General features: G+C 38.7%; 3 protein-coding genes, 1 long non-coding RNA gene and 3 pseudogenes across 6 annotated transcripts; 4 read left to right on the top strand and 3 right to left on the bottom strand.

The window, feature by feature from the left end:
• The first annotated feature begins 12,538 nt into the window (after positions 1-12,538).
• LOC126617660 (uncharacterized protein At2g29880-like) lies at positions 12,539-13,726 on the top strand (annotated as a pseudogene).
• A 6,957-nt stretch (positions 13,727-20,683) lies between these two features.
• Positions 20,684-23,001, bottom strand: LOC126617659 (G-type lectin S-receptor-like serine/threonine-protein kinase SD2-5). The gene is made up of 2 exons (XM_050285709.1): positions 22,298-23,001; positions 20,684-21,909 (listed from the first exon to the last, which is right to left on the bottom strand). The coding sequence occupies exons 1-2, from the start codon at positions 22,679-22,681 to the stop codon at positions 20,869-20,871; spliced, it is 1,425 nt and encodes a 474-aa protein (XP_050141666.1). The 5' UTR covers positions 22,682-23,001; the 3' UTR covers positions 20,684-20,868.
• A 1,331-nt stretch (positions 23,002-24,332) lies between these two features.
• Positions 24,333-32,527, top strand: LOC126618257 (uncharacterized; annotated as a pseudogene).
• A 7,263-nt stretch (positions 32,528-39,790) lies between these two features.
• On the top strand, positions 39,791-45,211 carry LOC126617658 (alanine--glyoxylate aminotransferase 2 homolog 2, mitochondrial-like). Its single transcript, XM_050285708.1, has 9 exons — positions 39,791-40,175; positions 40,275-40,505; positions 40,984-41,154; positions 43,567-43,710; positions 43,835-44,014; positions 44,128-44,353; positions 44,477-44,590; positions 44,688-44,774; positions 44,873-45,211. The coding sequence occupies exons 1-9, from the start codon at positions 39,927-39,929 to the stop codon at positions 44,914-44,916; spliced, it is 1,446 nt and encodes a 481-aa protein (XP_050141665.1). The 5' UTR covers positions 39,791-39,926; the 3' UTR covers positions 44,917-45,211.
• A 4,326-nt stretch (positions 45,212-49,537) lies between these two features.
• On the top strand, positions 49,538-52,370 carry LOC126617662 (phospholipase A1 PLIP1, chloroplastic-like; annotated as a pseudogene).
• A 272-nt stretch (positions 52,371-52,642) lies between these two features.
• Positions 52,643-54,016, bottom strand: LOC126617663 (uncharacterized). Its single transcript, XR_007621463.1, has 2 exons — positions 53,687-54,016; positions 52,643-52,985 (listed from the first exon to the last, which is right to left on the bottom strand). It is a non-coding gene; the product is annotated as an uncharacterized LOC126617663 (long non-coding RNA).
• A 10,923-nt stretch (positions 54,017-64,939) lies between these two features.
• On the bottom strand, positions 64,940-68,237 carry LOC126617661 (zinc finger CCCH domain-containing protein 1-like). Of its 3 annotated transcripts, none has more exons than XM_050285710.1 (4): positions 68,072-68,237; positions 66,392-66,560; positions 65,501-66,315; positions 64,940-65,382 (listed from the first exon to the last, which is right to left on the bottom strand). In XM_050285710.1, exons 2-4 carry the CDS (start codon positions 66,426-66,428, stop codon positions 65,278-65,280), a joined length of 957 nt encoding a protein of 318 aa, XP_050141667.1. In that variant the 5' UTR covers positions 66,429-66,560; positions 68,072-68,237; the 3' UTR covers positions 64,940-65,277. The 3 variants fall into 3 exon arrangements, with proteins under 3 accessions (XP_050141667.1, XP_050141668.1, XP_050141669.1); XM_050285711.1 differs by having other exon boundaries at positions 66,392-66,563; positions 68,072-68,201; XM_050285712.1 differs by lacking the exon at positions 68,072-68,237 and adding an exon at positions 66,865-67,967 and having other exon boundaries at positions 66,392-66,563.
• Between the last annotated feature and the right edge of the window lie 3,852 nt (positions 68,238-72,089).

Here is a 72,089-nt window from a genome sequence, read left to right as displayed (position 1 = left end):
CTTGAGGCTAGGTTAGTAAGAGCATCTGCCATTTGATTTTCTTTTCTTGGCACATGTTCTAGTGTTACAACCTCAAACCTTTGTAGCAATTGAGTTGCCAGCCAGAAGTATGGGACAAGATCATCTTTCCTCACCTCATATTCAGTCAAGAGTTGATTGATTATGAGCTTGGAATCGCCATATACCTCGAGAGCTTTGATTTCCATGTTGATCGCCATTTGGATCCCGATGATCAGTGCTTGGTACTCAGAGACGTTGTTGGAGCATAATTCACTTAGTTGGAAAGAATAAGGTAGTATTTGCCTTTGTGGTGACATGAATACTACTCCTGCCCCTGCTCCGTCCGCTCGTGCAGATCCGTCGAAGAACATCGTCCATGTCGAGAAGATGTTGATGTAAAACACGTCATTGTCAGGCAAGTCGTCTGAGATTTTCCAATCAGTTGGGATTGGGTGATCGGCAAGAAAGTCTGCTAGCGCTTGCCCCTTAACGGCTTTAGTTGGGACATAGATGATCTCATACTGATTAAGAAACAATGCCCATTTAGCGAGTCGCCCTGTTAAAACTGGTTTGGACATGACGTATTTGACTGGGTGAGCTTTAGCAACCAAGTGGATAGTGTAAGCATGCTTGTAATGCCTGAGCTTCTGGATGGCGAACACCAAGGCAAGGCACATCTTTTCTATTGAGGAGTAGTTCAACTCGGCGCCGGTAAGAGTTCGGTTGAGGTAGTAGAACACTCCTTTTTTCTGGGATTCATTCTCTTGCGCCAAGAGTGCTCCAACTGAACTTTCCTGAGTGGCGATATACAATATGAGTGGTTTCCCGGGCACAGGCGCCCCCAAGACAGGTGGACTTGACAAATACTTTTTTATGCTTTCAAAAGCATTGTGGCATGCTTCGTCCCATACAAATGGAACATCCTTCTTCATGAGTCGGCTGAACGGTTAACAAGGTTGGAGATGAATCGTCTGATGAAAGCTAGCCATCCTTGTAGACTTTTCAGCTCATGCAGGTTTATTGGTCAGGCATGCTTTGAATGGCCTTGATTTTTTATTGGTCCACTTCAATACCACGATGCTTGACAATGAAGCCGAGGAAATTTTTGGAGGTGACGCCAAACGCACATTTTAACAGGTTCATCTTGAGGTTGTATTTTCTCAGCCTTTCGAACACTATTCGTAAATCCTTCAAGTGGTCTGATCTTTTCTTTGTCTTAACCACCACATCATCTACATAACATTCTACGTTTTTTGTGTAGCATGTCATTGAATGAAGCCTGCTTCAATTAGCTTGTCAATCTCTACCTCGATTTGTGGAATAAGCTCGGATCAATAGCGCCTTTGAGTTTGCTTTATCGGTCGTTTTCCAGGCTTGACTGCAAGATGATGCACAACGATGACAGGGTCAAAGCCAGGCATTTCCTTGTAGGTCCAAGCAAAGATGTCTTTGTACTCTGATAGTAGTTAGTAGTACTCCTCTATCTCGTCCGCACTTAGCAGCGCACTTACGAAGATAGGTTTCTGCTCCTCTTTTGTGCCAAAGTTGAGCTCCTTGAGATCATCAACCGTGGCTTGCCCCTTATCCTTCATTTGTGGTGGCGCAGCAGTGACATCTTCTTCGGGGATCTCGTCTTCTTTGCCTTCTTGGATCGTCATGTGGAAAACATCTTGGACTTCCTCTTCAGTGTCGTCCTTTCGATGTTGTAGTTACGAAAATCTATGCAAGCGCGGAGTTCCCCTGATTTTTTAAAGGCAACATTTAAGTTTCGTCCCGAGTCTATGACCTCTTGAATTAGATCACCTTCAATCATGTTGTCAATCTCAGCTTCATCCAGGCTTGAAATTGTATTAACAATGGTTTCTTGCCCCCTTTTCGATTGGTGAATTTGTAGATGCGATGTAGGCTTCATGTGTAATTTCTTTGAAGCGACATGAGTCCATCCTTCAACTTCGCTTGACTTGGAACATGCCCCCAGCAGTCGAGGCGATGACTTTAAGTCGAAAGAGCCAGAAGTGACGTCTTTCTTAGGGATTTCATCTCATTTGTCTTTTTGGATCGTAACGGGGAAGATGTCTTGGACCTCCCCTTCAGTGCCGTCCTCTTGGATTTGTTGGCATGAAGATTGGCCAGTGTAGATGATGGTGGGCCTCTTTACCTTCAATGGTCCTTTTGTGTCAACCTCCAAATTTGCTTGCCGCTTCATCCTTGAAGGAATCAAGCTTGAACATCGTCTTTTCCTGCTAGACTGTTGAGCTTTTCTTCATTTGGTGTTGTCTTCCTCTTTCTAGAAGGCTTCTTCGTTTCTTCAAGTCTGTCCAAAGCTGAGACGAGGAGGAGAGCTGGCCATGTTGTTTTGCTTCTTAGGTTTTGACAACCTTTCAAAAATAGAGCTTTGAGATGTTGGCATGTTAAGCCTCTTGAAGACGGAGTTCGGTTTTGACCACCAATGCGATTAAATGCTAACGTTCTGGGTCTTGAACGATTCATCATATCGAAGATTGACGTCTGAGGGGCGGATTTAGGCTCCGCTTGATCTTGTTCAATGCTCACACTAATGTGTTGAGTGCTAGCATTTTTTGCTTTGCTTGAAATCTTCACAGGTGCATTTGGTGTAAAGCCAAGTCCAGCTTTGTTGTTGTCAACTCCGTAACCAGGCTTCTTCAACTTCTTTTGAGTCTCGATCAGGTCACGTTCTTTATCGTTGACGGTGTTTGAAACCTTCTTTCAAGGATTCGAAGAAGAAGCGAAGTCATACCCAGCTTTCGACATGAGTTTGTAAGCGTTTGGATCAAAACCTCCTTCGGTCCTCTTGGTTGGGAGAAAGCTTGGTTCCACCCCCTTTGGTAGAGCTTTTATGAAGCCTTGTGGTAGTCTTGTAACCTTAGTGTCGCCTATATATGTCAGAGGTAAAACTGCATTCGTCTTAAGCAACTTTACATTATCCCTATGCCGCTATGCATCGGCTTTGCTTGCTTCAGTTTCGAACGGAGATTAACCATTCTTTTTCTCGACATCAGGATGTATCGGAAGATGGGTGTGTTTGGTCCATTTGAGGGCGTCCTACTCCCTTTGGTTGTTGCAGGTTTAGCAAGTTCATCATTATTCTTGTTTGAAGACGGCATAGCTTCTCCTTCTTGCTTCTTGGGCCTGGCTTGCCACTCCTGCTTTTTAGGTGTTGCTTTACCCGTGGATTTGATCTCTTTTGGAAGAGCTTCGGGCACCATGTCTTCATCCATGTAGAACTTGGCGTCTGCGAAATGTGATTCGGGTTCGGTAAATGGTTTGGCGTCACCATAGATCACCTTCATTCCTTCTCGGTAGAATTTTAAGCATTGGTGGAGGGTGGACGGCACTACTCCATTCTCGTGGATCCAAGGCCTTCCTAGAAGCAAGCTGTAGGAGGTTCTTGCATCAATCACATGGAATATCGTACTTAACTTGAGTTCACCAATAGTCATCTCCACTCGGATCATGCCCATCGCTCTTTGTCCTCCTTGATTAAAACCTTGGATTAGTAGACGACTTAGGGACAGTTCATCCCTTGATGGCGATTGTAGTCATTGTTGACTTTGGCATGATGTTTATGGCTGATCCACCATCCACAAGCATGCGGTTGACTCGGTGCTCCCTTACGTACCCAGAGACGAAGAGATGACGGTTGTAAGGGTTGGATCCTAACAGCAAGTCTTCGTCGGTGAAGTGGATTGCGTCATCGACGGCACAGCATATGGCACATTCATGTGGCCGAAGCTTCAAGCTTTCATTCTTGCTTTCTTGCACTTCGTGATCATCAGGACTTACCAAGATTGCTGCCAGTGCTCTTCGCATCTTCTTTGGTAATCGTAGCGCTTCCTCGATGCTAAAATGTATTGGCAGACCTTCTTCAAGCGTGAGAGTTTTTTCTCCCTCAGTGGTGATAACTTTGCCTTTTAAGGGCTCTTCCATTTCTACTTCGACCATGTGACATGTAGCGATAGTGCACTGTTGGAAGAAGTCATTCGGGAAGTACTTGTGCAAGGAGATAGGAATGCATGGCTCTTGCTCCATAGATTCCCCAGCATACATTGGCTTAGCAGCTTTTACATTTCTTTTGGGCTTCCTACTGTTGCGGCGATGGTGCTTTCTCCCTTATTCCACCTTTGGTCTTGTGGCTTGTGGTTTTGGTTTCCTTGTTTTTTTGTAGGTCACCAATGTCCATCCTTCTTCATCATCGGTATGTGCATCTTGTTCGTTTTCCCCCGGCGATGGTTGCCATAAGGTATCGTGCAACTTGAGCATTGATAGGAATGGTCAGGTGTCGCTTGGAGAGGTACAGGATTGAAGGATCCAAACGCAATTGTGGTAGTATGTGTTACTGTCGTGTCTTCAAGGTCGAGCTCGATTTGCCCTTGTTGCACTAGCTTCATGATAAGTTCTTTGAGGACAAAGCACTTACCAACAGGATAGCTCACAATTCGATGGTACTTACAGTATTTAGGATCGTTTACACGATTCATCTCTTCTAGCCGCTTGCATTCGGGTAGCTCGATTACCTTTTTTTCTAGCAAGTCGTCTAACATTACATCTATGTCTGAGTCAGGAAAAGGGTACACCTTCTGCTCCAATTCCCTCAAGGTGCTTTTGTACCTATCTTGGGTACGAGGAGGCTCACCTCTCTTTATCTCCTTTGCTTTGATTTTGGAGGAGATCTTGATAGGCGCGGATGAGGTCTTGATGGGCGTAGTGTTGACAGTGAACGTTTCCTTGGGGGGCTTCTTCCCAGTTTTGTCTACATTTAGGGAGAACACTTTATCCTTCTTGAAGTCGGTGATCGGCTCTTTCTTTCCGTGATTGGCAATACTTAGCTCCATGTCGTGGGAACGAGTTGCCAGCTCCTCGAACGTTCTTGGTTTTATGCCTTGAAGGATGTAATGTAACCCCCAATGCATACCTTGAACGTACATCTCAATGGCTGAGGTTTCAGAAAGTCGATCTTTGCAATCCAGACTTAACAAACGCCATCTATTGATGTAGTTGACAACATGTTTATCCTTCCATTGTTTTGTAATGGTCAGCTCCAGCTTGCTTATAGTGCGACGGGTGCTGTAGAAGCCGTTGAGGAACTCCCTCTCTAGTTGATCCCAACTGTTAACAAATTCGAGCTCGAGGTCGGTATACCAGTCAAAGGTGTTGCCTTTCAGTGAGCGCACGAACTGCTTGATGTGGTAGTCTCCCTCTGTTCCAGCATTGTTGCAGGTTTCAATGAAATGGGCGACATGTTGCTTTAGGTTTCCCTTTCCATCGAACTGCATGAACTTTGGTGGCTGATAACCCCTCGGCATCTTTAAAGCCTCAATTTTCTTGGAGTAGGGTTTTCAGTATAGTACGGAGTCATATGAGCTTCCTTCGTACTGTGCCTTGATGGTGCTGGCGATCATCTCCTACAGCTGCTGAATAGAGAGAGATCACATGAGTGCCGCTAATTGGTCTAGCTTTAGCTTCTCTTCGACTTTCTCTGCAAGAGGCTTCTCATCCTCGTCGTTTTCCTGCTTTACTGAATTATCCCCTTGCTCGACTTTCACGTCGGGCTTCGCATCTAGTTGGTTAACGAGTGCGACGATTTGCAGGTCTTTTTCTTCCACAATCCATGTTAGCCTTGCGATCGCTTCATTGATATGAGACAGCTACTCATCGATTGAAGTCGCTCCAGTGGTCATAACTTGCATGGCTGAGCTACCGCTTGAGTCGGCATCGAAAAGCATGGAACTAAAGTACTTCCTTGGGCTTTCTTCCCTTGGCATCCTTAGCGAGGCCAGGGTGATCACAGGTTCGTGCCTCAGGTGCTCTTGTTCCTTCGGCAGGGTTGATGCAGGGGTAGAAGAGGCAACAGAAAAAACTCTTGCCTTGCTTCGAGTCGTGACGCCCGAAGTGACACCGTCTACGGTGATGGCACTCTTGTTCCTTGCATTGGCTGTGAGAACAACTTGAGCCTTCTTTGATGCCATATGTGTTTTTTACGGATTCAAAGATAGAGATGAGAGGTAGAGAATGGTCCCACTAGGGGTGCCAAATTTGTAAACATGGGAATTCCTGCGATGAACGAGACAAGAACACATGTACAAAATAATATTTGTATTAATGATTTAAGGGTTACAATCTCTTCTACAAATTTAGCCTCTGATTCTATCTTTGTAATGGGTAGATTTGATGTTGTTGATCTAAAGGGCTGTTGGGGCTTGATCTTTAGGATGAACGGATGATGAATGATGAACACTTTCTTCAATCGCCGTCGGGACTTGATCTTGAATTAGTGGAAGTTTCTTCAAGGGCTGTTGGGGCTTGATCTTGAAGGAGGATTTTGACGAAGAACGAAGAGGGCTTTCTTAATTCTTCGGGATTTGCTTGAAAGCTTTAAAGTTTCGAGGCTTCAAGGCTTTGGTGTGATGTGAATTCTCTTCCAATTTGGGAGTAGAGAGAATGTATGTAAAATCCTCCCTATTGCTTGATGGAGACGCCTAGTTATAGGCTTTAAGAATGAATCACCACCGTCCATTTGTTTGGTGAAGTAAGTGGATGTTGTAGGTGGGATGAGTGTGTGTTGTAGGTGAGGTGAGTGTATGATTTATGTGAAGTGAGTGTATGATGTAGGTGAAATGAATGGGGGTTGTAATTTTAATACAATTGTCAATATTTATTTCACCGAAATTTCAATGTCTACACTAATCATCAAGCTTCATAGCTTGCTTGGAAACAAATGGTCATTGATTGCGGGCCGATTGCCAAGTGTTGGAAATGTGCCCTAAAACCAATCATATGATGATACTTTACGGACATTTCACATGTTAAACTAATCTAGTTTAACTATAAAGGGCAAAGATTATTGTTTGAGCCGTCTCATATAAATGTTATATACTTAAACGATAAAGTCCAAGGAATATGTGATTGGGAGAATGCAATCTAAAGAAGTTAGATTCATGAGGCCATTCTTTCGTAGACACATCCTAAACGTTCCTGATCATAGGATTGCCAATTGGGCATTGACAGTCCGTTAAGATCAGTACGTGCTGTTTCTTCTCTCAGGAATAGTAACTAGTCTCGAGTCATTGGTGTGTGTGACATCAAGACAAGTACGTAGGTGCTCAATAGAGAATGAGTTCACTGAACACGATCAACGAAGAGTTCTCATATTCATGTCACATGAGAACTCATGGTTGGGATAATGCAAAGTAGTATTTTGACCTGAGGCATCACAGTTGTCTTGTGGTTAAGTCCTTGATCTTTGATTATGTCAAAGTCACCCTATCGGGGTGTCCACGGCATCGTTGGGGTTAAGCCACTTAGTCATGGAGGCAAGTGAATGCGCAACAAGGGATCTCTAACCTTCAAACCGTTTGAGGGAGAATACTCTATGATATGATTTAGAACCTCTGATCAGAGTATGAATGAGATTTAGGAAAGCGTTCCAAATCACATTCAAGGTAATCATATAAGCACACGAATCACATTGGATAGTAGACATGAATAAATAAACTATCAAACCAAACAATGTGGTCAAGAGTATTAGATTAGAGAAATACCGTATTGCATTTGTAATCCTAAACTGAATAGGTTCTCCACCTCTTCTGATTAGCTTGGGTAACCATGATATGCTGCTAGGTGTCACTCATGGTTTGTGGAAGCCCTAAACGTGTGTAATCACTAAAGGGAGAATTGAAAGTAAGTTTCAATTCACAATCGATGTAAAATGGATTTAATCGCCCACTGCCTCGCTAAAAGGAACCTAATGGATCGTACACCGTGTAAGGTGAAGATTGAAGAAACAATGGAGATGAGTAAGAATAATTAAATGGTTTAATTATTTATGGCAAGGATTAATTAATATGTTAATTAATCAAACGAATAAGTTCGTTAAAGACCTCGGGGATAGTTTTGGACCTTAAGGCCCAATGGGCTTCGAACGTCAAGCCCAATGACTTAAGTTGTATGACAACTTAATTCACAAAGGCCCAACAGCCCAAACAAAACCCTAGGGCCGGCCATTTAGAGAAGGGTAGTGAACTTGGACTTATTTACAAGTTTGCCACTCCAATGAATTAAGGTATAAATATGACTTTATAGCTAAAATTCATTAAGGGGTTTGTTTTGGAGAAAATTGGAGAGAACATGTCTCTCCATTTCTCTCTAAAGAGGCCGGCCCCTTGGAGGGTGTATCTAGCCATACTACTACTCCAAGGTCACTCATTTTCTTCTCCAATCTCTCCTTGGTGTGGAGACTTAGAGGTTCTCAATTTTGGGAACTTGGAGAAACCTATTCTTCCATCCAAATCCATAGATTTTAGATGCAAGGAATGAAGGCCCTCTCTTTGGGTGATTAGCCTTTGCTTATGCAAAGAGGAATCTACAAAGGTATATATTTTCAACTCACTTTGATTTGAGTTGAGTCTTGGTTCGCCAATCTACTAGGCTTTGAATTTCATGGGTAATGTTTTGTTTTTGAATGCATGCAAGCATGATTCCGCCTTTTAATTGTTAAATGCATGCTATAGATGTTATTCAAATGAACATGTTTTCACAAAATCATCCTTCACCAAGAAGAATCGACAACGAGATCAAAAACTACTGGAACACACACATCAACGAAAGCTCATCAGCCGGAGTGGCGAGTCGCCGCCGCTCGTAGCAGTGGACATCAGAGGTGAAATTTGCTTCGGGGACTTCGGCGGTGCAAGAATGGTTTTGATCTTCAGAGGACGAGGTGGAGAAGAAGCTCGACCATACTCTTCGATGATATTCATCGATTCCTCATCGAACTTTACGGCAATCAAGGTCTCCAAATCTCTGTTCGGCAATGGACACTTCAATTCCACAGAGTAGCCACAAAACTCCTTAAGCTTCTCCATTAGCTCTGTATATGTAATGGAGGAATAGACGGTGATGACGCGGTTGTGGCCGCCGACTTATCGGAGTGTGCCGTCAGAGTGGCGGGGGAGGATTTTACGACCATAGGTACAGAGGATCTTCAACGGTTTAGGTGCTTTTTTGAGGTCCATGGCTTTTAGACTATTTCAGTTGTAGAGAGAAAGCTGATGTTTGGTTAGAGAGAGAAGGGTTTTGGTTTTGGAGAAGGAGATGTGATTGAAGGTTCCCAGGTTCAGAAGCCATGTAATGGGCATCCAGCTCGAAACCGCCTTCCTCCCGCGCACCAAGATCATCGCCGACGTCAACTATATCCGACATCTGCATCATTATCGTCGGCGCCCGACAGATCGTTGGCAAGTCCAGGCTCGATCTCCTACACCACAAGCTTTCCTCTATGAGAGCACATGGGTGACACTGCAAAAACAAAGAATAAAGAGAGCATACCATAATTTCAAAAAAAAAGAGAAAAAGAGAGAAGGTTTTCTGAAAAAGAAAATCTGACTCCTATTAGTTAAAATGATGGTGAGTCCCTCATAGTAACGTGGGTTGGGCCATTGGCACGAGTTTTTGTTCTTTTGATGCATTAGTGCAAAATATTAACACAGAAGGCCCTGCTTTATAGGGCTCTGGATGGGTGGGGCTTGCTTTAAACAAAAAGTTGAAGGAACTCATGGTTGAAACCACTGCCAATCAGATGAGGGGAAGCGCATGTTCCCACCATGCCCATTTTCTGAAAAAGCCAAGGGAAAAGCGGAGATAAGATTCTTTCCTTATAATAATTCTATTATTATCTTTGAAATTATTGAGCAACTAGATCCACTGATCAACATTGTTGCTGATTAAAGAAGTCTACCAACTTATAAACTGATGAGCCACATGCTCATGGTGATCTCTTATTTGACCGGATACCCACTTGCTCGGACATTCGCTTCTTGGGAACCAGTCCACCTTAGCTTTCCGAGTCGACGCTTTGTAAGTGCTAGCAAAGATGGTGATGCACGCATATGGGATGTTACGTTGAGGAAATCTATTATATGTCTTAGTGGCCACACACTTACAGTAATTGTGTAAAATAGGGTGGAAACGGTGTCATATATATGGGCTCCCAGGATTGTACTATCAAAGTATGAGAGACCATGCTTGCTGACCAAACCTGCCTCCACGTGAAGGTTTCCTCTAACAGCTGGACCGTTGAGGTTAATATGAAGGGAGAAATCTCGTTGTTGCCAATTCCCAGCAGCTTTTTTGAATGATGTGATTTACTTTTCTTATCTTTTGGAGACATATGTATAACCCCACCAGAGGGTAATCATAAATAAAGAAAGAAGGCAGCATGCCAAAAAAAAAAAGGCAAAATGTCGGCAAGCCCAAAATAGTGGGCTGGAAGGTTATGTGGATGGCGAAGGCCCATATACCCAAAAGAGCCAGGCTCTATGGCTTCAAACTCCAACATTCATCCCTCCACTTAAGGTTCACCCTCTATTATCACCAACCAAGTGATCAAAAGTACGTCCAGTACTCCAAAATTATTCAGAAACCTACCGCTATTATCACCAACTAGGTGATCAAAAGTACGTCCAGTACTCCAAAATTATTCAGTAGCCTGTCGTTATTATCACCAACTAGGTAATCAAAAGTACAACATGTCTTCCAAAAAATCATTCATGAGCATCACTCATGACAATCACCATCATACATAAGCATCACTCATGTCAATCATACATAAACATTCATGAGCATCACTCATGTCAATCATACATAAACATTCATTCATGAGCATCACTCATGTCAATCATACATAAACATTCATGAGCATCACTCATGTCAACATTCATGAGCATCACTCATGTCAACATCTATGAGCATCACTCATGTCAATCAACATAAACATTCATGAGCATCACTCATGTCAATCAGCTTCGAAAGCTTCATTTACAGAGCTCTAGCTTTGAAAGCTTCATTTACAGAGCTCTAGCTTCGAAAGCTTCATTTACAGAGCTCCAGCTTCGAGAGCTCCAGTTTTGAAAGCTTTATTTATAGAGCTCCAACTTCGAAATCTTCATTTACAAGAGCTTCAGCTTCAAAAGTTTCATTTACAAAAGCTTCAGCTTCGAAAGCTTCATTTACAAAGCTCCGACTTCAAAGCTTCATTTACAAAAGCTCTAGCTTCAAAGCTTCACTTTCAAAGCCTCACCTATAAAACTTCACTTTCAAAGCTTCACCTACAAAGCTTCAGTGCATTGTATACAAAGACCACCTCCGAACAACCGCCACTTCGGCCTATACATGGATTGAATTTGAAGTCTCCAGCCAATAGACTCTGTTGACTGAAGACTTGGGGGACTACACTATGTACCATATATTGGGCTTCCGCAACTAGGCTTCATGAAAAAAAAACTTGGGGGACTTAGCCCATTATTAATGAACTGAGGAGCGAACCCTTATTCTATAAAAGGGACTCCCTCACTTTCATTAGAGAGCACCCATTATTCATGTATTAAGGAGCGAACCCTTATTTTATAAAATTGACTCCTTCACCTTCATTAGAAAAAAAACTCTTAGCCCATCATTTATGTATTGAGGAGCAAACCCTTATTCTATATAAGGGACTCCCTCACCTTCATTAGAGAGTATCGCTGCCAACTGAGCAACCGCTTCACCGCGAGCATCACTCATAACCCATCACTTATGTATTGAGGAGCGAGCCCTTATTCTATAAAAGGGACTTCATCACCATCATTAGATAGCATCGCCACCTGCTGAGCAACCACCTCGCCGCGAGCATCAACTCTAGCCCATCATTTATGTATTGAGGAGCGAACCCTTATTCTATAAAAGGGACTCCCTCACCTTCAACGCCACAAGCTGAACCAACCAAGGCAACATAAGCCACAAGCCGAGTAGCCTCGCAACACGTGCTACTTCTAGTTTAGCATCATTTCACATTGAGCACCGCCTCATATCGAGTATCAGTTCTAGACGACATCTAGTTACTTTGGCCCACACATGGACTGAATTTCAAATCTCCAGCCAAAAAACTCTGTTGACTGAAGACTTGAGGGACTACTATTTGTACCATATTTAGGGCCTCCGTATTTAGACCTCGTATAAATACTCGGGGGACTCAAATGTAATTATGTAATAAATGAAGGGGCAAATATGTAATAAGTGATGAGCCCTTATTCTATAAAAGGACTCCTCACTCTCCTCATTGGGAGAGGTCAAACTTTTAGGCCATGGGAAGAGAGAAAACATCTCAGAGAGGGCAAACACAGAAAATAGGCTAGAAAGCACACTGCCTCTAGCCTTCTTGTATATTCACCATTCATAGTGAAACAATATCAACATCAGTGTGGACGTAGCCCAAACATTGTGGTGAACCACAATACATTTTGTGTTCTTTACTTTCTTGCAGATTCACAGTCGGATTTATGCTGTTCCAATACCCCTCCTGTTTTGTGCATCAATAAATAATATGTCCATCTGTTGAGATGATTTCTTTAAGCTAATATGTCAATCTGTTGAGATGATTTCTTTAATCTAATATGAAACAATCATTCAGTCTTTTTTTATAGTCATTTATGCTTTTTTCATGTCTCATTGTTTTATTATAATGCATCATCTAGTAAGATTATAAATGGGAGATTAACAACAAGAAAAGACAAAAGGAAACTATCAGTGGTCTATGCAAGAGAACAACATGTTGTTACAGCTACTTGTTGAGGCCATAAACAATGGATGGCGTGATGCTAATGGCATAATAAGCAAGCAGACCATAGAAGCCAAAATTGTTCCCGTGCTCAATGAAAAACTTGGGTGTAAAAAAATTGAAGATCATGTTAAGAACCATATGAAAACATTGAAGGGTCGATTTCAATCAATTGGCCAACTTTTTAGACACAGTTCTGGAGTTAGTTGGGACCATGTCACAAAGAAGCTCACAGCTAGTGATGAAGTATAAGAATGTTTCCTTAGGGTGAGTTTTATTTATTTATTTATTTATTTAAAGAATATATTATTTGCACATGATGATCTTTCATGTTTATACATTTTGTATTTAACAATTTTATTATGTTTTTGTTTTTGCTAGTTTTACCCAAAGAGTCAAGGTATTTGCAAATAGACATTTGTAGACTATGAAGATTTGATGACTATTTTTGGTGATGGGACAGCTAAAGGAAATAATCAATTGGATTGGGTGATGATACTAATGCCATAACATATAGAGTTGAAGAAAGTAGGCCAGTCAGATTAGACGAATTTCCTCCCTTTGATAAGAACGTCGAGCAACTTGATCCATTATTCCAAATGCCATCCTATGCATCATCTTTCCTAGATGCAAATTTTGAGGCTCCCGCTGCTCCACCCATACCAAAGCTACTTCCAAGGAAAAGATCTCGACCTAAGTCTGAACCAAAATTAAAAGGGACTACCTCTCATATCTTTCTTATGGAAAAAGTTTATATTGGAATGGATTCGATTGCTGCAATTGCCACTGAAATTCAAGGAATTCATAGCATAATGGAGAAAAGAGAAAAAGATAGAGAAAAAAAAAAGAAATGGAGAAAAAAGAAGAAGAGAAAAACAACAATGTTTGGGATGCTATCAAAGAGATTCCAAACTTGGATGCTCCTAGTCATTACAAAGCAGTTGCGTTGGTTCAAAAATTGGGAATGAAAAAAGAGTTCTTGAAAATGACACCAGAAGAACACTCAGAATGGATAAAATACAATATGGAGTGAATGCGATTATTTTATATTTGTTTACATCTTGGAGTATTTACTTTTGTTTGATAACATGTTGACTTTGATTTGGTTATTTCAAATTTGATCTTGGAGTATCTAATTTGTTTGATAATACATTGACTTTGGTTTAAATGATAGAAGAAGTAGTTTATTTCTTTACCTTTCTCTCTATTATGTTCTAATGGTATAGTTTTGTTTTTTTAGGTGATTCTTTATATAATGTCTGAAAGAAGAGGAAATGGAAAGAGAAGATAAAGAGTATCATGAAGCCATTAAGTTACTATTGATGGCAGTACAAGCAATAGTTCAAGGCTAAATGCATTAATGGTTATTATACATGATGATCATATTGAACGTCCATTGGCTCGACGACCTATTAGTAGAACTGGATACGATTATATTAACAAGGTATTGAATAAGGATCCTCAAGAATTTCGAGTGCTATATAGAATGTATCTAGATATTTTCTTAAAGTTATGCGACGTCCTTACAGAAAAGACACATTTGAAGGGTACAAGATTTATTTGTATTGAAGAAATGGTTGCTACATTTCTACTCACTATTGGTCAAAATTCTTGATATTGCCAAACTCGGGACACATTTCGCCGGTCACATTTTACAACAAGCAAAAATTTCAACAAGCAAAAATTTCAACAATGTTTTGAAGGCCTTGAACACAATTGCACTAGATTTGATGGTACAACCTGGATCCACGATGCCAACTAAAATAAGAGAAAGTACAAGATTTTACCCTTATTTTAAGGTTAGTAATTAGTACTTATCTTAACCATATCTTGATTAAACTGGTTTCATAAACATATTCTTAGCTATGTATTAACTCTTATAATTATTTTAGGATTGTCTGGGAGCTATTGATGGAACACCTATACCAGCAATGGTATCAGGACCTAAAGTAGCTAGCTATCGTGATCATCATGGTAAAATATCACAAAATGTATTAGCTGCTTGTAACTTTGATTTGGAATTCATATATATTCTTAGCGGATGGGAGGGTTCAGCTCATGACTCCAAACTATTACATGATGTTGTATCAAGGAGGAACGGACTTAAAGTGCCAGAAGGTTCATATTCATTCATTTATTTATACTAGGACGTACCATAAATAATAACTTTATGTGTTTTAATTTTAGGTAAATTTTTTCTAGTGGATTGTGGATTTGCAAATCGTCGTCAATTTTTAGCTCCGTTTCGAGGTGTTCAATATCATCTCCAAGATTTTGCTGGTAACGATCGTGACCCCGTAAATGCGAATGACTTGTTCAATCTTCGACGTGCTTTGATCACTCATATATTTCATGCATTTATACCATCCATTTCTAAATTCTTTGTGATGTTTTTGTGTTAAAATTGTGGCATTTTACCTTACCTTGTGTTAATATGCAGTTAAATTTGTTTTAGGATTAATTTCAAGAAAAATGGAGAAAATGAAATAGTAAAAACAAATAAAATAGCAAGAGGGAGTGGGGAGAAAGACACGGGCAGACAAAGAAGAGTGGAAGACTGAGTGGAGAATGGAGGAGCACGGCAGGAAGCAGTGGAGTGCACACTGACAGATTAAAATAAGCAGAGAAGATAAGTGGGAAGACACGGCATAAAGAATAAGAAAAGAAGAGAAGAGTGGGGATGGCAGAAAGAAAAGACACGGCATAAAGAATAAGAATAAGAGGAAGTGGACAGCAGTGCGCAGAGAAAGAAGAATAAGAAAATAAAGAAGTGGGAGGACAGAGAGGTACTGGCAGGGAAAGAAAAACATAAAATGAAAGAGGTAGTGCGGGACTGCAAGAGAATAAAAGAGAGTAGGAGATAGGCGCGAGAAAAGATAGAAAACGGACAGGTAGAATAGAGACGATAGCAGGGAAGTGTGTGGAAGGCAGGAAACAAAGAGAATCAGAGAGACTGACACGGCAGAAACAAACAGAGCACAGAAGCAGAGGCACAGAAAACTGTGCTGAGAAGAGAGACTGACAGGCGCAGTGAGCAGGAAAAACGGAATTAAGGACGACAGAGGGCAGGCACGGAGCAGGAGGGCAGAAGCACAGAAGCACGGCAGATCTTCTTTTCTTGGTTTTATCTTCTCAAACCCATGTTTTACTTTTGGTTTAATTTGTGAATTATGTGTAACTAAATTTTAAGTAGTTAGGGGCTGTTTTGAAGCCCCGAATATGATTGTAAGTTTGTTGTGATATTTTGTTTGAATGACTTTTATGAAAGGATGAAAATTGTTTCACTACTTATGTCATTGATAAATTCTTTATGTGTTTCTATGGATGCATACATAGTGAGCATATCTAGGATTTTAATGCTATGAATATATGTTTACCTGCCCTTGTTGAATGAGGGCCTACATATGTTCTAGAGTAGCACTTGTTAATTGTGGTTAACATGTGAACCGATTTCTAGGATAAGTAAGACAACGCCAGTACTTACGATGCCTTGTGATGACTCAAACTCTTTTATTCTTAATGATTTCTACTTGTTAAATCTATGAACACGCCATTCTAGATTGCATGTTAGGGACTAAGTTAAGTTGAAAACGCCATTCTCTTAACATACTACGTAAGAAAGAGTAATAGGTTGTGTTCTAACATTGAGCCAACTTGAGCATCTTCATCCAGAAATAAAAGGAATTTGAATGAAACATAACATGTTTGCATGATTATTTGGTGGTGGATAGCATTTCCCCTAACTCGTTTTCTTAACTTGTGAATTAAAATCTATTGGTATTATTTAAAACTTGTTGAGGTCCTGTTTTGTCCGATTTAATTTAAATAGCTAATCAACTCCAAAAATCCCAAAAATTTGTGTGAGCATAGCTTGGTGTGTCTAGTTTATGTGTATAACATTTCGTTGCATTTGGATAAGTGTAAGTTAGTCTAATAATTATTGTTCGGTGGCTGGTCAGTGGAGACAGCCACCCTGTTTTTGTGACATTTTAAGTATTTGGATAAAACAATCTTCTGCGGGAAAGACCCTTATTTTCATATGCTACAATCGAAAAATTTTAGTGTTAATAAGGAAAATTAATAGGATATTTGTGTGCTACTTTGTGGTGTGCTTTTATGCCTACCATGCTTCCTTGAGAAACGTAGTGGAGAGGATATTTGGTGTATCTAAATCTCGATTCACAATTTTCATGTTTGCACCTCCATTTCTAATTAAAACACAAGCAGAGTTAGTGTTAGCTTGTGCAAGGCACAACTTTCTTCGCAAGGAGTATCTTTCTGATGAATTTCCAATCGAACCAGAAGATGATAAATCTGAAGATGAAGAAAATGATGATGAACTAGGTAATCAAACTCAAGAGCAACAACGACAGATTGCTAATGCATGGAGAGCTGACATAACTACAATGTGGACAAATGTTGCGAGTGATAGCATTCAAAGATGAGAAATAGAGAATTAATTGTTTTTACGGATGGGAGTATGCAATTTATGTTTGAAAAACTTTGATAGCTAGTTTATTATGTAAGCCCTAATTTCAATTTTTTGAATGCCAATGTTTAATTTCACTTTGATAGCTAGTGAACTTGGTATTGTGATTTGGTATTAGTAGGATGAAACTGAGTATTTATAGTATCATAAGAAGTTCAATGGTTATCCTCGGATTTCAAAAGCTCATCTATGCTCTACTTTTCTCTCCTTGCCATATTTTGTCAGGATGTCGGTGCAACTTCACACCTGGATGAAGGCTATTATGGATGTTTACCATCTTAGCCAGGAAAGCACTCTAATAAGGGAATCAAAGAGACCTCCTGAACCCAAAGATCATTCAAAAAATGGAGGAGCTAAAGTAGTTAGTCAAAAACAAATTCATGTGACAAAGATAAATACTACTACGGATATTCAAGAGAACAGTAGCCATGAATCTTCGAATTTTCTCAAGTTCCTGGTAGCATGAGCTACGAAGCTTGGAACTTCAAACATCGAAATGATTTGTCAGCCTTATAGGTTAAACACGTAGTTATTTCCTGGAATTTTGTAGTCTGATATACACCAAGCCTTTTTTTTTCACTATAAAAAGAATGAAATTGTTGATCAAATTCTTTGAAATTCTCTAACCCCATGTAAAGAATTCTCTCACAATTCATGTGAATTCTCTGGAAGTTATAATTAATTCACTCAAAATCTCTAGGAAATCATTTTTTTTCTCTCAAACTCTCTCAAATTCTATATATTTAAATTCCTCAAAATCCTAATTGAATACACCCCCCCTAAATATTCATACTGGTAAAATTCATGTGTCTAGATATGTCTTATTTGATGAAGTTTTCCATATTCAACCTTCAGCCTGTTTCAACAGTCAAAATTGTCATCTGCATCATCTTCATTGAATTCATCACATACTCCAATACATTCACCACATTTAACTCCAATCATCACATTAAGAAATCAAGCATGTTCACATTCATCTCATTCATTATCATCTCGAACTACAGACTCCTTGACTATGCATTCATCTAGTGCCTCAGATTCATTGTATGCATCCAGAGCCTCAGATTCATTGGAAATAGTTGCATCTTGTGCTCCAGAGTTTGTTTCTTTACCTACCAATCATAACAATACATCATACATATCTTGTGATTCTGCAATACATCAGTTGCTTCTAACATGCTCCACTACACAACACTTTTTCTCTGGGGATCCTGACTTTCAACAAGAGTAACTAAGTGTTGTTCTACCAATACCAATGAATGTACATCCTATGCAAACCAGATCTAAGAATGGGGTGTTCAAAAAGAGAGCTTTTACTGCTACTGTCACTTCAGAACCCAAAACATTCAAAACTGCATCTTAAGTTTCAGAATGGTAGGTTGCAATGAAAGAAGAAATAGTTGCTCTTCACTCTCAGAAGACTGGGTCTTTAGTTCCATTACAACCTAATAAGAATTTATTTGGTTGCAAATGAATCTATAAAATAAAAAAGAATGCAGATGGGTTTGTGGCAAGGCATAAGGCAAGACTTGTGGCACAAGGGTATAGCCAAGAAAAAGATGTTGATTATCTGGAAACGTTCAGTTCTGTTGTAAAACCTATAACAATAAGACTAATCTTTGCCTTAGCTGCTCAATTTAAGTGGTCTCTTAGGCAGCTAAATGTTAAAAATGCCTTTCTACATGGCATACTTTAAGAGGAAGTCTATATGGCACAACCTCTAGGATTTAAGAGTGCAACACATCCTTCAAACTATGTTTGCAAACTCCAGAAATCATTAAATGGGTTAAAACAGGCTCCCAGAGCCTGGAATGAGAGATTCACCAGTTTCTTACCAAGTTTGGGATTCTCAAGTTGATCATTCCTTGTTTGTGCAATAATCTTCAAGGGCGACTGTGTTATTGCTATTGTATGTTGATGATGTGATTCTCATAGGTAGCAGTTCTCAATTGATCAACCAAGTTATACAAGCTCTCATTGAAGAGTTTGAAATGAAAGATTTGGGAAAGTTGTATTTCTTTCTGGGATTGCAAATCAGTTATACATCAAATGGCTTGTTTGTATCACAGACAAAGTATATCAATGAGTTGGTTGATAAAGTGGATTTTCAAGACTCTAAACCATGTAACATACCATGTCTACCTTATCACAGGTTACTCAAGGATGATGGGAAGCCTTATCAAAGTCCTGAACAATATAGGAGTGTTGTTGGAGCACTTTAGTACCTCACTTTTACAAGACCTGACATCGTTTTTGCAGTCAATCAAGCTTGCCAGTTCATGCATAATCCTATGGCCTCTCATGTCATTGCAGTAAAGAGAATCATTCGATATCTCAAAGGAACATCTACCTATGGTATTCATTTCAAACGATGACCAATGCATCTGCAATCTTATAGTGATGCAAATTGGGCAGGTGATCCAAATGATAAGAGATCAACTTCAGGGTTTGTTGTGTTTCTTGGTTCAAATCATATTTCTTGGGCATCTAAGAAACAACACACTGTGTCTCGATCATCCACAAAAGCTGAGTATCAAGCTCTAGCCATTACTACTGCTAAACTTGCCTGGATTCGACAGTTATTCTGTGATATGCATATACCTTTACATTCATCTCCAATGATATACTATGATAATGTTTCAGCTATTGCACTGTCTACAAATCTGTGTTCCATGCTAAGTCCAAACATATTGAAATAGACTATCATTTTGTATGGAAGAGAGTCACTCGAGAAGATCTTCAAGTTCAACATGTGTCTTCAGCAGATCAGTCATCAGATATACTTACAAAGGGCTTATCTGCACCTTTGTTTCAACAGCATTGTGGCAATCTAATGCTCAGTGCCTTAGAGCATCATATTGAAAGGGGATGTAAGAAGAATGAAGTACAAAACTGTGATCCAAGTGAGAAGGATATCAATGGTTAAAACAATGCCACTTGTCAAGAGATTAAATAAGCTGTTATGTTAGTTGGAATATTGGTTGTTAGAGTTGTAGTTAGTTGATATAAGGAGGCAGTTAAAAAGAAGATTACTTGCTTTGTAAGTTTGGTACCGAAAACACCTATATAGGTGAGGATTGTAAACCAACACAAATCAATGAAGAAAAACCTTTACAGCTACAAATCTTTCTCAATATTTCTCTCTGTCTTTTCCTCTTAGTTTTTCAATTCTGCTATTTACAACTTCAACAATCCGAACCGTCTATTTTTCAAGTTGCACCTCTTAGATCATCCGTACAAAATATTAACCAAATCGAAAATATTTGAAACATCTAATTGAGTACAAAGAAATTGACGAACACTTTGTTCTATAAGAAAAAATGAAATTTCATTGTTATAATTAAATAGGCAAATGGTTTCAGATTGAATTGAACTTTTACAAGGATGATCAATGAATCGGGACTTACAAAATAGACAGTTCGAATGTTGAAATTCGATGTAGAGTGAGTCCCACAATTAATTCTTTTTTTTTTTTAATGGGAATCCCTTCCTTTAAAGGGTCTGCTTAGTTATGTATTACGCTAAAAACCACTATGTTTCAAATTCTATTTTCGTCTTAGGTTCAAGACTAATCCCTTGATAAATAGGCTAACCCAAAAAATGAAAAACAAACTAACATTGGATTTGGTTTCAGCTGTTGCATTGTAAATGCACTCTTTGAACTACAACGCATTGCTTCTTATCTTATGAACATGTCAAAAACAACCAAAAATGCTGTTTCCTTTGCCTTTCTAAATTGAATCCGAAGACGAAAAAAACACCCAGTGAATCAAATGGAGTCAGTTGCTATGCCATTAGACAATGAGTGTCTTCTCTTACTTACCAAGTAAAATCCAAGCCCTCCAAAAACAAGAAGAATAATCAACCCATCAACCACTCCTACCAAGATCAAAACCCATTTCTTCAAATTTGACTTCCCATGACCCCCATGACCTCCCTTTGGAACCTTCACCATATAACTCAATAATCCGCTTCCCTTATTCTCAACCTGTTTAACACCAATTACCATTCCAAAAACAAAGCACCCTTTTGCAGAAGAATACAATGCAGCTGTGCAATTACAGTCCTCTAAGCACAAATTACCACATGCTTCTTTGCTCACATTAAAACTCTTTGTAGCGCCCCTCAAAACACTACTAACACCCTTCAATTCAAGCATCTCCGCCTTCATTTTATTCCCGCTTTTGCAAAACCCTCTTGATGAAATTCCTTGACCGCAATCAGAAGCTGTAGTACTAGTACTAGTACTTGTCCCATTTTCGGTCATCAAAAGTTGAATGCATGAACAAGTGCCGGACACTGTACAAACTCCGTAGGGCTTACACGCCAATGGAAGATCACAAGTGGTGTTTAGCGCTTGAAAAGAAGCATCAAATTTCGACATGCTAGGTGAGTAAAAATAAAGCCTCAAATTTCCTGTTTGGTTCCCCAATGCTAAAAACCTCATGGGCTGAAACCGAAAATTTTCATCAGATGGATGTATCTGTGCAATTTTCTTTTGATTATAACTGAATAGCTCTAACCCTTTTGGACCCAATTGAATATAAGCAATGTTTCTGTTCTTGGTGGGCTTGAATTCCCAATAGGAATAGTTCCATTTACCAGAATTTAAGTAGAGAGCAATCCTGCTTGGTTCAATTTCAAGAGAATAGTATGAAGTGGAGTTACTTGGGAATGAAGTCAACCTAGAAGCAACACTTAGTCTCTGACCCCAAAGCATTACATCAGTTGGAAAATTAAAACTCTGCCACTTTATACTGCCTAATGCATCAACTAGAACTAGATTGCCTGTCCTCAACATCTGTAATCTCTGCACCAAATTGACAAAAAAAATAAAAAATATTCAGCATTGATCAAATATTGTACAAACAAAAGGTAGCGGTTTTGACACTCTGTATTAACCATCTGCATTCCAAATTGGATACTACAATTTTTGAGAAATGGTATTCGCCTTTCTATTGCAGTCCTCCTTTTGTTTATGTCCCTTAAATCTCATTTGATTTATTCAATACAATTGTCTCATAAAAATGAAGCAGGAGTGCAAGAGAGAAAAATAAAGTACGAAAATCATTTCCCTGTTTTTATACGGACTCACATGAGAAAGGCATGAGGGTAAAAGATGAGCATTAAACTTTAACCGTATGCATATCACTAGCGAAAAATTAACGTTTCTTCGTTGTTTTTCGGTATAAACTTACCTGCACACCTTGTCCAGAAGTCCCACTTCTCCATCCCACCCTATCTTTTGGGCCCTTCAATCTCAAATCTCCGTCATGGGAGAGTTCAAGAACACATAAATTTGAAGTGTAAAACTTTGAGTAATGGCCAGAACTCCAAACCTTGACATCTCCAAGAAAGACTTGCAAGGAACATGAGTACTTTCCACTCACGTCTTCAACACTCATTGCAACTTTGAAACTTGGTTTGGTTTCATTGTTCTCCATCAAAAAAGCTCTCCCAATGAATCCCACATTGTACTCAAATGGCACTTCCAGAGTGAGCTGGTATCCGAGAGGAACATCGGTTTTCGAGTAGCCGTAAGTGAAGAAAATGGTGAGAGAGATGAAGAAGTAGAGCTGCATGAGTGAATTGCAGGCTCAAATTTCAAACATTAAGGCCTTTTTCTGGCAGGAATTTTATGAGAGACAGAGGCGGAAGGGTGGGCATGAATTGTGGGACTTTTGGGAAAAGGGTTTGAGCTTTCACTTTTTGGTTTGTTATTTGTGTGGGGGTATAGTAGGTTTGAGCTTTCACTTTTTGGAATTCAGATCCTCTCCGGATCTTGCAGTCTGACATCGACGGACTGAGTAATGCAGACTGTTTAAGAGAGGGAGAGAGATTCAAACTATTGGTTTGTGTGAAGTGGGATAATAAGATAAGCTAATGGGTGCCGTTGAATTTAAAATGAGTGGTAAGATTTTCTCGATCTATCGACTCCAGACTGCAAGATCTGCAAAAGATCTCGATTCCTAATTTTGTACTCTATTTAGTAGGTCTCTTGTTTTAAAGAATAATCACTTGCTAAATACAATGAAAATTATCAAATACTTGACATAAATTTGTAATCTAGCAACAACTTAACATGTTTGTTTTTCCAAGAGTCAAACTTCAAAATCTGTTCAAAGACTTAACAATGAAACATAGAAGGTCAAAATACAAGTAATCAACGGAATTAAAGAAACAAGATATTAAAAGTCAAATATATGAATAAGGCATATTGAGGCAACATGATTGGTGATGCACGCAACATGATAATAAGAAGGAAGGTGAAGGAATAAAACAAAAAACTTGAGGGCAAAAATTAAAACTCGTCAAGTTTTAATTAGGAATTCGTTTTTAGTTTTTACTTTTGATTCTAAGTTTTTATTTTTTTTTTTAAATAAAATTTTGTTTGGTAACTACTTTCAACTTTTAAAAACAATGAAAACTAAAAACTACTTGAGTTTCAATAATTAGTTTCTGGTTTTCATATTTTATTTATTTTTAACTGAATGTAGTGAGAAAGTGGGATTATAAATTTTTCGCATGTAGTGAAATGGAGAATGAGAAAGGGATCAGGAAGTGTGGAGCCAATGGAAAGGGATGAGTGCCATTACCCGTAGTGGGCAGCAGGCCAGGCCCGCCAGGGCGTCTTATATTTTGTGTATTTGCATCATGAATAACATGAAGCCTCCTGCCGCGTGTGCGATCATTATGCTCTCCACGCTTTGCCAGCTGACATTGTTCTCGCGCCATATTGACATGTAGGGTTCCTTATGGGCCGAACCAATTGAGCGCTTTTGGGCTTCACTGAGCAACCTGACCGGAGACAAATCCAGTTCATCTGAATCGGCACCGCCGATGGACTTAACCAAATCAACCGCCAAACCAAGGAGCATTGGATTCGAATTTCTGCACTGACGATTTCGTATATTTCGGTGTCGGTCAAGCTTCGTCGTTTTGGGACATTAATGGAGATCTGATATTCGGCTCCATAGAAAAGTCAATACAGAATGTTAACGTAACTTAATTATGACCGTTCAAATAGAAGGGACGAGAGGGGAGGGAAACTTGGAGTCCTTTCTCTGGTATATGACATCTTTGATGATCTTTTCAATTCCTTGTACTTCTTGTAACACCCTAAATTGTTGTTAATGTTATTTAAAAACACTCCAAGAACCAAAATATCACGTGGTGAAAATGGTTCTTTAAGAAACTGTTTGATACTAGAAGTAAGCTAAGAATTTCACTAAAATGTTGTTAAAATTTCCAGAGGTGGTTTTTGAATCCGTAGTATTTCATTTATTCCCGCCACTCCTCAGTTCTTCTAAATTTTCAATTGTGCTTCGGGTAATAATTAATTTACCTTAATTATTACTTATTTGGATATCATTTTCCTAAATAAATTATCTTTCCTGTTCTTTAAACTAACAGGTGATCAGATGTGGCTCTTCTTCGAATACACATGCTGGTGTTGTGAGTGGAAATGTCGGAAACAGAAACGAAAATTGGCAAATGATAAGGGTTGGAAGTTTTTCAATTGATTACAAGATTTCTGATGTCCCATCTGGTATTTGATCAACGCAACTTGTTCCCAAGTCTGCATTAGATCCTACTAAGGCGAACTGCTACTCTCTCAGTTCTTTTATTCATATCAATAAAAGGAAGTATCGAATTGATGTAAGATCAAAACGAGTTAATATGGAAGATGGTGCTACAAGTTCATGCTCTAAGAATATAAGTAAATTTCCACATGAAAGCTCGAATATGTCAGATTGTCAAAGCGAGAAGGATATATATTCTGTTAGTGTGTAAATTGTGATCTGATGTGGTAGTTGTATTTCTAGCTTATATTGCTAGGATGTTTAGCTAAATTGGTTGTATGCTTTCTTATCTAAGTCTCTTAGTTCTTAAGTAAGTGAGTGTACATGTGTCTTCATCTCATAGGGTGTAAGATGGATGGCTAGGATTACTTGGATGTAATTTTGAATACTGCCAAAAGATTGGAAGTGTAACTGTTAAGTGTAGAGAGATGTTCCTCTCTCACTATGTGAGCAATCAAACAGTGCGTGTGTGAAGAATTGCAGAGTCATATTCTCTGCTCTCATTCATTCCCTCTCTCTCACTCTAGTCATTGCAGCATATCCTCCATTGTTGTACTACATTTTCTTCTAATTCTAACATGGCCTCAGAGCCTTGTTGGGTCTGAATCTCTGGGCGTCGATTCTGTGAGAGATAGTGAGCAAGTGTTTGCAACACATCGTTGCAAAGAAAATAGTAGAGAGAGGTGTGATCTGAGTCTAACATGGCTGGATCTGGTGGAGGGGAGCTTCGAGCTCCGGTGTTCAACGGAGAAAACTTCGATTTCTGGCAGATTCGAATGAAAACAATCTTCCGATCTCACGAGTTATGGAATATTGTTGAAAAAGGTTTTACCACTTCAGCGAAAGGGGAAGGAGACCTCACTGAGGTGGAAACGAAGTTGCGGAGTGAAAATCTGGTCAAGGATGCAAGGGCTCTTGGAATCATTCAGGGAGCCGTATCGAATCAAATTTTTCCACACATTGCAACCTTGGAAACTGCGAAAGAAGCTTGGGATATTCTGAAGCAAGAGTATGTAGGGGACAAACAGGTACGATCTGTGAAATTACAAGGTCTGCGTCGTGATTTTGAATATACCCGTATAAGTGAAAATGAATCTCTAGCTGCATATTTAGCTAAGTTGTTTGATCTGATAAATCAGATGCGAAGCTATGGAGAAGATCTTAGTAATCAGAGAATTGTGCAAAAGTTATTGATCAGTTTACCCAAAACATATGATAGCATTGCTTCTGTTATAGAAAATACTAAAGATATTGATGTAATTGATGCACAAGATGTGGTTGCCATATTGAAAGGGTTTGAACTAAGATTAATCAGACATGAAGAGGGTAGCACAGAACGTGCATTTGCTAGCTTAGATATCTCATCTAAGAATAGTAAATTTGGTAATCAACATACCAATACTGGTGGATCAAAATATCCGAAGAACTTCAAGTTCAAAGGGAAGCAGTGGACTAACAGGTTTACTCCAAGTGTAAGAAATGAAGCTAACAACACTGGAGGGGCATGCAAATACTATGATAAACTTCACTATGGTGAATGTTGGCTAAAAGGGAAGATTAAATGTCACAAGTGTGGAAAACCTGGTCATATTGCTAGGATCTGCAATCAAAACAAAAATGCTCAGCAAGGGAATTTTGCAAACAAAGTGGGAGAGCAAAGAAACTTTACAAACAAGGTGGGAGAACCTGGAAATCTCTTCATGGTCAAGCAATCAACTGAAGTGAAAGCTGTGAGTGATGCCTGGTATATTGACAGTGCGTGCAGTAATCACATGACTTCCAGAGAGGAGTTACTTGTGGAAATTGATAGAAGTATTAAGGCAAAAGTGCAAGTTGGCACAGGGGTTCTTGTTGATGTGAAAGGCAAAGGAACCTTGGTCATTGACACGGATAAAGGAAAAAGGTACATAAGAGAAGTTATGTTGGTACCTGGAATTGCAGAAAACCTTCTCAGTGTTGGGCAGATGACTGAACATGGGTATTTTCTGTTATTTGGTGATTATAAGGTGGATATTTTTTATGATAGAACTCTGACAAATTTAGTTGTTAGTGTGAAACAAAAAGGAAACATATGCTTTCCACTTGTGTTCAAGTCAAACGATCATTTGGTACTGAAAACCAATGTGCATCAGAGTAGTACAATGTGGCATAAACGGTTTGGCCACCTGAATTTTAGAAGTTTGCAACAATTGCAGGAGCATGATATGGTTCTTGGGTTACCTGAAATGCATGACAGTGAAGGTGTATGTCAGGGATGTGCATTTGGTAAGAATCATAGAGTGTCCTTTCCAAGGGAGTCAATCTGGAGAGCAAGAATGCCATTGGAACTTATACACTCAGATGTGTGTGGTCCTATGCAAACACCAACCATGAGTGGAAATCGATACTTTGTTACATTCATTAATGACCATTCGAGGATATGCTGGATATATCTCTTGAGACACAAGTCAGATGTCTTTCATGTATTCAAGAAATTCAAAGCTATGGTGGAACTTCAAAGTGGTTTTTCAGTGAAGAAATTGAGAACAGATAGAGGAGGAGAATTTACCTCAAATGAATTTGAACAGTTTTGTGAAGCTTTGGGTTTGGAGAGGCAGCTTACTGTTGCATACTCTCCACAACAGAATGGAGTTGCAGAGAGGAAAAATAGAACTATAGTGGAGATGGCAAAGTGTATGCTTCATGAGAAAGGTCTTCCTTATAGTCTTTGGGGTGAAGTTGTAGTTACATCTGTCTACTTGCTAAATAGATGTCCTACAAAAGCATTGGAAAATGTGACACCTTTTGAGAAATTCAGTGGAAGAAAACCTGGAATTCAACACTTGAGAGTGTTTGGCTCATTAGGTTATTCTCTTATTCCTGGAAACCTGAGACAGAAGCTGGATGAAACAAGTGTCATTGGTATTTTTATTGGATATGGCACTTGTGAAAAGGGGTACAGATTGCTTAATCCTGAAAATCAGAAAGTAATCATTTCAAGAGATGTTATTTTTTATGAGAATGGTACATGGGATTGGGATAGACAGAAGATCAAAGAAGTGTACATTCCAATTGCTGCAAGTGAATCTTCAGAGATGAAAGAAGCTGATGAGGATTCGGATTCCATGGAACAAGCTGTTGCTGAAGGTTCTCAGACTCAACTTACAGATTCTCCACTCATTGAATCTGGAAGTGCTAGTGACTCAACTTCTGCATCTCAGATTGATCATACTCCTTTGAGATATAGAAGTTTGAGTGAAATCTATGAAAGATGTCATGTGTGTATTGTTGAACCAGAATCCTATTATGAAGCTGCACAGGATGAAGCATGGAAGAAAGCTATGAAAGATGAAATCAGCATGATTGAGAAAAATAAGACTTGGGAATTAGTGAAAAGACCATCTGATAAACCTGTAATTGGTGTGAAATGGGTGTACAAAACTAAATTGAATTTGGATGGATCAGTTCAAAAGAACAAGGCTAGGCTTGTTGCAAAAGGCTATGCACAAAAGCCCGGAATTGATTATAATGAAACCTTTGCACCTGTGGCAAGGATGGATACAATCAGAACATTAATTGCCCTGGCAGCAAAGAACAAATGGAAGTTGTTTCAATTGGATGTAAAATCGGCATTCTTGAATGGGGTACTAGAAGAAGAAGTGTATGTTGATCAGCCGGATGGATTTATTGTACAAGGGGAAGAAGATAAGGTCTACAGGTTACATAAAGCACTGTATGGTCTGAAACAGGCACCAAGGGCCTGGTATGGTGAAATAGACTCATACCTTACACTCTGTGGGTTTAAGAAAAGCACTAGTGAAGCAACTTTGTATACCAAGTGGAGGAAAAGTTCAGAAATGATTATTGTGTCTATCTATGTTGATGACATAATATACACTGGAAGTTGTCAGGAATTGATGGATGATTTCAAATCTGATATGATGCTCAAATATGAAATGACTGATCTTGGACTCTTACATCACTTTCTTGGTATGGGAGTAATGCAAACTGAGGAGTATATTTTCATTCATCAGAGAAAATATGCTTCTTCTCTACTGAAGAAATTTGGACTTCAAGACTGTAAGTCAGTGAGTATTCCATTGGTTCCAAGTGATAAATTGAGAAAAGAGGATGGAAGTGGGACTGCGGATGAAGCTCAATATAGACAAATTGTAAGCAGTTTGTTGTATCTCACAGCAACTAGACATGATATAATGTATGCTGCATGTCTGCTATCACGGTTTATGCACTGTCCAACCAACAAGCACCTTGGTACAGCAAAGAGAGTACTAAGATATGTTCAAGGGACTCTTGATTTTGGCTTGAAATACAAGAAAGGCAAAGGAGCAATCTTAATGGGATTTTGTGACAGTGACTGGAGCGGTTCAGAAGATGATATGAAAAGTACATCGGGGTATGCATTTACCTTTGGCAGTGGAGTTTTCTCTTGGTCTTTAGTCAAGCAACAATGTGTTGCATTATCAACAGCTGAAGCAGAGTACATTAGTGCATCTGAAGCAACTGCACAGGCTACATGGCTGAGATTTGTTTTGGAGGACTTTGGTGAAATGCAAACAGTTGCAACACCAATGAATTGTGATAATACTTCAGCCATAGCTATCACTAAAAACCCTATTTTTCATCAGAAGACCAAGCACATCAACAGGAGATACCATTTCATAAAGGAAGCATTGCAGCAAGGAGTAATTGAGCTATTGCATTGTCCTACAAAAGAGCAAATTGCTGATATCTTTACAAAGGCATTGGCAAGAGAACAATTCAGTTATTTGAGGGAACTTCTTGGAGTTAAATCAGTTCACAATTTAAAGGGGGCTGTTAGTGTGTAAATTGTGATCTGATGTGGTAGTTGTATTTCTAGCTTATATTGCTAAGATGTTTAGCTAAATTGGTTGTATGCTTTCTTATCTAAGTCTCTTAGTTCTTAAGTAAGTGAGTGTACATGTGTCTTCATCTCATAGGGTGTAAGATGGATGGCTAGGATTACTTGGATGTAATTTTGAATACTGCCAAAAGATTGGAAGTGTAACTGTTAAGTGTAGAGAGATGTTCCTCTCTCACTATGTGAGCAATCAAACAGTGCGTGTGTGAAGAATTGCAGAGTCATATTCTCTGCTCTCATTCATTCCCTCTCTCTCACTCTAGTCATTGCAGCATATCCTCCATTGTTGTACTACATTTTCTTCTAATTCTAACATATTCATCTTTTCCTACAGAATTTGGGGAAAAAAGAATGCATGGCTTCCCAGAAAAGTCTCGTTATGCACCAAGAAATATGATGAACCGTTTGATATATGCATGTCTTGGAGCAGAAGTTCTCCACCTAAAGCTTGGCTTGCAAGAAAGATAGAAAACCAGAATGAAGAAGACAAGGTGGAATTCGAAAATCCAGAACATACAGACCTCACAAGTCCAAATAGTACTACTGAGGTCTGGGACGAAATTGTTGAAATTTTTGTCAACCTCAGTCAACAGGTTTTGGGTTTTTTCCCTTCTAAATCATAGATTAGCAATTCTAGATCAGAGAAGTACGTATCAATTTCCATTCATGATGTGCATTTGATCTGCGATATAGATTATGGATATAATATTAGTAATTACTGATAATTAGGTTTTGATGATTCTGGTCTGGTCTATCTGTGGTGACACATTGTGCAGTTTTTTGAAAACCGATTGTTTTAGATTCTTTATACTGCAAACTTGTTACTAATGCCTTGGTAACACTTAAATTTATAGGTTGACATAGTGAAAAAATGCCGGGAGCTCGATGTAGGTCCTGGAGGCTTTTATCGGCCAGGTTACCAAGATGGAGCAAAACTTCGTCTATAGATGATGTGCCTTGGCTGGGACTGGGATCCTCAGACAAGAAAATATGGAGATAGGCGAACAATAGATGGTACTCGGCCTCCTGGAATACCTAAAAAATTTAGTTCGTTTGATAAAAGAGTGATTCGAGAGGCGCATGCCCACATTAAATAGGAACTCAGAGTTAGTAGAGCAGAAGAAATACTCCCTTCAATGTCTCCTGATTTATGAATTGCCAACTTTTATACAACAACTGGTCAACTTGGTCTTCATCAGGTATTTACTCAAATACACTTTCAATAAAACCAAACGTATATGTGCGTTGCAGGATCTAGAATCTATGTAAATAGCACTATAAATTACATTTACACATCAAAATTATGTTGTTTTATTCAATGCTCTTAATTTTGGTTAGTCATATTCTTAAATTTGTGTCACTTTCCACCAGTCCCAATTGTTCTTGAAGGCAACAATTATTTTTGGGTTAATTTCAGTTTACTAACCTGAAGTTTCTTGGTTTTCAACATTTGGTACATCACGTTTTTTTCATTCCAGAGTGGTACCTAAAGTCATAATTTTGAGATAGTTTCATACATCCATTAAGTTTGCTGTTATATCAGCCGTTAACTGGTGACGTGGAGCCCAAATGGACAATGATTGGACGCCACATGTCAATACGGACCCACATGAATATTAAAAAAATATACTTTAAAAAAAATTGAAAAACCCATCCTTCTCCTACCTCACACCCCCCCCCCCCCGGATCCCGCCCAACACTCCCTCCCTTCTCTCCTCTGCACCCACCCAACTCTCCCTCCCTTCTTTCTCCATTGTCGGCGTCGGCGTCCATCTCACTACCCAACTCTCCATCCACATCCAACAGTGGGAAATTTAGATCGAATGGCAGCGAGGCCTTGTGAAACGACGATGACGCAACGAAATCCCCATTGTCCTTTACCACCAATGAGGACGAATCACAGTCTATGTGGCAGTCCTCAAGAACCCCCTGCATCATCCTCGGTTGTCGTTTCCACCGCGACAAGTCAGCAACCTTCCACGATGAAGGGGGTTCTCGCTCTGCTGTCCACATTGGGTGGTGGTAAGAAGGGCCAGGGAGGGGCTTAAGGCGTCAACTCCGATCCGGCAACACACTCCACATCTCCAGATCCAGAAACACACTGCACATCCGCGATTCGACCTTGGAAGATAGAGAGAGAAACTGAGATAGAAGAGAGAGAAAGATAGAAAGGTCAAATTTGGGGGAGCTAATCGGGTTGTCGGGGTCGACCAAAGGTGAACCGGCTTCAGCCGTTGAGAGAGAAGGGACGAAGGGTTGGGTGGGCGAGAGAAAGGAAGGAAGGTTGGGTGGGATGGAGGGGTAGGGGTGTGAGGTAGAAGAAGGATGGGTTTTTTAAATTTTTTTTTTTTTTTTTTAAGTTTGCATTATTTTTTATTTTTTATTTATTTATTATTATTTTTAATATCCACGTGGGCCCATATGGACAAGTGACATCCAGTCATTATCCACGTGGGCGCCACGTCACTAGTTAACGGCTGATTTGATAGCAACTTTAACGGATATATGAAACTGTCCCAAAATTATGACTTCAGCTACCATTCTGGGATGAAAAAACTTAATATACCAAATATTGAAAACCAATAAACTTCAAAGTAGTAAACTGAAATTAACCTATTATTTTTTTATACTTATTTGGTGATCAGACGAAGTTTTGATTTTTAGAATCGCGAGGAAAGCGGAAAGTCTCTCCGAGAAGGATTGCCCGTCGTCTCCATCTCTATAGCTGATTCAGCAGACTTCCTCTACGGAGATGAGAGCGATATTGCAAAGGCAGAGAATGTTGTTTGGAATCTGGAAATCTGCTGATATTCGGAGGTCGTTCGACTCATTTGTTTCACGGCGTGACATCGATCCTACCAGACTCAGCTCCAACGAGTTTGTTGGAAGCAACCAGCCTTCGTCCCGGCCACCTTAATCTTACCTTCAGACAGTATTGATTAAACAACATCTGTAGGTCTGACATCTATTCTACTTGCACACAGTGATTAATTTTCGTTATTAAACTACATTACTCCAGATGGAGTAATTAATATAAATTTTAGTATTTCTAGCAGTTTAATTACCTCCACAAGCTTTCAACATAATCTTATTAGCTATGTTTACAAAATTTAAAATATGCCCTAGTAAATAATTAGTCGACTTTGAGATTTACGCTGTTACTGCAACTTTTTTCATTAACCGATCTAAAAATAATTGCTGCTATAGACATTTAAATTTTGGATGGTATCAAGCTTCTTTGAGAGTTACGCTGTGATTACGATGTGTTTAACTTGTATAACTCACTGACATCAGATTAGAGGCTTCATTCAATCACGTAACATTCGAACATAAATTGTATAACCCCGTTTGTATATTTGGTTGCTGTGTACACCTAGAATGTTATTTTGGCTGTGCGGCTGTTTGATGGTACCCATATTTAGTTTTCGTCCCTAAGCTCTCATATTAGTTTCTTATGTTCTTTAACTTAATTCTGAGTTGCATAAGTGGTCCTTCCATCAAATCGTCTTATTTTCCATCAAATTTAAGGGCGTAATGGTCTACATACAAAAAAAAAATCTAATTTATTTGAAAAAGAGAAGAGCTTGACTCCTTAATACTATGGAGGAGTTCCTCCTCAAAATACTTCATGGTCTATTGACAGATTTCTTGTTTACGATCAGAACCGTTCATATTATAAATCAATATGCAAAAAAATAATTAAAACTAAGATCATTTAGTCAATAAAGAGGTTCCCGATCATAAGCACAAAGTTCTATGAATGGATTATGAGCTATTTCAAAGATGAATTCATCCTCAATCCTTGAGAAGCCAACTCTTTCTCTTAAAAAAATTCATCTTCTTATTTTTTGGATGAAATTTCTATTTTATTCCTCAGCTTAATGAAAAAGTTGACGGAGTTAATGAAAAGAACTACTAGGGCAACAAATGACATAATTCTAGGACAATAGACTATTAGTAGAGTGCAAAGATGAAAACTAAACCCGTGGTATATATCAGAGACTTATGCTACAATTTAGTCTTCCAATTAAACTTAATGTGGTTATGTTAATCCAATGGCTAATTAATTAATTATGAGTTAAGTGATAGAATTAGCAACATTCTACTTCTCAGCCGCTGCTTTTGATGCATGCATGAATCAGCATTGTCCTGTTTGATGATACAACTGTCTTATGCTTTTTATAATCATGAACAGAAACCTGGATAATATGTCGACTCATTAATAAAAATATTATGCCAGATATGCTAGGAATCTAATTGGAGTTGTCAAGATAAGATGCTTGCCCCATAAAACAATATACATGGTTTTGATCTGGCGTCGGGTTCTTGTCTTTTGTGGATCAAGAAAATTTGAGTATGTCTGTTTGACTAGTTGGATGATCTGGCATTTTCACAAAAGAACGGTCTGCACCATATTTGCATACAACCCGGCCCTTTGTGGGTGCAATTCCAGATGCATGCGTTCCCATTCTTATTTCGTGAGCTGGTTATTAGATGGCCCTGCTGAATATTTATTCCGTCGACTTTCTTGGGCATACAATAATCTGGTATGTTAATCTGCTGACTGATTCCTTGGTAGTTTCATTGGCTTGATTTGCTGACATGGTTTGAAATGGATGAGTTTATCCGATCAGGATCCTCTCCTGAGCAAATGGTGAGGATCCTCATGACCAGGCTCATCGAGCCGTTCAAATTTTATTTAACGGCTACAAACAGGGGGTCCTTCTAAAAGTTATAATAATTGTAGCCATTGAATAAAATTTGAACTGCCCGATGGGCCTAGTCATGAGAATCCTCACCATTTGCTCAAGAGAGGATCCTGATCCGAGTTTATCAAGTTGCGTGGATAACTATTTTATTATAGGCCGAGCATGTTATATTATTAAATGGAGAAATTAGGATCCAGTCCCTAGTTATCACTACTCTATGATTAAAACCTTGTTGAATTTCAATTTCTGATTAAGGTCCCTAAACTTTGTACACATCAGCATTTTCACATATTTCCATGTCAGCTTTTTATTTTATTTATTCAAAATTTTAATTTATAAATTACGCTCATATCCTTCATTATCACTATCAACATAATTAGAGCATTGTAACTGAAACTCTGATTTCAGTTGCGCAATTCAAGCTATTCCCTTTTTTGTTTTTAGTTTGCATTCAAATTCATCAATTCAATTTTTGCCAAAATTTGAGCCGTACTCAGATGTTCTCCAAGAGCATTCAAACAAACGCAGATTTTTGCAGAAGATTTGAACCGCGTCCATTTTTTTGTTACATCGGACTGACTTTGTTAAAATCTTTGAATGGGTAATCTTTGCACCATAGTTCTACCCAGTCGGAGGTATTTCAAGTGGGGAAGAACTGCATTGCATTTACAGAGGAACTTGGAGATCCTATGACCGGTGTTTATGAATTTCTAGTATGCACAACAAGTGTTTGTAAAAATGTTTGAATAAGTTTTTTTTTTCCTTTACGGGGCTTAAAAGGCCAAGCGTGGGGTACAATCTTATTGCATTGGGTACATTTTTTGTTAGCATATATGGTGACTGCAAAATCAATTTTTAATCTTGGGTACAAACTAGCTAATCAGGTAAACAAAAATACTGGAAGATTTTTGCAGTCAATGGGACTAAAAAGGCCATATGCGGGTGTTTGGGGGGGGGGGGGGGGGGTGGTACAATCTTATTGCATGGGGTACAAATCTTATTGCATGGGGGTACATTTTTCTGTTAGCGTGTATGGCGACTTCACATCAGCTTTTCCATGGCAGACTCTGAAGTGAGTTTGTGTTTGTAATGAAGATATGTGACTTGTTCAATGGCATACTTTGAATGAAGTTGTTTTTATTCAGACCTTATGAATCATAAAGTCTGTCTTGGGTACAAACTATAAACAGAAGAATAGCTTGAATTAGGGGACTGAAATTTGGGAATTTCAGTTACAATGGTCTCCAATTATTTTGCTATGATAATGAGTGATATGAAGTATAATTTATAAATTAAAATTTTTAATAAATAAATTAAAAACTGACATGGAAATATGTGAATAGTAAAATGCTGATGTGTACAAAGCTTAGGGACCTTGATCATAAACTGAAATTCAATAAGGTTTCAATCAAAGAATTATGCCAACTAAGGACCGGATACAAAGTGTCCCTTATTAAATTGTCAATTTAAACTATTGATTAAGTTTTGGGATCCCTTAAGTTTTTATTCGTAATACGTATTTCAAATTGACGGTTTGACAACTTAATTTGCTAGAATATCTTCTTTCTTTTTTTTTAACAAATTGTTTATTGGGAGGAAGGTTGTTTGGAATCAAAGGGATGACTATAATATAAAATAGCATTGCCTCAATAATACTTTTATAACCAAAAGGAGATTAGGTGGTGACTTCACCACGACAACCTTTTTGGGAACTGGGAAGACTCACAGAGATATTTCAACCTTCACCAAGCAACCATCGTATAATTCATCAATGTCAGAAGTCGAACTCAAGATATGCCGTGTAGAAAACATACCTAAAAGTCACCCCCAACCACTGAACCGCCTTGTCGTAGTTACATTGCCTCAATAATAGGGATGTGGAAATCCTACGCAGAAAACACCGTGATGGTGGCATCTGATTAATTTGGACGTCGAAATCTATTTTATTATTGTGATCACGACTTCGTTTGTACTTGGGTCATTATGCTTATGATTATATAATTGAATCTTCATAGTTTAACATTTTTAAATGCATTATTGCCCTCCAAATACACGATACATTTTTGGTGTACTGAGAACATGGTTCGGTACACTAAGTGTCATTATACAAGTGAATGGATACTTGAAAAAAATCTTTGTCCCTGCTTATATTTTAACACTTAATTTATTGAAATATGTTACTAGTACACTAAAAAATCTCTCCTAAATACGCAGAGGATAGCCACAACTTCAAAGCTGCTTTATTAATCGAATACATTGTTTAATAGTTCTAGAAGATGATTAGTGTTAATCACCAAACTTACATAAAGTTCCCACCTCATTAATAATTGAGTGTTTCTATGCAAGATATCCATGGTGTCGTCACACTCCCTTTAGATAAACCGATATTTTTATGTACTTAGCTCTCATTTGGCTTCGATTTCAGACTAAGTTCGTTGTAGGATGGTTTATTAATCCTATTTAGGGTTCAATTATTGGCTAACCACTTTTTTGGAAAAGCCAAAATGTGAATGGTGTAGAGACGGACGCATTTTGCTGAACAACACCCATTATTCGGTCTAAGTTCATGCTTTGTAGATGAACATGGGTCCATTTTTTGCTACTGAATGAGGTGAGGTGAGGTATTATGGTTGTTTTGTTGGGATGCACTGCTAAAGTAGACAACCATTTGTGGCTTTGTTGAGTGCGTGATTTACAATACTACATAAAGATTAGTTGATAAGGCAACCTCATAAGATAGTTGGTCAAGTTATTCTCATAAATGAAACGGCTATTTTGTATTTGTGTATCAATCGGCCTTTCAGAGGCGCAATCCTCAATATATGAAGTCCCATTCTTTATAAGAGTGTTTAACCAACCACGTGATGATATTGCCCTATTAAAATATTTAGGATAATTAACCAAAATAAACATATTTTGACATTTAGTTACACTTTTGTTCAGACTTTTAAAAATTGTTCTTTTGATCAAATTTTCATGTAAAAAGTCTATATTGCCCTTCATTAATCAAAAGGGGCAAAAGCGCAACAACGCTCTAACAACAGTACAACACCCAAATGACACTCTCCTTTCAAATGTTGAATCATAACTTAGACAACAACACAACAATGGCGCCACAACTACACTCTAATGACTTTAAAAGCAACCAAAAATCCATTTTCAAGAAACACCCCACTTTACCAAAAAGGACATATTTCAATTTGATATATGTAGACCAAATTCTTAGGATTTTGAACACCACTACAACAACAACAATCTGATGACCACACAACAAAACTCCAAGAATACTCCCTCTTTTATGATTTTGAACTAACAGAACTCCAACAACAATCTTATGACATTACAACGACACTTTAGTGGTACTCTCCCTTATATGATTTTGATCCAACACAACCACAACAGCACTCCAACAATACTCCTTTTTTTTTATATGATTTTGAACCAACACAACTACAATAACAATCTGATGACATTTCAATATATACTCCAATGATACTCTCTTTTTATGATTTTGATCCAACACAACCACAATAACAATCTGATGACGTCCCAACGACACTTCAATGATACACCTTTTTTTTATTTTGAACCAACACAACCACAACAATAATCTGATGATGCTACAACGATACTCCAATGACACATTGCCTTTTTTTGATTTCGAACCACCATATCCACAACAATTAATTCAAGGAACCCTCTCCTTCTTCTTTCCCCAACCACCACAACCAAATTTTAAATAAAAGAAATCGAATGTTCCAAATACTTAGCTACTTTCATGGTGTTCCAAATGCTCTTCACTGCTCCAAGTTTGATTAGTCAAGGTGGAGCAAGTGAAGAATGGATCTGAGAGTGTTGTTAGGTGCCATTAGGGTGTTGGTACGTTTTTGGTGGTTTATGATCAATGAAGGATATGCTAAAAAGATCAAGGAAGGACAATATAGTTTTTTCACAAGCAAATTGATCAAAAATAACAATTTTTAAAAGTGTGATAAAAAATGCAACCGAATATCAAACATGTCTATTGTGGGTGTGGCCAATTGCTTAAACTTTTATGTGTTCCAAGACATAACAAATTCTGATGAAGTATACACCTGGATTTTAACTGACGTCAGTCCTTGGAATTGAAACATCTTTGAAAATGACTTTCACCTTCACCCCTACTTGTCTATTTGATTATTACGTGGTATCTTTCAATTGCTTTATACTCTTATGAATTGGGAAGTCTTGCTTTCCTTAACATCATAATCCACGGTGCATTTTCTGAACAATTCTTGCTTTGTATTCCACGTCATATGAGTTTATACGTCTAATGTTTGCTCCACATGCTCTTAGGCAATTGATTCGTAGGTCGAGGGTTGGATTTTTTTTGTGAGGATCCCAGAGATTCTCTAATCATATTCGTTCATCGTTCATAGTTCATCATGCATCGTGCCATCAGTTTTAATCAGGTACTGTTTATATTCAATTTTAAATTAAAAAAAAACTTTATAATAATTTTTTACTACACGATATATGATGAACGGATATAATTTGAGAATCCCTGAGATCCTCACAAAGAGAATCCGGCAAGGATTCTCACTCGAGTTTTGCATCTCAAATGCATCAATTATTTAGTCATATTAAGTAACAATGCGACACTTCACATCTTTTAAATACTTATACATGAATTTTTAACATTACGTAGGTCATGTACAAATGATAAACACACATGGACCCATTAATTCTAAGAAGTTTTAACGAAAAACCCACGGTACTGTTCACTTTAACAAAAAATCACATTTTTACACTAAAAAATCTATTCTGATAATATTCATTTTACCTTTTATTTTGTTTTTATCGTTAAAATTTAAAGTTGTCAAACATTTTTCATTAGTTTTCCTTTAATTCTAGTACACCCAATGAAGCACTTAGAAAAAAGTACCTTCTTTTTTATAGCTAACAAGGACTTGGTGGGTGCGCCACTCCCCTAAACTGATTACCATTTTTATGATTTCATTAGCTGTTATGTTTTGGACAAACAACTTTACAAAATCTTTTTTCATATTATCCATTTACCCCAACAAAAATATAATTTTTTTTTCCAAAAAGGGGATTAACTAGTGGTTTTGCTACCGAAGTCTACCCTTTCGGAAGCTAGGAAGACTCATGGAAGTATTTTGGCTACCATTACGTGATTCACTAGCGTAAAATATTGAACTCAAAACATGCCGTGTGCAATAAGAACCTAAAATTCTTCTCCAACCCAAATATAATTAGGACATCAAAGTTGAATTGAATGTGTTCAAAAAAAAAAGTTGAAAGGAATATGAGTCACAATTGGAATCTGTAGCATTTCACCGGATAGATTCATCTTTACCACCAATAACCAAATACAGATCACAGACATTTTTTTAATTCTTTTTACCACAACCAATTAAGATAATTAATCCTGCTTAAAAAAACTAATTAAAAGCTAATTAACAACAATCCAACGCGACTTAAAATCTCACTATATATTCCCCCTCCCCGCCTTGCTCTTCCACCTCCACCTCCACAACTCTCTCTCTCTCTCTCTCTCCCCATTTATACTCACTTAACCACAAAACAAAACCAAAAACTCCAGCATTTTCGGAGAGAGGCAGCGGAGGGTAGAAAATTTGAGAAAAAAAAAAAGATGCATGGTTTAATAGGGAGAAGGGTATTCTCGGGAAGTGCAAAATCCCTGCGGTGGCAACAACAACGCTGCTTCTCTAAGGTGGCTCAAAGGGAGGAAGCCCTTCTCCAAGACAATGGCGTCGATGGTCTCAAAATGCCCCCCTGCGATTACACCCCTCCGCCGTACACCGGCCCTACCGCCGACGAGATCCTTGCCCAGCGCAAGAAGTATCTTAGCCCCTCCATGCCCTACTTCTACGACAAACCCGTTAGCTCCACCGCACCTGATCCCTCCCTCCTCCACAATTTAATCACGTCTTTCATATGTTTAATTGGATATTAATGATTTTTCGTTTGTTTGGCGCAGCTGAACATTGTGGACGGGAAGAGGCAGTACTTGTTCGACGAGAAGGGGCGGAGGTATTTGGACGGATTCGGGGGGATTGCGACGGTGAGCTGCGGGCACTGCCATCCGGACGTGGTGGAGGCCATAGTCAACCAAACCAAGCGCATACAACACTCCACCATCCTCTACCTCAACCACGCCATCGGCGACTTCGCTCAGGCGCTCGCTAACAAGTTGCCCGGCAATCTCAAGGTCGGCTGAACGAGATAAACCTACTTACAATAAAAGTGACACTGTAACGATATCTTAACTCAGTCATGTCCTCCTATTGGATTGTATAGTCATCTCCTCTTAGCATTTTTTGGTGAATAAACTAATTAGGTCGCTATTCATACAGTGATATTGAGTTGGGTTATGGTCGCAATATCTCAACTCATTTCAACATGTTCATATAATGGTATTGAGTTGAGATATAGTCACAGCTTATTAATTCAGTTTTATAATTAAAGACGGTGTATTTTCGTTTTTTAAAAAGAATTGTCATTATCACCGACGAGTGATTGTGATCTTTTGTCGATAGGGGTCGCAATCGCGCCGATGATAGCATCAATGCCTAGTTTATCATGAATTTTGTTTTCTCTTCTACAGTTTTTAAAAAGACGTAAAACCCGTTCGTGATTTTTGGAATTTTATGGTATTTCTATTTGATTTTTAGTAAATTTGTTGGTAGGTGGTGTTTTTTACAAACTCGGGGACAGAGGCAAATGAGTTGGCAATGCTGATAGCGCGGTTGTACACTGGATGTCACGATATAATCTCGCTGAGGAATGCATATCATGGCAACGGCGCTGGCACCATGGGAGCCACTGCCCAGGCCAACTGGAAATTCAACGTCATACAGGTCAATTTCTTCTCCACTTTTTCTCTCACTATTCGTTTTTACTATCTAAAATATTTACATTTAAATGGTTTTAAGTAAGATTAGATGCTATGTTATCTAACTATTAATTAGGAGTTATGGATTTTAAGCGTGATTTAACTTGGTCAATTTTATGAATTGATTAGACCTCTATTTTCGTCCTAATTGGTGAGAAGTTAGAATTTGTGAATAATAATTGTCAAGCTCGATTTTAGGAGATAAATTTTCTTGGGGTGTGAAATTCACACACCCTTCTTAATTTTCGGTCATCAGATCAGATGAATTGAAGAATATCAAATGACAGAAATTTACAAGGAGTGTGTAAGAAGTAAAAAGAGGCGTGTGAATAGCACACCCCATTTTCTTATGTTTGGGATATTGTTGCAAATTATATAACGTTATGTGCCATGTGACATTATAAATTAGTCTATAACATTATAATAATGTTGCAACCGGTTCATGAAATTTATGCTAAGTAGGGTTATTGTACTCCGAGCTTAATTTACTAGCTCAATTCCTTGTATTCATGCATTTTTTGGTAACTTTGATTGAGATTCGATTATAATATTTGCATGTATTGAATGCAATCACTATTTCGACCATTAGATAGTGATTACATTAAATACATATATTAACATAAACTACATCTGAATGCTAAATAATAATTGTACTAAATATATAAGTATTGTGCAGAGTCTATGATTCACTTCATTTGTGCAATTGGGGAGGAAGGCACGTGAAGTTATCAAGATGTAGTGGTTTAAGCCTAAAGTGGCCAAGATATATGTTCATACGTTATCATTCTCGATTGGCTGCATGCTACATATAAGCTAACCCCATAACACGATATCGACACCACCTAACGTCATCCGAATACCTTCAATGGTACAAAAAAATGGAACCAAATACTATATAATATGACTAAACGATAAGGTTGTTCAAATCAATATTATGATTTGATATTTTTCTCTAATATTTTCCTTAATTATTTTCCTTTTGTTGGGGGACCATAGGACATTTGTATACATGCATCAATAAGCACATTACGCATGAGCAAATCATTTTTGTAGCAGAAGTTGTCATTTCTATACACGTAGTGTGATTTGACTAGTTTGCCTAATACGGTAATACCATAGTTATTCCTTAAGAATACATTTCTTAACCTTTATATCACCTTACATTTGATAAGTTTTCAAGGACTATATTTAGTGTAAGATTTATACTTGATAATAAGTAAGTTAGGCCAATTAGTTAGGATAATGTGTCTGCCTCCTTCCATGTCCTCGTTCCTATAGAGTGAAGTATTGTAGTAGTTTGGAATATTATCTTGTAAAGCAGAAGACTTATATGCTTATTAATTTAATTAAAATGCGGAAATAATAGAAGCAATAATTGTTAATATGTTATGTATGTATGAGTTTACCTATAATGAAAGATTTTTCAGTATGCTGGGAACACGGTCCGTTACACTAACTATAATAATAAAATTGGTTGAAAACATGAGGAAAAAAAATTCAACCAATTATATTATGACACTTTGTGTAACAAATCACGTTTCCTACACACTAAAAAATTTCTCACCTACAATTCTATTATTGGGTTTTGCTCCAAAATAAATTATTAGAATGCCAAAAGAGAAGGTTAGGTGTGGAAGAGATAGGATCCTAGCCGGATCTTCTTTGTAATGATCTCGGGGATCCTTTAATCATGTCCGTTCATTGTACATCGTGCAGTCAGTTTTCATCAGATATTATTTATGTTCAATTTAAAATAATTTATGACCTTACGATGTACGATAAAAAGACAGAATTAAAGAATCCCCGGGATCCTCACAAAGAGGATCCGGCGAGGATCCTATCTCGGTGTGGAAAGCAAATTTCCTTTTTTCTTTTTTTTTAGTTGATGTGGAAAGAAAATTTCAAGAATATATATTATAATGTTGTAGCCTATATAAATAGTATTAGAGCATTAGATTAAAAGTGAATGATACCCGAAGTATTTCGTTAAAACTCCTTTAAGTAAAACGTACTATGAAATTATGCATTCTTAAAATCTTTTTCTTTTCCAACAAGGATATTTAGATTTTTTTAATACTTAAGTTAAATACTTAAATCAATTTCTGTTTCTGAGCCGTTAAATGAGGATTGTAAGATATAGGAGAGAGAGTTGTAGATGCATATGTTTATTCATTACAGAAATTGTTATTAGCACTTTAAAATAGTACTCATTATTCCATCTACTTTTTTTTACTATAGAGTGCATAATGACATATATTTGCTGATACGTTGATGATTTTCACTTGCACCAAGTATATCAGTTCTGTACTAGAAGGGCTTACTGTAATTTGCGTTGTTCAAAGTTAGCTAACATTCCCATTATTGGTTTGATCAACAGAGTGGAGTTCATCACGCCGTAAATCCGGATCCATACAGAGGAGTTTTTGGTTCAGATGGAGAGAAGTATGCCAAAGATGTCCAGGATCTCATAGACTTTGGAACTTCAGGCCATGTTGCTGGTTTTTTATGTGAAGCTATCCAGGTAGGTCGTCTGCCTAATAATCAAGTTATTACTCACTAAACCCTTCCAGTGAAATGCGGCAAAAGGAAGAAAAATCCATGGATCAACCCCCTTTTTTAGTACTAATTTTTTAATTATGTTACAGGGAGTAGGAGGAATTGTAGAACTAGCTCCAGGTTACTTACCAGCCGTTTGTAATAGCGTGAAGAAAGCTGGAGGACTTTTCATTGCTGATGAAGTCCAATCTGGTTTCGCTCGGACGGGGAGCAACTTCTGGGGATTTGAGGGCCACGGTGTTGTGCCTGACATTGTGACAATGGCAAAGGTATAGCCGAAGAGTAACTAAATAATCTCATCGTTCTTTTCTTCAACCCCAAGAAATATATATTTGAAGCCGGTTTTCTGTGTTTGACTTAAATCTATGTCTGGATTTTGCAGGGAATTGGAAATGGCATTCCCCTTGGTGCTGTGGTAACCACTCCTGCGGTTGCAGATGTCCTAACTCGCCGCAATTACTTCAACACCTTTGGTGGTAACCCAGTGTGTACAGCTGCAGGACTGGCGGTTCTAAACGTGATTGAGAAAGAAAAACTGCAGGAGAATGCGTTGCTCGTGGGATCGTATCTGAAGGAAAGACTCAATGCTCTTAAGGATAAATATGAACGTAAGCATTTTTCTTATTATGTCAGTATCCATGAGTCATCACAGAGAATAATTTCCTCTAGGTTTAGAATATATCTTATAAACTGTCTTTTATCTCAACTTCTGGTGATGATTGCGTATGTAGTTATTGGCGATGTGAGGGGAAGAGGATTCATGCTCGGAGTTGAACTTGTTACTGATCGTGAGCTGAAGACACCTGCAAAGGCTGAAACCATGCACGTAATGGACAAGATGAAAGGTTTGTTTTAAACCTATGCGATTCTGAATCCCCTTCGTGGTTCGATGCTACCTGACCTGGTAATTAATCTTTACTTTGTTTTTCCTTCCACTATCAGATTTGGGAGTCTTGATCGGCAAAGGTGGCTTCTACGGAAATGTTTTCAGAATCACACCTCCCCTATGCTTCACCAAGGAAGATGCAGGTTTTTTTTTTCTACCGTCTCAGCGAAATAGCAAATTAGCGAGTGACATGTCATTCCAAAAATGTAGTGCCAATTTGTTTCTTTTTTTCTGGCTGCAGATTTTCTTGCGGATGCAATGGACTGCACGATCTCGAAAATTTGAAAGCTAGCTCTCAAGTCTTATTGTAATCAATCACCAATCGGTCTAAGCACCGATGAACTGTTATCTCTTGAAAATGAAATTATCGAAATATAGTAAGGTTTGTGCTTCAATAATTAGACTAAGATCACGAAGACTCAACAACTCGTTGTCTCTCACTCAGCACGTATCCTGACGCTTGTTTGGTTTACTTCTTTATGATCTTATGACTATTTGAAGCGGTGTCTCTCCATTTGTATATAGGCTTATTTTTAGCTCCTTCTGAAACTTGATTTTAATCTAGTTTTACTTCCTATAACTTAACAATCACCACTTTACTCCCTAAAACTTAAAATTAGTTCTACTTTTTTCTTCTGTCAAATAATTGTTAAAGTTGTTGACGTGGATGGGTAAAAATGTAATACATGGGCTTATTTTTAGCTATGGTCCCTCGAATTCGATTTTGATTCCGCTTTGTCCCCCTAAAACTCAAAAAGTGTCATTTTGTAAATCTCCTCTATGCATTGTTGAATATTAACGAATACTACAGATGAATTTAATTATAAATCCCCACTATGCGACAAAGTCGTTCTCCTCATTTTGAATTTTGGTTCATCATTTTACTATATTCCTCTCTTTTTTCACATATGCATTTTAATTTATGTAAGCATATTTGATGGTTTTGAACGGAATTAACAGAATTAAGGCAATGCATAGCGAATTTTGAGTTTCATAGAGTAAAATGACAACCTTTGAGTTTTAGGGGCAAAGTGAGATCAAAATCGAGTTCCACAGGTAAAGTAGAATCAAAATAGAGTGAATTTGCCAGAAGAAATAAAAACATATTAAAGTAGAGCAGATTTTGAGTTTCAAGGAGTAAAGTGGTGTTTTTTTGTTATAAAAGGTAAAGTGAGATCAAAATCAAATTTTAAAATGCGTATCTGTAAATAAGCCTTATATATAATGCATATATTATGTGTAATTTTTTGTCACCATTTTTTCGGGTTTTTAATTTTTGGGAACTGAAACTGCAAATTGATAAATTCTGTATTGTTTTTGTGTGTTTGGACGATGTAAATGAAGGACAAAACAGAGAATTTCAGAGGAATTGCAGATGCAAATAGTATAGCATCACACTATTTCATTACCTCAACATTGGATGTCTTCATTCTTATCCTCATCGTCTTTCACTAAAGACAAGCTACCCAAGAGCAATCTAAGCCATTGAAATAAAAGTCTAATCTAGTGCATACACTTGTCCTTCAAGACCAAGCCTACACTTAATCACAAGACAACAAACAGAAAACTATCCGATAGAAGAATTAAAAAAAGGATAATGTTAGGCAGATTAAATGAGAAGACTAAATGATGTGTTACCAATAAAAATAAGCACGTTTATCAACATGTAAGTAATAAACTAATCATTGACTTCCATATCATTTAGTTTTCAAAATTTTATCTACAAATTTAGTCTCCCTAGCATTACTCTTAAAAAAAGCACAAACTAATTTCTTGCTTCTCAAGCTTGGACAACGACCAAATTGTATTTAATTCCAACACCCCCCTCTACATGGATTCTGGATTTGACTCGAAGTATTCTTCTAGGGTAGAGAAATCTTGACTTTGGAAGAGCCTTGGCAAAGATATATGTAATTTGATCATGTGATTTGCAATATATCAGCTCAATAGTATTCTCTTGCAGTGTTTCCCTTATGAAATGAAACCTCCTCTCAATATGCATGGTCTTTTAGTGAAAGACAGGGTTCTTAGTCATTGATATTGCATAGGTGTTGTCACACGTCAGTGGTGTTGCATCCATTTGCATTTCCCCAAAATCTTTTAACACAAATCTCAACCAAATAGCCGGAGAAGTTGCTTCTGCAACAATTACATATTCTGCTTCTGCAGTAAACAATGAAACACTTTGTTACTTGAGGGAAACCCAAGAAAATATTCCAGAACAAAATGTGAAGGCATAGAGTGAGGTGCTCCTCATGTCATCCCCACTTCTACCCCAGTCACTATCATAGAAGCCTAACAGAACAGCTTTCTCACCCTTTTCATACTTGATCCCAAAGTCCAATGTTCCTAAGATGTACTTGAGAACCCTCTTTGCAGTTCCCAAGTGAGTCCTTGTAGAATTATGCATAAACCTTGACAAAGGTTGGCTGCAAACATGATGTTTGGCTTTGTTGCAGTAAAATAAAGTAGACTTCCAACAATTTTCCTATATAATGTCTCAGCTACAGGTTCAGCTTCGTCTTCTTTTCATAACTTTTCTTTTGTAATTAAGGTCATCTCCAGCCGATGGCTGGCCAGAGGGCTTGTTTTAGCCCTCTGGCCCTCCAAAATCCTCCAAGATATTAATATTTTAATGAACAGTACAGGGTCATATTTGCCTCCATCTCCAACCGATGGTCAAAAGACCAGAGGGCTCGTTTTAGCCTTGTCACAAAAAACTGTCTCCAACCGAGGGCCATAGGGCCAAACATAATTTATTATTTAAAAACTGCAACTTAAATGTTGTTTAACTTTCATGTTTTTAAATGTTTTTTTTTATGCTGTATAATTTTTACGTTGGTTAATGTTATTTAACGTTGTTTCATATTGTTTAATGTTGTTTCATGTTACTTAATTTAATTTAATGTAGTATAATGGCTTAGGAAGTTATAGGAAAAAAATAGAATTAAAAAAAAATACAAAACAAATTTTGTGAAATAGAAGTTATAGGAAAAAAATAGAATTTAAAATAAAATGAAACAAATTTTGTGAAATAGAAGTTATAGGAAAAAATGGGATTTAAAAAAAAATATGAAACAAATTTTGTAAAATAAAAGTTATAGGAAAAAAATAGAATTTTAAAAAAATATGAAAAATATAAGTTATAGGAAAAGTTTTGTAAATAAAAATAATAATAAAACTGTTAAAAAAAATCAAAGCATTCATGTCTGTTATAACCACAGATTTAAATATCGATATTATCGGCGAAATATCGCCGATAATATCGATTTTTCCGGTCGGCGATATTTTAACTGGTTTCCGTGGGGTTTTCGGCCAAATATCGCGATATTATCGATAATATCGATAATATCGCGATATTTGGAAATTATCGGCGAAATATCCATGGACGGTGGAATCGGAATCCGAGGCGACGTCGGAGAAGAACGCCGGAGACGGTGGGGCGATTCCCGGGCCGGTTTCATCCCAAAAACCTTGCAAAAACACGAATCTTAACATTAATTTCACAAATATACATCAGATTTCACAAATATACAAACGATTCAAGGCAGGGTGAAGTCGGAGAGATTAGGGTTTAGGGTTTCATGGAATCTCACCTGACGAAGCGGAATACGAACGATCCTTGCTCCGCGGCGCACCTCTGACTTCGCCTGAGCCACGATCAACGGCGATCTCTGTGTGTGTGTGTGTTTGGGAGAAGAGAGATCGGAGATCTCTCTTTGTATGTGGGTGTTTGGGAGAAGAGAGATCGGAGAAGGGAGAAGAGAGATCGGAGAATGGAGATGAGAGATCGAGAGATCTCTGTGTGCATGTGTGTGTTTGGCAGAAGAGAGATCGGAGATCTCTGTGAGTCCGATCTCTGTGTGTGCGTGTGTTGGACTTGGATCCGATGTCAACCTGTGGAGCTCTTTGTGTGAGTGTGTGTGTGGGAGAAGAGAAGGGAGAAGAGAGATGGAGAAGGATGATCGAGAGAGAGAGAGACTGAGGAGCTCTCTGTGTGTGTGTGTGTTTGGAAGAAGAGAAGGGAGAAGAGAGAACGAGAAGGATCGAGAGAGAGAGAGACTGAGGTGTGGTCTGCGTGCGTGCGTTGTGTGTGCGTGCGATGTGTTTTTGACAGTGATGATGTGTGTGGGTTCCTCCTGTCAGGAGGATAAACTCACTCAATAGTTTTACAATTATTTAGACAATTTCATGCAGCTTTTACAATATTGTGGTTCTAAAGTGTAAAATATTGTACTAATTCATTATATATAAATGATTATGGTGTGTTTAGACTTCTTTCATTAATTACTACATATTTTCTACACTCATAATGTTTGTCAGATCGCTATATAATCAACTTGATAATGTTAAATCCATCATGCAATGCATTTCCTTCCAATTTTTTGTGATAAACTAATAGATAATTGACTAAATAAACATCCTACAAAGTTTCAATAAAAATTTCCAAGTTTTTCTTACAATTTCCGTGGTTTCCATGTAATTTTTATCGATATCGATATTTTACCGATATTTCCATCGATATTTCCGTGTTTTCGGACTACCGATATTTCCGATATCACCGATATTTTCTTCCTTGGTTATAACCGACAGAAAATCTGACACATTTAAAAAAAATCTGGCCAACCCACTAGCTTGGTCCTCGGTTGGAGACTATTTTCGGCCCTCTAGACCCCTTGGTTGGAGATGGCCTAAGGGTGTTGCCACAGACTTGCAACCTTTTAGATTGAATCTATGAAACAAAGCCTAATCATACTTCTGCTGATGAATTAAAATGCCACTAGTTTTTTAACCACACGAATTCCCATAAAGTGATAAAGTAGTCTCAAAACTGATGTGGACTCGTGACTAAATAACTTCTTCCCCTTGCTGTACTTGGAAACGAAAAGCTAATGTCCAAAAGCAATTAGACAAAGCTGTGAAGGATGGCTTCAAGGCAATCCATTGAAATCAACCACCAAATCGTTGACATTATATCGTTCATTTTGAATTGATCGTCTTATCCATAGCTTACTAATTCGCTTTGTATACAACGCTAGTTGTTTTCTAATGTTTTCGTTGTAATCAAGGAGCAAGTAGCTGACTTTGGTGTGCTTAACTGCTTATAAAAGTCCATTTCCATACGTTTCTTCAGTTCCCGTTCTGCACAACCATGGAGTGCTCTTCATTTACTTTTCGGGCCTTTCCTCCTTCCTCAACTCTAAGGCCAAAAGACATCTTCAAAGAGCGCATTCGTGTCCGAAGTTTTTACTCAGTTAACCATCTTTGTCATTGCATCAACCGCATCCATGCCGTGCCATCAAAATTACCACACAGCAACTGTTCCATTGTCCCAAATCAGCTTAGATCATTTTTGTTTTGCTCGAACACGAGTAAGTATATGAAAATGCAGGCTAGCATGAATATGATGGGGAAGTTCGGTGAGAGTACTAGTGATCAAGGGGCGGAAATAAAGGGAGCGAATTGGATGGAGGGGCTTGTGGCACTTGGTGAACTGTGGAACAATATTTGGGAGCAAAAAGAGGTTGCGGGCGAAGACAACGCTCACCATGAGGGTGAAAACGATGGTTGTGGAAGTGGTGGAGAGGAGGGTAGTTGTGTGGAAAGTTGTAGTTTAGAAGAAAATGATGGAGAAATGATAGACAGATCATACGATCCTGAATCTTTCTCGAGGTTTTTGGTTAGGGTACCATGGTCAGACACTAAGTTATTTTCTAAGCTAGCCTTCTTGTGTAACATGGCCAGTGTGATACCAGAGATCAAGGTATGTTTTCGTTAATCATGTACTTTCCACACAGATTTACATTCCAAATTTACTTAAGTCGAGCATTTAATCATTTTCCATTTGCAATACTAATGCGCATGCAGGCCGAGGATTTGAATATATACTATGGCCTACAATTTGTAACATCTTCATTAGAAAAGAAAGCAGAAGTAGCTTGTTTTATGGAAAGGTTCAACAATGACAAAAGTACTTGCAGCAGCAAGTGAAATGGAAAGACAAGAGATGGAAAATGACCTTAGATCACTCCACTACTCCTCGCCTTGTGAGTGGTTTGTTTGTGATGACTCCAGTACTTCTACTCGTTGCTTTGTGATTCAGGTTATTTCTTATAAGCCCTTCATTCCGGGAGATTTTTCAATGTGACTAGTACACCACGTGTCACTATGAAAATAGTGGGATATGTGTGCTAAAAAGTTAATAACTTAAGAAATAAAATTTCTCATAATTTCTATTAAAACACGTGATGTACCACTTATGTTTCCGTCACAATTAAAAATTTCTCATTTCAATCTTTGTATGACAAGTCTTTACTAACTTTATTTAGCACTAGCTAGCTCTCCAATGGCATTTGTTACATCGTACATACGGTTCAAATTTTTGAAACAAAGAGATGACGTGCCACAGATTGGTAAATGCCTAGAATGGTAAATTGGTAATCATCCTTCACTTGCAGGGAATGGACTCCGTTGCATCCCAGCAGGCATACCTCTTTTTCGAACCCACCAAACTTGAGGTAAGCATAGACATTCAATATATACTCTTATAATATATCTTCAAAGGGAAGAAAATGAGAAATTAACCATTGAAAAACTAGGCCTAGCTAATAGCACCGTCCCTATGTAGGGGACGAATATACGTGTTCACAGAGGAATCTATGAATCGGCACAGGCTATGTACCAGCAATTCATGCCGGAAATATTGGAACACTTACATAGAAACGGTGAACTCGCAAAGCTTCAATTTACTGGCCATTGTCTTGGAGGAAGCATTGGTCTTTTAGTCCACATGATGCTCCTCACTAGGAAGGTTGTGAAACCCTCTACTCTTTTGCCAGTTGTCACATTTGGATCACCATTTGTGTTCTGCGGAGGCCACAAATTACTTGACCCACTAGGGTTGGATGCGAATGATCACATCCACTGTGTGATGATGCATAGAGATGTTGTCCCTAGAGCTTTCTCCTGCAAATACCCCAACCATGTGGCTACTCTCCTCAAGCATTTAAATGGTTCGTTTCAGTCACACCCTTGTCTGATAAAAAATGTAAGTACCAGTTTTATAATTTCATAGAAATGGGCTAGCATACTTCAATATCATGTCAATAATAAGGTGTCGATACCATTGTCAATAACATGTCAATAGTAAAACACGTCCACAGGTTATTGGTATGTTGTCGAAAATATAAATATCGCTAAAACCCGTCGCCTAATAAAAGACGGACGTACTGCAAATAGATTTTTGTCTAACTCATAAAATCCTCCACGTTAATAAATCATTTTTTGCTGATGTGTTTTATCCAGAAGATGATGTACTCTCCAATCGGAAAACTGTTCATTCTCCAACCTGATGAAAAGTTATCTCCTCCACACCCTGTACTCCCCATGGGGACTGCCCTCTATGCCTTGGACAACACGCAATCTGATTTCTCTTCCGATATCTTTAGGGCCTTCTTGAACTCCCCACATCCACTAGAAACCCTTAGTGATCTAACAGCTTATGGTTCAGAAGGTACAATCTTACGCGATCACGACTCATGCAACTTCTAAAGGCTATAAATAATATCCTAAGGCAACACACTAGGATGGTTGCGAGGAAGGTGAGGAAACAGCGGAATCTCCTGTGGCAGCTGCTTACTTCACCATCTCTACACTGGTCCAACGATGAAGATGAAAGTGGTCTGTAGAGAGCAACAAGTTGGTAACAAGAGATCATACAGAGATATTTAAAAAAAAAATCCCTGCATATAAATATAGAAATACTCATGAGGAATTTATCTCTCTCATCCACTCCCCTAATTTCTCGAACAAAGGCGCAAGTACAATCTACAAAATTTGGTCTATAAGATATTGAGAAGTCAGGTCAATTCAAATGACAGTGAAACTGCATGTATGATAAGATTAAATCTATTCACATCACTCACTGACGAAATTTCCAAGTAAATCTGATAAACAATGCATCGATTCAAGCAAATAAAATTCAAACTTGAAATGGACAATATTATGAAGATATCATGTTAGCTTAACTGCATTCGTGGAAGCGTTGAGATTATAAAGATATCATGTTGGCTTAACATAAGTGTTCATTACTTAGAGACTAATTGGTTAGCAAGGGGCATGATTATAAAAAAGCATTCCCAGCTCACTTGCATCACTCACTCTCTGAAATATACAAGCTCATCGGCTCTATTTCTCTATTCTTCTTGTATTCTCTCTCTGCTTTGATTTCTTCTTCAAAACTTACTGATCCACTACTCTTAATATAGTATCATTCGCCTAAGTTAATCGATCTTCCTTTTCTTGTTCGTCTAATATCATGTGATTTGTACCTTGCACCATTGCTGTTTCAGTTTCTGCAACCAATTTGTGGTTTGAGTGTATTGAGAATATACATATCGACTTATTTCTTAGGTTATATGCTATAACTCATTCAGCACGTTATTCTTCATTAAATTCGTCGTTGAGAGTTGAGTTTTCGTTTAAATTGAAAAAAAAATTGGGCACGAATCCCTAATTTTTGCCATGGATGCAAATTCTATTTTATTTTGAAGCATGAAGCTTGAGATTGGAATATTTTGTACCGTATGATTTGTTCAAAACAAAAACAAGACTATATAAACCATTGACAAAAATAAATAAATTTTACAAAAAAAATTAAATAAATACATTGTATGGAGAACTATATAAACCATCGTCAAGCTAGCATGCATGTTGATTTTCGATCAGTAATGGAGAGCCAAATGGTTCACCAGTCATATTAAGAAGTTATATACATGCACTCAAAATTAAAAAAATTAAAAAAAAATACATGAGAAAATTTAACAAATTAATATCTAAATAAACCATTTATAAAAAAGTAATAATTAATCTATTAAGATAAACCATAATTATTGGCAGAAAAATTCAGCTTAATTAGCCCGAAAACAAACTGATATTATATATAAGCACTGAATCTGAATCAAAACAACAGCACCAAAAACTTGAATGATATATAAACCACACCGCTTGCATTCATTAAAATTGAAGCATGAATTTAATCCGCAGATAACACTACCGATCATTTCGAGCGAACATGGACGACATCGGAGACTGCCTGCCTCCCGCAGCAGAAACCCTTGTACTTCGAATGAAAACGAAGCCTGAAAATTGAATCGTTGATGTTAGAATCGAAACAAAGTCCATTACCAAAACCCCGAATTCCTCGTACACTTGTATGCTCTTCCTGAGAAATATTACAGCCATCACCGTCGACATGGCATCCTTCAATCTAGCCATTTTCTGTTTCCTAGGCTTCTGCTCTTAAGCTGTTCTTTCTCTGTGAAGACAGAACTTAGATTTGATATGGTGTTACATCAAACATTGATTAAGTTCTGTTTGTATTATTGGGCGTACCAAACTAATAATATATATATATATATACACACGAAGTTAAATTACTGATATACCCTTTATTTTACCACATGAGATCAGAACTTTAAATTTTTTTTAAAAATACTAATGAAAATTACTTGAAAACAGTTTTAACGATAAACACAAAATAAAAAGTAAAATTAATAGTATCATGATTTATTTTTTAATATAAAAATATAATTTTTCATTAAAATAAATAATATCAAAAGATTTTCATTAAAGTTCCCTTTCGTAATTTGCATGAGGCATGCGAAAAAAAAGTTCAAACGCTGTTGCTTTCAAGTCGAAAGGTCCAAGGACACTATCGTAATTGGATGAGTGGCATGTGAGAGAAACAAAGCACTGAAAAAAATGAGGACATTGTGGACTCATCCTTTGGTAGATGCAGGCTTATGTGTTACTGTCCGTACTGAAATTTCAAATAACTTGCTTGAAAAATGTCGACACTCGATGTCATGGGACTATTTAAGATTAGTACTGGCATTTTTACTTTACACCAGACCTTTTGTTGAGTTTGTTTTATTGTTCTGTTAAGAAGAAAAAATGATGTAATATCTACACACGTTATTTTATTTTTCACATATCTTTTTAAATTTTGACCGTCAAATTGAATGAATTGAAGAAAATCAACGAACAGAAATTAACAAAGGATATGTGTGAAGTAATTTAAAGTATGTGGATAGCACACCTCAAGAAAAATTTGGACAAAGAAAGCAGCACTCCTTGTCTCCCAAAGGTGGCGAAAGGACAGGCACAGCTGTGGAGCCAAAAATATTCACAAGGCGACACGTGGATTTTTGGACAAAAATGACAAAAATACCCTTGCAGTACAACGAGGTTCATACGCGCAAACAGCAGGCAACCCTCTTTCAACCAAGACAGAAGTGCCCAAAATAGGTAACAATTCAAAGTCCATCTCATCAAATCATTTCTACAAGGTAATTCCCAAACACATTCCTTTTAAATTATGTTAATTGGCTAATTAATGGGTTTATTGCCTAATTAACCCATTAATTGTCAATTAAACTATCCATTATATCCAAATAACCACAAAATACATCAAATTCAACCCTAAAAGACCACATGGCCGGCTATCCCCATTCAAAACCTAATCCATCACTTTTTCTACCTTTTTTCACCATTCCTTCCTTTTTATTAGCCAATTAATTCCATAACCACAAAAATATTTCCTTTTATGTTTAATTAGCCAATTAATTGGCTAATTAAACCAAAATAAAACCTAAACCAACGTAGCCCTATAAATAGGCTCATATTTTCACCAAATATTCATTCCAACACTTTGGCAAAAATCCCAAAATTCTCTAAACACTCTTTCTCTCTAAATTCTAACTTTGGCATCGAAGGTTCTTCGGCCAAAGCCCCCCCATTCATCGTGGGCGCGTGAGGCTCTTGGCCTTAACCTAAGGTGTTAATTGTTTTGTAGGTGCAAAATCGTCCAAGATCAAGGAGGAAAAAATTTGCATCCACAAATTGGTGCTTTCATTGAGAGTTGAAATCCATACTCGTAAAAGACTCTCGCACAAAAAGGTTTTTTCTTTATTTTCTAGTCCATTTGAATATTTTCCATACGTTCTTATTATTAGAATTTTTTACTTGCAAAGGTTCTTTGATAAAACGTATAAGCAAAATATAATGGCTAGAAATTTAGAAAATTCCACAAGTGAAATTTCTAATGTTCAAGAAATGGGATTGCGGAGATCCGTGAGGCTAAATGCGACAAAAAGTGGAGCAGCACCACCACCACGAGTTTCCGCCATGGGAACCACCACGGTGGCTACCTCGGTAGCCACCCGTGGCGAGGTCCATGGTGCCTTCACCACGGCTCGAGCCGTGCCATCCAAGGCTCACGGCACCAAGGCCACAGCCCAAGTTGTGTCATCCAAGTTTGCACGGGACTGGGCCCAAGCCTCGCATTCGCATGCATCACATACTAAGCAGCCTGCTCCCGCCAAGCAACCTGCTCTCACGGCTCAGCCTGCTCCCGCAAGCAACCTGCTTTCGCAACCTAGCCTGCTCCTGCCAAGCAACTTGCTTTCGTGACCCAACCTGCTCCCGACGAGCAGCCCATTCCAGTGGTCCAACCTACTTCCGTCGAGCAGCCCACTCCCGTGGCCCAGCCTGCTTCCATCGAGCAGCCCACTCCCGTGGCCCAGCCTGCTCTCGTGACCCAGCCTGCTCCCGACGAGCAGCCACTCCCGTAGCCCAGCCTGCTCCTGTCAAGAAGCCTGCTCTCGTGACCCAGCCTGCTCCCGACGAGCAGCCCATTCCCATGGCCCAGCCAGCTCCAGTCGAGCAGCCCACTCTCATGGCCCATCCTGCTCCAGTGGCTTTCCAAGCAGCCCAAGTCGGCCCAAGACTATCTCAACCATCCGGACCTACCATCGAGCTGGGGGCATTCTCACCACATTTTTTTCCGGATTTGACATTTCCCAACTTAAATCTCACGCCTGGAGTCTACCACCTTTCCATTGCCCAATGAGGCGCATTCATTCCAAGCTCTTCCAATCCAAATGGTGAACAACATTTGTCTCGACAAGTCATAGAGTTGACGAGCGCCCTTGCACAACAGACAACCTTGGTGAATCAACTTTTGCAACGCATCGAGATCCAACGTGCCCCGGATGAGGTATCCCGAAGTAAGACAAGGGCAGACGGACATTTCCAGCAGCGTCCCGGCAAGCAGCCACTCGACCAGCCACGAGCCGAACATTTGGGCAGTGTACATTCCCGTCTTAGCGCGCGGAGGAGCATGCACTCTCGACTAGGCCCACGAATGAGCATACATTCACGGTTGGGGTCATACTTCGATAGTCAACATGAGCAACCTTCCGGACAAATTGTCCATTCACGGCTAAGCCCACAAGGAGCATCATTCACCTCACATCAAAGTAGGCAGCACGACAGACGGAGAGAAGCAGTCACTCAATCCAGCTCAAGTTCAACCAGCAGCCTGCGAAGAACTCATTCGACTGCTAGGAACGCACCACATGCACTGCATCCGCGGCATAGACGAGCCAAACATATGGAAGAGCAGCCTAGACCAGCAAGTCATGGCTGGGAGCAGCCGAGAGCTCCGCTACCCCAACAAAGGTAAATTCAGGAAGAAGTAGAGAGACTATTGACCAAGCAATTGCATGATTTCCAACGCAACGAGGTCACCGACGAGGCACTACGACGGAACATGACCAACATAAGCAGGTCACCCTTCACGGACGAGATCGAGCAGGCAGAGCCTCCACGCGAGTTCAGCATGCCACATTTCACATCTTTCAAAGAGGATGAAGACCTGGAGAGACACTTAAAGCGCTACCGAAGCGCAATGATCCTTTATCGAAACAACGATGATCTCATGTGCAAGATATTCGCCACCACTCTACAAGGCGAGGCGCAAGATTGGTTCTACACCCTGCCGCCACAATCCATCCGGAATTTCTACGAACTTTCTTTGGTTTTCACCAAAGAATATTCATCTTATCGTTCGATCAAAAAGAAGTCTGACCATTTGTTCAACGTCAAGAAGAACCCAAAGGAGTCGCTTCGCGACTATGTAAGGAGGTTCAAAGTAGAGAAGGTAAAAATAGTCGGATGCAACGACTCGATAGCTAGAGCAGCCTTTCAAAAATGACTTCCATCAGACCACCCGCTATTCGGAAAATTGATCATGAAAGAAGATCTAACTCTGGCAGACTCTTTTGCTTTGGCAGAGAAGCATGCACTTTGGGATGAGGCTCGCCAATGCACATTCAAGAACTTGAAGAAGTACCCGACATCACCTCCTTAGAAGCAGCGGATGACTTATTCGCATGTTTGACGGTATCTAAAGTAACAATAAGCTCTACCATCATGCAAGAAGAGTTGGGGGCCCGACTACCTGTATTCTACAGTTACATGTATTATACAGTTCAAAAGCTCTTCTCGATGCTATTAAAAATTCAAAAGTTAACTTTGGCGATAATTGTTGTAACCCAAAAGCTTAAGTTTTACCTTCAAACGCAAGCTGTCATCATCATGACGCACTATTTCGCTGAATCCAAACCGACGACGATAAAGGCGTAGACCCTGGCAGATGCAAAGTTTTCTGATGAACGCAACAACTCGATCCAACGACGTCCCGAAGGCAGCCGAGCACACTTTAGCCACACCTGCTCCCTCAATGGAGATTTTTGGCGTTTGCATGTCAACGGCGCATCCAACTACAAAGGCTCGTGAGCAGCCGTGGTTCTTGCCACCCCAGACGTTTCAATGCTTAAACAGGCGATCACTCTAAGCTTCAAAGCATCTAACAACGAAGCAGAGTACGAAGCCCCACTAGCAGACCTTCGAATGACAAAAGACTTGGTGGTGAAAAAGCTTTCCATTCATTCCGAGTCCTAGCTAATCACCAACCAGACTACCAGGGGCAAAAGCATGATGATCGTGGCAACCGACTACTTCACCAAATAAGTAGAAGCAGAGCCCATGACGATCATGGTTTAGACGGACATAGAGCGCTTCATATGAAGGAGTATCATTTACCGATTTGGCATCCCTTAATCCATCATCACCAACAACGGCCTGCAATTCGTGGGCAAAAATTTGGCGAAGTTCTTCCAAAAATATGGCATCAAGCAGCACATGTCTACGCCAAGATATCCTCAAGGCAATAAGCGGGCCAAAGCATCCACTAAGATGATCCTCGACTGCCACAAGAAATCCCCCACCAATAAGAAAAGAAAACGGCCAGACGAACTCCAAGGATGTCTATGAGCATATCGCACAACCAAAAGACGAGCAACCGAAAGGAGATGGCCACAAGCTTAGATTTGGCAGAAGAGAGGCGCGAACAGACTATCACTCGCATTGCAGCCTACCAGCATCAGCTCATCTCCAGCTACAATAAAAGGGCCAGGATTCGGCAGTTCCAGCCCGGAGATCTGGTCATAAGAAAAACCTTCATCACTGCCAGCAGAAAAGGCTCCAAAAATATGGATCCCATCTGGAAAAGTCCGTACAAGATCAACAGATTAGGTGGCAAGAACAATTACACCCTCGCCACCATAAAACGACAAAAATATCGAAAAACAGTGGAACGCCTACAATCTGAAGAAGTACCATGTGTGACATCTCGCTACATCAAAGCCCGAATACTCAAGAAGCTCGACGGGCACTACCTCATCAGCCAAGGATTATCCAGTTGTTATGCAATTCTTACCTTACATCTAAGTTCTCGTTCGTTTAACTCATTTTTTAATGAGGAATTCAGAAGTAATCACGACTTGGCTTGGCTGCATGCTTACAACAACTGATCACTTCTGCACTTCAAAAGAAGACCGCGCCCTTCTTAGGGACTTACCGCAGGAATTGCGCCCCCCGAATGACCAACCATGCTCTCCAGTGCGAGAGGGTAAACTAATTGCTCTCCAACGCGAGAGAGTAAACCAATTTCCCGACACCCACATGGGTCAGCTCTCCAAGAACGGGAGGATAAACTCTACACTTCGAATATCCAGATGTGGATGAGCCGGGCTGCCCTAGTATAACTAGATGCACGATGGCTTGCGCCGGGATTCCTAGAAGTAGTCGCAATGGTCTTTTTCAAGGCTTAGCTAACTGAAGGATTTTGGGTCTTTTGGCCTAATCCGTGGGGAACCGGGCCCTAGAGACGGAGAGGGCACATTACGCAGTACATCCGATGGACGACTGCCCTGGAATCCTAAAGCTGCTACCGAGTGCACTAACGTAGCCTAAGGATTCCGAAAGACTGCCTACGGCTTGCCCTTCGAGCAGTAAAGCCGCACTAGACTTATACAACCGCACATTTTTGTGAAAGGTTAAACAAGCTAGCACGCATATACGAAGTTTTATCCACTGCCGACATGCTACGTAGTCGATAAGCTTCACCTCTGCCAAGCGCGGAACAACCTACACCAAGTCCTAAAGTGTTGTGATACTTGCTACGCAACCTACGGAATTGGAGAAAGTCAAGGTTAACAGCCTAGTGGTTACGCGGACTTGTCCGCTTCTGTAAGTAAGGCATCCGGCTGCCAACCCAATGGCTAACAACTTTGCAAAGTTCTACACCAACACCTACGGCTGCATAGGCTACGCGAGTTTGTCTGCTTATAAAAAAATAGCATGCTTGCCACTGGTCTATCAAGTCTAAAGGTTAGGGCATGAACAAAAGAAGCAAAAATGAAGAAAAGCTAAGGAAAACATGTTTATAAACGACTAGCAAAGGCCGAATGAGTTCAAGCAAAACAAGAGCTACAAGGAAAAACAAAGAAAATCTTAAAGGCTACTTAGATGACTACACTTTAGCAGCCTGGACATCCCACGATTATTCGGTCGCCACACCTTCAGCAACCGCGAAGCTCTTAGCAGCGGCATCACCCCCGACTACTCCAGCCTGGGCACCAACTTCTCCATCTACTTCACCAATACCAACATGGACGCGCTGCAACTCATCCACTTCTTTCTTCAAACTTTCGTTGATCTTCAGTACACCTTGAAGTTCCAACACTTGGGGTTCAAGCCTATCGACGATTCTCTTGAAATGGATCACTTGATTATAAGCAGCAATCAACTTTTCATCCTTTGCATAAGCAGCGAAAGAAGTCTTTGGTTTTTTCTCAGCCGGCATCTCTTGAGCAGGCAGGGAAGATCTATTTTCCCACCTTCACTTGCAGCAGGATCCACAACGGTAATTGGACGAGCCAATGCATCCGCCTTGATCCTATTCACCTCTTATTTTGGGAGCAGCCCACATTTCTCCTGACGAAGAAAGTTAAAGTAGCCAACGCCATTCATGTTACCCAGTAGGGGAGTTTAACCCAACATTCCAGCAGCTCATGAGGCCCGCAACCTCTTCATTTCTCTCAATCACCTGCCTAGCTCGCGTCATGTCCAAAAGCCCAAAAAGACATGAGCCATGTGACTCACCTAGCACTGCGCCACAGCGCCACAATCCGTGGCCCCAGCCATACAAGCTGCCATTGGTTCTAGCCAAGTCAAGCAGCTTAAAGCAGTGGTCCCTGCCACAATACCTTCTCGACCCATGCTGAGCCGACTCCTGGCCCATGCCAGCCGACGTGCTGCACCACCCCGACGGCTGCCCCAAGGTAGCACCATCCAAGAAGAAGACAAGGAAAATTAATTTTTTCTTACCTCAGTGCGACACGAAGAAGACGGAGAAAGCAACGAAAGACGGTCCTTTGCACGGACAAGATGTAGAAGATTGCTAGAGGAGGGGGAACAAATATCCTCTAAGCTATCTCTCTCTTGTAGAGTAGAATAAATCGCTCTCCAAAGTTGATTTAATAACCCATTTAAGGTGGACTTAAATAGGCTTTGAGAGAAATTTATTTCCCTTTCCTAGAAGGATCTAATTTCCTATTAAAGAGAGAATTTACATCAAAATAGGAAGCCATCATAAGTTTCCTAGAGCAAGAAGATCTCTACACCTGCTGCCCTATTCTACGAGCAGCTCAACAGGTGTGGGGGCATTTGTGGAGCCAAAAATATTCACAAGGCGACACGTGGATTTTTGGACAAAAAGGACAAAAATACCCTTGCAGTACAACGAGGTTCCTACACGCAAGCAGCGGGCAACCCTCTTTCAACCAAGACAGAAATGCCCAAAATAGGTAACAATTCAAAGTCGATCTCATCAAATCCTTTCTACAAGGTAATTCCCAAACACATTCCTTTTAAATTATGTTAATTGGCTAATTAATGGGTTTATTGCATAATTAACCCATTAATTGTCAATTAAACCATCCATTATATCCAAATAACCACAAAATACATCCAATTCAACCCTAAAAGACCACATGGCCGGCTATCCCCATTCAAAACCTAATCCATCACTTTTTCTACCTTTTTCACCATTTCTTCCTTTTTATTAGCCAATTAATTCCATAACCACAAAAATATTTCCTTTTATGTTTAATTAGCCAATTAATTGGCTAATTAAACCAAAATAAAACCTAAACCAACCTAGCCCTATAAATAGGCTCATATTTTCACCAAATATTCATTCCAACACTTTGGCAAAAATCCCAAAATTCTCTAAACATTCTTTCTCTCTAAATTCTAACTTTGGCATCGGAGGTTCTTTGGCCAAAGCCCCCCCCCCCATTCATCGTGGGCGCGTGAGGCTCTTGGCCTTAACCTAAGGTGTTAATTGTTTTGTAGGTGCAAAATCATCCAAGATCAAGGAGGAAAAAATTTGCATCCACAACAGCGACTACCCAAGGTGGACTCCCCACCGGCGGTGTCAGGCCATAAGGGCTATGCAGACTTGACGTCATCCTCACCTTCTTCCCATTTATCACTGGCATTCAATGAAGCTGAGCATTCCAATTAGAGGCTCTATATGGGGCTAAAAAGTGATAGATATAACTTATTTTAGAGGTCGAAAAATTTTTAGGGCTCTAAAAATGGACCTCTTATAATTTGGGGCTCTATATCTTTGAGGCTATATATTTATTTGGGTGAAGTGCTGATTTAATCCTTGAATTATTTTTTCAGTAAAATAAGTTCATAAATTCATTAAAATTATTAATTTCATCCCTACTATTATATCCAATTTTTCGTTAAGTTAAGTCACTTGACACACTTTAGAGTGTAATACCGTCATTTTCTCATCTATAAGCCCTTAACATTTCATATAGATTGCGAATCTAAAGTCTAATTTACTCTCCAAATTTAACTCCACACATTATTTTTGTATGAAAAAATACTAATCTACCCTTCAATGTGTATCACATGCAAGTAACGTGACTTAAATTGACGGAAAATTGAATATAGTAGCTTCGAATCTAATATTAGGGATGTAATTAGCATATTTTTATAATTCAATGACTGCTTTTTTTGAAGAAAAAAAATAGTTTAGGGACCTAATTTTCACTTAGGTGATAATTCATAGACTACTTTGGCAGTTCACCCTATTTATTTATGTCGCAATTTGATTACTTAGTAAATTTATTTTTGTCTTAACTTTTCTTAAGTTGATTTTTTGACGTGTTAACTTAAAAAAAATTTATGAACTTTTCAACCTAAAAAATTCAAATTCTAACAAAGTTAGATTTCGTCATTTATGCACTATTGGATAAGGTTTACTTCTCTCAATCTAATATGTTGGTTTGTTTATTTGAAATTAGACCAGATGAGATTCATTTCATAACAACCAGTGGATTGGATTATCTTATGTCAATATGATCTGTTCATTTATTTATCTGATTGACACATTCTTCAAAATCTAACAAGATAAGATTTCATTTCTTAGCAACCAATGGATTAAATTATCTTATTTCAATCTCATCCGATGTTTTATTTCTCTGATTGGCACATTCTCCGAAATCAAACAAGATAAAATTTCATTTCATAACAACATTTCGATTAGATTATATTATCTCATTCTCATCCATTGGTTTATTTCTCTAAATGGCATATTCTCCAAAATCAGACAAGATAAGATTTCATTTTCTACTAACCGTTAGATCAGATTTCTCACCTCAAGCTAACCCATTGGACCGTTATCTCTAATATCATTCACTCTTTATAAATGGTATCACACTAATGTGAGAATACATAAGCTTCCAAACCCTTTATTCTCAAATACCTCACAACCACTAAACTGTAATGGCCCAACCATGGAATGATAACTACTCATCTGATAAGGATAATGCTACTTTTGCAATGGTAGGAGCCATGTATCAGCATTTCCATAGACGTTTGGAGGCTACGTTAGTGCAAAATGAGCTTAAACACGGTGGCACATTGTCACACCGACAAAGAGTAAATTGAGATCGGGTAGAAAGCCATGTTGAACTAATGCATGATTACTTCTCTAACCCTCCGTTGTATCCACCTCGCTTCTTCTGAGCTAGGTTCCGCATGAGGCTTGAGTTGTTTGACATGATCATGGAGAGAGTTGTCAATTTCGACAATTATTTCACTCAAGGATGTGACGCATCCGGAAAGCTTGGATTTTCACCATATGTCAAGATAACAGCAACATTCTGAATGCTTGCATACAGAGCAGTGGTCGATTCCCTTGATGAATATTTAAAGGTATTAGAGACAACAACTCAAAGTCTTGCAAGAGATTTTGTCGTGTCATTCATACTGTCTACGGACCAGAATACCTTCGTAAACCAACGAAGGATGACTTGCAATTGAGAAAAGCTAAGGAATGAGGGTTTCCTGTATGCATGGGAGTCTAGATTGCATGAACGAGGGTTTCATGTACTATGTGATGTGAGGTCTCTTAAAATTGACTAATAACTTCCGAGTTACCATTTTCAAAATGAAAAATGGGTTTAGCATCTTATTTTTTGTGCTTTAATTAGTATAGCCAGTAATAATTACTAATATTAGTGAAAAACACTTTATATTTTCGATATTGAAAGATGTCTTAAATTCTAATCCATCATTACTATTCAAAGGTCAAATTATTAAACAAAATACATAAAATGTCACCTATCAACTGTTAATGCCAAAAGTGATAATAATCGGGTGCAATAACAATTGTGTTCAGAATTTTTTTATTCGTAAGGGAACTTGAAGTGCTTTTTACTATAAAAAAAAAAATTTGAGGCGCTTATTAGTGAAACTGTCATTTTTGGTGTTGGTGTGGTTGATTGCCACCAATACATTTTGAAAGAAAGTTTCTGTTTAATTAGTCATTGATCATTGTTAGTACAATGCTTAATTAGCCCCATTCTGTTTAATTAACACTTTGTGTACCCTTCCATGTGCTTTGTTCAACTTCCTTTCTACCATCATTCCTCCACCTTTGCTCATCCCCATTTTCCAATTGTACTTCCCCTTTGCTCATCCCCATTTTCCAATTGTACTTCCCCTATATCGCTTACATAAAAGTGAAAGCCAAAACTAAAACAAAATGGTTATCAATTCAGCGTCTCTAATTTACAAAAATCCATCACATTACAATTTACATACAATTCTAAGGACTATACTTAGGCTTTTAACTCTTCAACAAATTATTTTACATCCATCTTAGAGCAATGACGGCCTGCGTGTGACAAGCTAAAGTGGGTCTACGCCACTCCTAAGTCTAAAACTTTTGGACATTGTTCTACCCCTAATGAAAGAGAGCTCGAAATTGATTTACATGAAGAAATTCCAGCTCTGTCAAAAGTGAGAATCATTCCTTCCCACATGCCTTCAATTTTCAAATGCCTGAAATCAACAAGTAAAGTGTCATCTCTGTTATTTACCCTCTGCTGCCATCCTTTTCCGTACCTCATGAGCTGTATTGAATATGCCAAGAGTAGGCTTGTTGCACACGAAGCACTTCTTGTTCTTCGAATGATGCTGTGAATGAAAAGCAGATTAAGATTAGCAAAACAATTGAAAGAAACACGGCATGGGAAAACGGGAAACTCTATAATTGCAACGAGTTGAGATGATTCATGAAGAAAAGCGGGGTTACCTTTAGCGCGCAGTGCTCACAGAAGTAGTGGTTGCACTTGGTTACAACGGGATCAACAAAGGGTTTCCGGCAGATGAAACATGCGAATGGCAACGAGCCATCCTCGTCGTCGTCGTCGTCATCATCCTCAGACTGGTCCACATCATCTTGGCCCAAAGCTAAATTCCTCTTCCGTGTTTTCTCTGCTTCCTCCCACTCCCTTTCCATCTGCCACCCAGATTTGTAGTCTCCACGATCATGCATAAATTTGCAGGAATCTCCATAACCACAATAACCAGTCTCTTTGTAGTCCTTACAAATGTCTGGCTGATAATCAAATCTTGTGGTAGCTCTGATGTGCGCAGAAGCTCTGAGAGGCCCATGGGAACCTCCCGCTTTCTCACTGGCCACTGTTAGCTCTCTTCGGAACCCAGCCTTGTAGTCAGTATAACCATGGATCCCCTTATATAACTTTTCATTCCCAGTCTCTTTGCTCGTCCCCTGCAAAGCCTCCTCTGCCTGCTTAAGAACTCTCTCGCGAACAGCTCGGGCATCTCTAGAAAACTCAGTCTCAGTCTCCAGAGTCGCTGTTGCTCTGCTATCATTTTCTACTTGGATTTCTTTCGAAGACTTGAACTCAAAGATTGCACTGCCATCAGATGTAGAGCTCTTCGCCGGTCCACTAGAAAAATACAGCTTGCCATCAGGCTTTGCGGCTTTTCTTTGACTTGGGAATGATGTGCCCCCATATGTTGAGTTGTCCTCCTCCTCATCTTCATGAGGCCTTCGCTTTCTAATGTTTTGCTTCATTGATGACTTCGGGATGAAGTTGCAAACTGGAAAGGCAATAGATCAATGTTACAATGTACAACGAACGATAGCTACAAAAACTCAAACAAGTACAGAACATACCTTTTCCAGGTTCTGGATTTCCACCTGAATCCGCCATATAGACAAGAGTAACCAAAGCAAGGGTAGCAAATTAAGGTAGCCGAGGGGATGGTTTCACTGCTACTCTTGCTATTGGAGCTGAGTGGTTGGATTTGGGTTCTGAGAAGTAACTCTTCCTATTTAACAGGGGCTGCTGACAAACAAAATTAACTTAATAATCTAACCAAAAAGCTCAAACAAATAGACATCATAGATTTCTTACATGAATTTATACATGAATCTCGTGAAATAAAGTGAAATTGTAAAGAAAATGGAGATCAAGCAACCCAAAGCAACAGCTTAAACTCTCCCATAAAAAATTTTAAAAAAAAAAATAGAAAAAAAAAGGTATAAATGTAAGTGTTTTCTGTGGTATATCAATACTCAATTAAACAAAAGGATAGTAAAGTTCGTGTTTGCTTCCCCAGAAACCTATGAACCAACAAAAAATACACCTGTGAATCCTTAAGCCAGACATACTGCTCTTTCAAAGTTTCAGAGAAATTCAGACCACATGAGTGATAATTTGGTGAAACCCTAATAATGGAGAGAGAACTAATTTGGCGCAATTCAGCTCCAATGGTAATGCCTCATTCGCCAGATATCGTTGGTATCAAACCAATTCTCACTGGCTTGATTTGGATGAAAGAAATAATTCAATCATGACAATAGCTTCATGAATGGATTGATTTCAGGGTTGCAGCCAGGAATTTCCAAAAGCGAGCTGCCATTCTTTAACTAACTACGCAAGGAAAATCCCGCCCCTCAGCTAGGGCAATGTGCCTGCCCCTTGCACCCCAATTAGAACTCTCCAATTCAGAATATCGTATTGTGATTGTCAACAAAACACGAAAAACTAAGCACGAAAAAAGATTTAATCATCAATAACTTTGTTATCAAGGTGTTAGGTACTCAAGCCCAAGGGAAGAGCCCAACCCAAAAGACTAGTCCAATAGGTGGGAGGACCCCAAGGACTTAAGAACCCCTACACTCCCATAAGTGTAGTCGATGTGGGATCATAACATTACACCATCCTTCGGAAGACCCAACGCCCAAGGCGGTAATCACGTCGCCCAGTCCCTCGTCACCAAGTCCCTTAGAGCCCATACTCTCAAGGCGGTAATCACGAGGCGGCACGTCACGTCACCAAGACCCGCAACGTCGAGCACCTAGGCTCTGATACCAATGTTAGATACTCAAACCCAAGGGAAGAGCCCAACCCAAAAAACTAGTCCAATAAGTGGGAGGACCCCATAGACTTAAGAACCCCTACACTCCCATAAGTGTAGTCGATGTGGGATCATAACACAAGGGGCCGTAATTTTGGTCATATCCCATTGTACGAATCACTTTACACTACAAGGTTGGCCAATAGTATCCCTAAACAATCCAGTACGCTAGAACCTTAATTCCTAACACTAAATTAAGTTGCAAGCGTAAGGATAACCATCCTTCTTCGAATATCGAAACGAAACGAAAATCCTTGAACCAATTCCAAATCAAGAAGAACTAACCCGAACCCTAAACCCTAATTTCCCCAATCATAGAAAATCAGAAAACTCGCAATCCCCAATTCCCAAAATCTAAAACACCCAAATTCAAGTAACCCAACAACTAAATCACAAAAATACAAAAAAAAAAAATTGAGAGAGAAGAAGTTACCTTGTTGCTGTTGATGGCTGGGTGGGCTATGGAATGCGTCGTCTTCTCTTCTGGGGGCGATTGGAAGATTGAAGATTCGAATTTTATACGTTCCGGAGTTTTTGAGTGTTGCAATTTTGCCGCGTTGAATGTGTGGACGCAGATCGAGAGACGGACGAATACGAGACAAAATGGGCTTGAGCTTGTCAAATAATGGGCTCAGCTGGAAGCTTCATGTTGGGCTTCCTTAGGTCGGTGCTCCAATAAGAGGTAGAATAAAAAGTATTAATTTATATTCTTTTTCAAATTAGAAAAATTATTTCCGCACCCTTATTCTCTTTGTGAACATCCTTGTTTATTCAATTCATCGAGTTTCCTTTGAATTATTCAACTCTCAAAGCCAATAATAAACAAGGATGTTCAGAGGGAGAAAATTGGTAGGTGAAAATCGCTTCCGTAAATGTAATGCAACTAAACTAGGGTAAAAAGCCGACTCAAGTATAAGGTGAAGCACATTGTCCCGACTAACTAACTTAATCAATCAGTAGATATAGTATTTATTTATCTTTATTGTTGTATGAATGTATGATGCACTGTAAAGTGGTAGTGGGTGGAAATTTAAAAATGCATGGTTTGGCTGCCATTTTACTTGCAAAGCACTCAAGAGAAGGGGAGCCCATCATTTGGTTGTAAAGCACAACTCATGTGGGAGGAGCATGCTGTAGACACTTTCATGGTCCTCATGTGCATTGCATTACAAATTTTTACCGTTTTGGAACACCGACATGGCATCTATCCGACCAATGAGGGACATTCTTAGTACACAGGGTGGGCCCTTGTCAAACATTATCATTTGGACCTGGATTTTGCCCATATAACTTACATACACCTAGCTTCACTGGTTTGATATCCCAATTCAATCGTATATTATTAGTAATTAACTTTTCACGTGACAGTGTCTGATTGTCTATCATGAGTAGGTAATTTCTTATGTTAAATATATTTTTTCCAAAGAAAGTGAGTGCACTTGGCTAAAAAATCACATTCGACGTTGAAAAGAGAAATATTTTTCCCCAATATATTTGATTTCCCAATAAGTAAACAATGTTTACTAAACATCTTGCTATGAGATTGTTTGGATTTGAAAGTGGTAATTCAGGCTGAAATAAAGAAGCCTGGTTCAAATTGAAACCGTTGCTCTCCTACGCATATGAAAAAGTAAAAGTAAATGATTGAGATTTAACTAAATCTCATATAGTTAACTTTTAATTTTTCACTCGAAAAAAAATATGTGCGGAAAAGAATTTCCAACTGAGATCCGCAGCAGCTGCAATTTATTATTTAATTTTTCTACTTATTATATTTGCTATAATACATATTGATTCTGATGCATGCACCATAAACATGTACCTGCAAATCAAACAGTGACACGTGCGCAGAAAACAGGTTCAAAGCATGATACACATTAAAAAATCTCTCCAATAAAACAATCTCTGTCCAAATATCATCGGGATGTATGCTGATTTTCCACAATTAGGTCGACAAATTGCAATTTGTTACGGGAAAATCATGTCAGTCTTTTGCCTTAACGGCTCTAAATCATATCGAGTATGCTGATATGTTATAGCATCATCACTGACCTAAGCAACTGCGCTTCAAACATAATCTGGGGTTTTCGAATTTGCACAGATATTGTACATGATATTTGAACTCATAACTTTCGGATGATTCATAAACATCGTCAGATCAATAGGTACATTAGTTCATATTAGAATACGAAATGTGTTTTGATCATTTCTGTCGTAGTTAATTGGTTATAACTTATAATTAGAATGAAACTTCAACTTTCTTCATTAATTCTTAAATGTTGCACAAAACTCATACATGAGATACGTTCCTAATGGTTTTTCAATATCATCGTATCAATAGGTCATTAGTACGCTTAGATACTAAAATGCATCTATTAGCATTTTCTATAGTACAAAAAATATCTTTACTTTGAAAGAAAGACTTACATGACACGGATATACTTTTGTTACATATATGAATTAAAGATAAGTGTACGTTTTTGTTCACATACCTTCATTGACACAAAATGTCACGTAACGATGTACCCGTGTCATATAATATAAATTGTTCTCCTACTTTAGCTTTGTGTTTTTTTTTTCGGTAATCACTTTAGCTTTGTTTGTTAGTCAAAGAACAATAAGAATTGAAGGACACAACAGCCAGCACCAGGGAAATAGTGCAACATGAGTCATAGGCAATTTTTAAATGTATGTTCCAAAAACATGTGAAGTACTGTACGAGTGTAATTTTGTGATCTTCATCTTGTGAAGATTTGTTGTGTGCATAAACCCCCACATTGTAGGGCACCCTTCCACAATGTGACCCTAATGCCTGGGAAAGTATTGCACAAGGCTTGTCCTGGGCCTAGTTTTTATTTTCTTTCGGTGATGTGAATTGTGATGGCACAAAAATAAATGAAAAAGAAAGTTGGACGTGGAAAAAGGTGATGGCACAAAATAAAACGGATCCCCTCCTAAGCATAGGGTGGGAAACCTCTTGACCGGGTCATCTAGACCATTGAAATTTGATCTAACGGCTACAAATATGGGGCCTCTAAAAGTTATAATTATTGTAGCCGTTGGATCAAATTTCAATAGTCCGGTCAAGAGGATCATCACCCTATGCTGAGGAGGGGATGTGGTTCCGACACAAAAAGGATGGCATTGAAGTTGATGAGTTGATTCTCATAAGAGTAATGTTATTCATACCATGTTTTTGTACCATATTTTTATACAATATTATATGGCATTTGATGTGGATATCCACATCATTTAAATTACTCATATTTTTAAATTTAGTTCATTATTTAATAAAATAATAATTAAGAAAAACTAGTTAATTAAATGATGATTATGGTATACGATGAGTCTTTCTTCTTCATTTCCTTGGGTTTTGCAAATTTTCAAATGATATGGCTGTCCACATCAGATGTCATCTAATGTGGTATAGAAATGTGATACAAAAACATGGTATGAATAACATTACTCTTCTCATAAGCCTTTGTCTACCTCACTTTGATCCTTGTAGGACCCCTTCAAATGCCCATACTCATTCGATTGCTGCATTGCATATTAGTGTTTTATTGTCGATGACTCAGTTATGCAGCAAAATGACCTCGCTGCATTGCAGCAATCCATGAAAGTTAAGACCTCACGTACCATTGCACCACCATAAATATTACTAATCATTGCCAGTGGCTCGGCCAAACAGCTCATAAAAATCTTCAGTTTGGAGGGGGAACAGTTAGGCATCATAACATACTACCCTTACTTTATGGCTCAGAAGATCGGTCCTGTTAGTTGCCTAGCCTTCCATCCCTACCAAGTGCTGCTTGCAGTTGGTGCTGCAGATGCTTTTGCATCCATTTATGCTGATGACAACTCCCAAGTTTAGATGAGAATTCTAATTCTACCCTCATGGTTTGATAAGTCTTGCATTTATAGTGGAAGGCAGTGCAAGTAGACTGACGAATTCAATTGCAATCTTGCTGTTGCTGATCACTCGGTACATCTGGACCGTCATGATATAATAGTCCACTGCCCCAATTCTTCTTCGACGTCAATGGGTGGATCTGGAAGCATTGGTAGGCAAACGTGTTGGTGATGTTTATAGCGAGGTTGTACACTGGGCGTCATGACATAATCTAAAAAAACAACGCATATCATGGCAACATGGGGTCCACTGCCTAAGCCAATTGGAAATTTTGTCTCTTTGCCATCTTACCTATACTATCTTTTTTTAAATCATAATATCATATTGTTATGTTATCAAATTATTAATCAGAACTGTAAATTAGGATCGGGCTTTGAATCGTATTTTCAGTATGATTTAACTTGGTCAATAGTATTTTAGGGGGCCTTTTCATTGCTGACAAGGTTCAGTCTTGTTTCGCTCACACAGAGATTTGTGCCTGGCGGTGTGAAAATGGCAAGGGTTAACCGAAGACCAACTTAATCTCTTCATTCTTTTC

This window comes from Malus sylvestris, chromosome 4, assembly GCF_916048215.2.
Source record: "Malus sylvestris chromosome 4, drMalSylv7.2, whole genome shotgun sequence".
In the NCBI taxonomy this organism is placed as follows: Eukaryota; Viridiplantae; Streptophyta; class Magnoliopsida; order Rosales; family Rosaceae; genus Malus; species Malus sylvestris.
Note: the sequence above shows the minus strand (reverse complement) of the source record. Positions and strands in the feature narration are given on the sequence as shown.

What these genes read in the sequence shown, in the direction of transcription:
- LOC126617659 (XM_050285709.1), bottom strand. Translation starts at nt 22,681, where the DNA reads ATGCAGCTCTACTTCTTCATCTCTCTCACCATTTTCTTCACTTACGGC. An exon ending in CTTCTGGACAAGGTGTGCAG is followed by an intron (nt 21,910 to 22,297) that starts GTAAGTTTATAC and finishes AATTTGGTGCAG; the next exon opens with AGATTACAGATGTTGAGGAC.
- LOC126617658 (XM_050285708.1), top strand. Translation starts at nt 39,927, where the DNA reads ATGCATGGTTTAATAGGGAGAAGGGTATTCTCGGGAAGTGCAAAATCC. An exon ending in CCTACTTCTACGACAAACCC is followed by an intron (nt 40,176 to 40,274) that starts GTTAGCTCCACC and finishes TGTTTGGCGCAG; the next exon opens with CTGAACATTGTGGACGGGAA. An exon ending in AGTTGCCCGGCAATCTCAAG is followed by an intron (nt 40,506 to 40,983) that starts GTCGGCTGAACG and finishes ATTTGTTGGTAG; the next exon opens with GTGGTGTTTTTTACAAACTC.
- LOC126617661 (XM_050285710.1), bottom strand. Translation starts at nt 66,428, where the DNA reads ATGGCGGATTCAGGTGGAAATCCAGAACCTGGAAAAG. An exon ending in AAATCCAGAACCTGGAAAAG is followed by an intron (nt 66,316 to 66,391) that starts GTATGTTCTGTA and finishes TTGCCTTTCCAG; the next exon opens with TTTGCAACTTCATCCCGAAG. An exon ending in GTGAGCACTGCGCGCTAAAG is followed by an intron (nt 65,383 to 65,500) that starts GTAACCCCGCTT and finishes TTTCATTCACAG; the next exon opens with CATCATTCGAAGAACAAGAA.